Raw genomic sequence first — 72089 nt, forward strand, 5'->3', positions numbered from 1 at the left:
CTTTACTATTCATAAGTAATGATCAATAAAATATTAATAAATAAGATCCTTTGATTTACTGTCCAGTATGTAAAGACGGTATTATAAAATCATCCCATTTCACTTTTTTTCTAGTTTGTCTTGGTGCTGTTTAGCTCATTAGTACTTTAATTTGGGCAGATGAGGTTTTTCTCCATTGGAAAACAACAGTTCCTGAATCAGAAGCCCTATGTTATCTTTAATTCACTTCTTGAACAATGCTAGATGCTGTGGTTTGGGAGACAGGGCATGTGAATCAGTACTGTAAGGTGGGAGATGAAAAGTGATGTGGGTTTATAGGAAAATACATCTAAAAATAACTATGAAGGCTTTTATGCAGGACCCTATTAGGTGCAACCCTGATATGCTGTGTGCACAAAATGAAGATGCACATGTTTTTTTTTGTTTTAGTGCTAAGGAACACTTTATTATATCTATACCATATCAATAACAGAACATTTCCAGTGGTTTCCTTTATAATTGGGCTGATGTACTTTACAGTTCAGACTTGTAATCAGCTGGCAATATTGTCCAATAATATTTTACTTTGTCCACTCCAGCACTAAATCCTAAAACAAACAGCTCTAGCAACATTATGCTATAGGGACACATAGATATTTCTCTTAAAAATACTGCATGATTCATGTACCATGTACTGCTGTTTCCCTGCTGCAATATCTCAAAGGAAAGGTTTTCATCTTATAAATAAAGCTGCAAAAATTAATTTGCACACTGGTTGGTCCCTGTGTCACTGGCATTTATCTTTTGTTGATAAGGCAGAACTGGAGATGCAGGCTGACAATAGTAAAATTATACATTTTCAAGGCATTTTTTGACTTTTTTTTTAACAACATACAATAGTTAGCCACTGTTTTATATATTCACTGTGCAATAGCTAGAGGTAGGTATAACTTTTGACCGTCTCACTTGGAATAATTACTTTGGCACATATTCTCATATTTATTCTATTCTTGATGCCAGCTTGGAGATGTTTGCAGGTAATAGACAATAGTCATATTTAGTTGGGGGTCTTACAAAACTGAGTTGGCTGAGGAAGAAGGAATGCTGGTGGAAATTTGGTCTCTATAGCTTTATCTTAAATATTAGATCCATATTTCTTATATTTGTGCTTAGATTACTTGCTCCTGTACATTAGGATTAATACTACTTGCAGAAGAAGAAAATATTTCATATGGGAATGTAGTTGTTAATAAAGACCTGAAAGTTTTTTGTCCCAGGCTGGGGCACAGTCTGCCCCCAAGCCCACGAATATGTCTGTGACTTCATTGCAACTGAAATACTACAGACAAACTAGTCCCAGTGAACAGGGTTTTGCTGCAGAGAATGGAAATGGGATTTGGCTCATAATCCAGTTGCTGTGCCTTTCTTCATAATGAACGGATGAACAAACTGGTATTTAATGCATTCCTTTATCTGGTATGGATGTAATTAGTTTTAGGACAGGTACTTTGGAGCCATGTGCAACTTCTGTATATGATTTGTAGTAAAAGAGATAAATGCATTAAAATTTATTGGTAAACATTATTCATTTTTGTTGAATTTTACTTGTTTTCACCAGTGACCGAACACTTCATATAATGTGATGAATAATCTAGTGACTTCAATTAAATTGTACCTCATATTTTACTTTCTCTTTGAAATTCTCTTTTATGAGCAAAATAATTCTTTTTTGTTTGCATTCTTTCTTTAACTCCAGTTTTACCAGTTTCCACTTTGTCACTGTGAAAGTCAGACTCAATGATGGCAGAATCCTGGTCAAGTTCAAGGACCCATTTGCCTGATCTTGCAGTATTGACCAACCTACTCCTCCTTACTGTGAGGAGTAAATGTATTTCTGGAGTTGCTAATGAGAAATTTGAAAGATTGCTTTAGGGTTTTCAAGTAGCTGTATTTAAGAAAATAAATATGTTAAGAAACAAAGAATTGAAAACTGAATAGGTGAACAGCTGGGTTCTGCCATAATCATATGACTAACTGCAAGCTGAAACCTGACTAGAAACCCAGTGGCTGGTTAAGTTAAAGGAGACTGTCATCCTCTGTGTGTGTTAAGTTCTTGCAAGAGCACCAAGTATGAAAATTTTATAATGCAGCTCAGTAATCCAGAAATGTGCTTTAAGAGAATGAAAGGGAAATGAGCAAAATGCTGAATTCCTGAAGAAATGAAAAAAAAAGGAGAAAAAACCAAAAGGAACAACCTAAACGCCCTATTTTCTTCAATATTCAGGTTTAAAACTGAACAATGCTTATGGATAGTTGGTGACTGTGCTCGATTGTTTTCAGAATACCTCATTGGAATTACCATCTGGTTTACAACATTGAAAAGTTTTCTGAAAGTAGATTTTTTTTTTATATCTGAAGCCTTTTTCTTGTTATTGTTGGCATCTGTATTAATAGAAATTGCTTTGACTTTAAGCCTTCTTATGATTTCTGAGCATTGACTTTTCTTACCTAGGTGACCTGGTTTCAGCTGGGATAGAGTTAGTTTTCTTCCTAGTAGCTGATGCAGTGCTGTGTTTTGGATTTGGTATGAGAATGTTGATAAGACACTGATTTGTTGGTTGTTGAGCAGTAGCACTTACTCCAGGTCAAAGAATTTTCAGTCTCTCATGCTCTGCCAGTGAGGAGGGGCACAGGAAGCCAGGAAGGAGTTGAGACAGGACACCTGACCCAAACTAGACAAAGCGGTATTCCATACCACAGCACATCATGCCCAGTACGTAAAATGGAGTCAGTTGGCTGGAAGCAACCAATTGCTGCTTGGGGATAAGCTGAGCATCAGTCAGCGGGTGCTGAGGAACTCTATGGAACACCAAATCTTATAGCCTAGGATAAATATATGCCCTTGATTTTTTAAAAATGAAGGATTGAATGTTAAGTTGCTCCTAATATATGTCTCTGCAGAGATTATTCTGATAGAAAAACTGGTTTAGGATGATATTTTATAGCACTGTCCTTACTGAACATAGCTTATGTGTCAAATGCTTCATTACTAGCACATATTCAAATAAATATAACTGTGATTGTGACATGCCTGGGAGGTACAGAAGATGGGCCAACAACATAACATAATGGCATTATCAGTATTCAGTAAAGTAAGTACGTGTCTAATATCAAATATAGCCCTATGAAAGTCAATTTACCAGTAAGCATATATTCAAGTGATTTGTTGAATTGAACGCGACTTGTGTAATACAGTAGTTCTGAAAAATAGAAAATGAAGGTTGTTTTATTTCAATAGAAGAGCAATATGTATTAATTTTAGCAGATAGCAACTTTGTCATGTAGCTGAAGTGCAGAAAGAATTGTCATTTATGCAGCTATCTTACAAACTTTATGTATTCCAAAAGTATGAAAATTCACCTTAGTAGCATTAGTATTTTTGTTCTCTGTTGTCTCAAAGGAAAGAATAGAGCTGCCAAAACTTCCACTGACAGGTAGGGAGAGGCACCTGTCCTGCCTGACTTCACGCAAGAGCAAGCCAAGAGGAAAATCATTTAGAAAGATTGACTGGTTTAATGACAATGTTCTCAGTTTTGGTAGAAATGTTCTGTACTTCAACACTTGCTTGAAGGAGAAAGTTTTGTTTGGTTAGTGTTATGGCCTCATATTTTGACAGGCCTCCAAATTGGCGCTGTCTTACTGCACATTCTCAGGACAACAATGTCTTTAGAAGAGAATGATAATACTGCAGGTTACTTTTTCTGCTTTGAGAGCTTGGCTGGAGAATCGTGTAATTTTATTAATTAAAATAACACAAAAAAGCCAATTTCTTCTGCACTTTCTGTGCAAAACATAGAATCATAGAATCATAGAATTATAGAATAGTTAGGATAGGAAAGGACCTCAAGATCATCTAGTTCCAACCCCCCTGCCATGAGACATCAGAGAGCTTCAGTGGTGGGTGTCACATGATAATTAAAGAACTTTCTCACCCCCTTATGAATTATTTCAATACTTTTGCACTAAACTTGTCCTCTAGTTCAAATACTAGAAATTTCAAAGTACGAGATAGCAATAAATGCCTACAGTATCTCCTAATTCAGGCTTCCTAATTCAGATTTGTAAGAATGGTGAATGGCCTCAGCCACAACTTGGCATTAAATGCAATCTCTGTATGGGCCAGAGTTATCAGTGCTGGCCATGATTTTTAAAAGAAAAATGTCAAACAGTCTATAGTGACAATAAATAAACTCACTGGTGTCATCTGCTTCCTTCTGCTGAAGCACTAACACATGCAGATAATGATCTTCTAATAGGTTTTCATTATCTTTGCTTATTGTGAAAATACATTTGGAGGCATCCAACCTCCTATAACCTCCTCTTCCCTTCAGCTGTGGTAACCACAGTTCAGAAATGGAAACAGAAGTGTTCCTGTATGTTACCCTGTTGTACACCCTGGTTGTATTACCGGGGTGGTGGATATAACTTTAAAATTTAGCAAATCTGACATCCATTCTGAGTTTAAGTTTCATTTTCTACTTTGAGTTTTGCCCATGTAGTAAGTTTCATTTCATTTGGTTGTCATTTTAAATACAGGAAAACAAATCTCTTGTTTTCTAGGAAAGTCAGTAATTGATTTAATCGGATGGCACTTCTGAGAGGTCTGTCTACTGATGCCACTGTAGCAGAATTGGTCTCTCATAGCGGCTATGTAAAAAGGGTTTAATAAAAGGAAAGGGTAGAGATCAGAGGAAAGTGCCCAGATTCCAGACCCCTGCTTATGTCCATTAATTTTTCCAGAGTTAAATTTATCCTGACATGTTTTACCATCCCTTTTTGTCACAGTACTCCAGAATGCTCTACTCAGCAGTTCAGCTTTTTTCTCTCTTAATCACTTTCTTCTTTATCAGACAAGCAACACTTGGAAAAAAGCCCAAAAAGGCTGCTGGAATGCTTCAGAGCTGGTTTATGGGTGGATTAAAGAACAAGTAAATGCATATATTGCATTTGAGAACTGAAGAACCATGCACATGTTCTCAGTCGCCAGTTTTCCTTATTCTGTAAGGACTCTTCAGAAGAGAAGGTGTTTAAGTGAGGGGGGGGAAGAAAATAATCAGGATTTTCAGCATTTGTGTTGCCTGGTCATGGTCATTTCCCATGAAATATTAGTGAAAATGGATATCCACAGACAGCATTGTTGGGGTTTTGTTTGATGGTTTTTTCTTCCTAAAAGTGGTCTTAAAAAAAACCCACAAACATTTAATACATTGTTGTTAGTTTGTCTGTTCTTTTGTAATTTTTAATATCATCACTGATTACTGACAATAGCCTCTTTGAAAATCATTTGAGTTTTATAAAGTTGTAAACACTACATAAGCCAAGCTCAATGGGAGGGTGAAACCCCCTGCTGCCAACCCCAGTCTCTCAAGACAAGTGAGGATTTATTTTACTGAAGACTTTTACTGCTTCCACCAGTATATAAGAATAGTATATTTTCAAGAAATTTTTGGTAATTCTTAGTTGTTGGTCTTAACCAAAACTACTAACTTTATCCAAATCCTGTTTCCCTATTCTGTTATCACTTATATTCTTTATCTTTCCATGCAATCATTGTGTGGATTTTTAAGGTTAAATAGCCCTATCATGGTCAGTTTGTTGGTTTTGCAGTGTAACACAAACCTAGAATTTTCTGCAGTAATTTTCATCATGTGGCCCCTGGTTGATTTAGAGCTTCATATTTTTAAGAGATATCAGGTGCTAATTTGGAGACTTCAAGTGATGGAGAATTCAGCACACCTGTAGGTAAATTGTTTTAAGGTTTGATTATCCACATAGTAAATTGTGTTTTATTTGTAATCTAAATCAGTTCATCTTCAGCTTCCAGCTACTGGGAATTAGATACTGTAAATTCAGCACTGATTTAACAAAGGTATGCAGGAAAAATCATCTTTAATTCACAGAGCAATGAAAAAGATTTCTGTGAGAAAAGATGCACCTTTCAGGGAAAAAAATTAAAAGATTGAAAAGAATCCATGGTGAGCCATTATAAATATGAAATGCGTTGCAGCTGCGTAACAGCAAACATTGCAGGGGAACATAGGGAGGCAAAATCATCTTTTCCTCTCTTTGCTAGTCTAAGCCTATGATGTAAGGCTAAAATGTAATTTGCTAGTTGATGCTGACTAATGGGAAGACAGAACTTTCCTTAGTATGAAATACATAACATCCCAATGCCATCATTGAAAGGGGCAACCTTAGCATGTCAGTGGAAAGCCTGTTTCCTGAACAGGGAAGGAATGCAGATGCCGTGTCATCCAAGTTTTATGTCCCCAGTAGATTTGCTAAGCTCCGCAGTTGAACTAAATCTAACCCTTGCTGAATTGCTCTCTGTTGTGCAGTCTACACTCAGAAATGTATTTCAAATGTCCCCAAGACTTCACTGTAGGAAAAAGAAACCTTATTGAGTCTAGAAAGGCTTGAACAACTCTAATTTTAAAGATTAATGTAAGCAAGTTTGATTTATCAGCAAAATGTGCCTCACATCGGCTGTTGAACCAATGGACAATCCATTGGGCAAGGGAGAAAATGAAGACCATTCAATCATTTTATGTCCCTTTTAACTGTCATCTTACCCTTTCCCTACCATGTGAGTGGTGTTGTGACAATATTTGCTGCATTCAGTCATTCACAGACTGTTGCGTATTTCATTTGTTCTGAACCCTGCCGCTGCTGGGGAAGAAAACAAAGCAAAACAAAATCATTGCCACAAGTCAAACTTTGAGGAATCCAATTTTACCAGCAGAAGTCTGGAATTCACAAGCTCTAATCTGATGTTTCAAAGTCCCCAAGGTAAGGTAAATAAAATTTATCTTACTTTTCTCCCCAAGTAGGATTTGTAATTTAAATCTGAAGATGATAAAATTATTTCATTCATGTCACACTCACAGAGTGGCTTCCCCGTCCACACCCTCTTCTGCCCTCTCACCCTCGAATCTTTATGGCATTCTAACACAGAACTCATAGTTCTATAGGGAATACAGTATTAACCATTGCTCCTCTTTTGTTTTCTCCTACAACAGGTAGAAAGAGTTGAATGTCTTTGCAGTAAAAGTACAATAAGCTGTTATTCAAAAAGTACATGTAGCAAAATCATATATAAGTAAAATATGGCTTGTTTCTGACACAAAGTATATTCTTCTCTCTGCAAAATATCAGTTGTATAGATTCCTGTAGTAAGAAATAATGTTGGGGCAGTAGGCAGCCTAGAGCGTAAATCAGTGCCCTCTGTTCTTACCAGATTTAGAAAACATGCTTTTGTGGATAATGTTCACTAAAACTTAGTAAATTAGTGCAGAGAATTGTCAGTGTATTTTTAATAACTTTGTGTTATCTAGCCCTTCTCCCCTAAAAGATCTTTCATACTTATATAAAGTATTGAAATGAGATTAAAATGTATATGCTCACTCCCTAAGTATGATTTCCGAAGCAATAACCTCGTCACTGATGACTAAACCCAAGCAACAAAAACTTTTCTGTCATTATGAGTTGATACAATTGTTGCATAAAGGGCTATGCTTCATTAGAATGTCTTTCTCAGTCATTGTAATTGCATTATGGTTCCTAAACTAATCAAGATGTTAACTATAAAATAATTCTCACTCTACCTACAGTCCTGGAAACATCAAATGCACAAACAGAACACTGCCTTTTTTGTTATTGAGGCTTTCCAAAATCAAAGTGTAGGAGCTGCAAGTAGGGGGAAAAGAGACAAAATATATTCCTTTTCCCAAAGAATTTAACAATTTCTGACCACAAGTTAAGGACTCACCAATAAAGCATTTCAGTCTAATTTGATGGTCTCTTTCTGACATTTTAAACTGTTTAGGGTCAGTTTAGGTGCTTATTTAGTTTTGTTCCCCTATTTTCCCCAGTTAGGTTTTTGCTAGGGCATATGGATACTGTATTCCACCCCAACTGGTGCTTAAGAGGACACATGTGACTCCTTATCTTGGTAGTAGTCTGCATCATTTCCTGCTTAAAAAGATTAAAACAGCTCTAGAGTTTCTATGCTACTGACCTGTTTTTAGTCTTTCTGCTGTGCAGTCTGATTCACAGGTAAAGCAGGAGGAAATGTTGTCTCAATCAGAATAATTTTAGGCTTAAAGTGATGCTTTGTCATGATTTGTAAGTGATTTCTAAGCTGCCCTTTGCATGCTCACATTTGAAGCTATCCCTCCTGACTTTGGCTCTCAAGACGTTTATTTCATTCAGATGTAAAAGATAACATCCCAGCATCAATATTGAAACTCTGTGCCTGGATGCTGGTGTAATTGACTTAAAGTTGTTAAGATTCACAGAATCATCAATATGTACTTCACTTAATCAATTTTTTAGCAACACAGAATCAACAGTTAAATGAGAAAAGCTTTCCCAGGATCACAGCCCCCCTTTCCACATTATGAGAGTCAGTCTTACATTAAAGAAATGGTAAATCCTATTTGATTTCTGTTTCATGAAAGACTGAGCTGTCCCAGGTGTAACCTTTCATTTTGCTGGATAAGGAGGACAAGTGCTAAAGTAATGAGATAATCCATAATCATTGTTTTTATATTGTTTATCTTATATATGTTTGGGGACATTATGTGTTTTCCTTAAATTATGCTCTTTTGCTAGTCCAACCCACTGCTGATAGAGCCAAGCAGCTATTCAAGGTCAGGCAGTTCCTTAGTTTCAAACTTTTCTTTGGCTCTTTTCCCATTGTCATTTGAATTAGCCTTAGCTCATCAACATAGCTTTTAAAAAGTGCCACTGAGATCATGGTTTAACGAACTGAGAAATGAATGTGTTGACCTTACGGTTTTAAAGGGGACCACAGCATGGGTTTTGCTCATGGCCTCATTGGTCTCGCTGTGGAATAGCACCTTCATGTAAATGTATTTTTCCACAGCTCCACTCCTATAGTTTAAAGATATGTCTCAATTAGCTGAAGTATTCTCCTTTTAGAGCTCAAACATCTTGGACTAGGTTAGCTGAGTAGTGTAATTTGCTGGGGCCTTTTTTATCAGCTCATTGAACTTTTAAGCCAGTGTGTTAGAATCCCACAGTGAAAGATTATTTAAATATTTGTATTTGAATATTACCTACATCTGAGGATTTTGCAACTCCTCACCTCTCATTTCCTGACAAAGCACTCGAGCACTGTTATACAAAGAGCTTCCCTGGCTGCAGTGGGAAGAGCTGTAAAGAAAGGATGAGTAAAAAAAATCAACCTCAAACCAAAACACACTTCAGCTCCCCAAGGGAGAGACAACAGAGTAACTTCAAACAAGACCTCACATTCTTGTGTCTCAGCCCTGAGCTCAGCTGGTGGGCATGCATTCTTCTTTAACAATTTGATTAGTAAGTAACCCCCTGTCACGGGTTCATTTGGACATATGTGCCCCTACTCTTGTCTTTGACCTTTATCAGTTGGACATTGCTAATCATGTTCATTTCCTAGGAGCCTTTCCATTTAAATTAATTTCAGTGCAGCCTGTATGGTGTCCATGCATAGAGGCTTACATGGTAACTTCCCTATACTGGGAGGAATTGAGCATGCTATATTTCACGTTTAGAGAAGTATGAAAATACATGATTTAATTCCATTCATTTAGATTAAAGTTCAGCAGGGTGTGTGCATTCTGGTATAATAGCTTGATTGTGGTGTGCAAACCTTTCTTTTGCTTGCTTTCCCTATTCATGACGTGATTTGCAAAATAATTCTCTAAATTCTGGGCTGCATTATCTCATTAACATAATTATCTGATTTCTTGTGTTGTGAGTTACAATAGATAAGTAATAATAGTATCAGTTTATTTGCACATCTTCTGTGTTTTGTGATCACAGTAAACAGATTAGAAATGTGATTTTTGTTTTCTGTTTCTTTTTTTTAAAGGAGGGATTATTAAAATAGAATGACAATGTGGCTCATTTATGCATTTGTAAAACACCCTGGAGATTCCAGCTAGGGACTGCAGCATCCTTTCAGGCACCTACCTGCAGTCTTGATCTCTAATAAGGCTTCATCTTCACAGGAGCTACTTCTACTCTATCTGGACACCATAAGAGACATTTAATACCAATTTATCCTTTAATTTCAGGAAACTAAAACCAGATTAGTAAAGGATTTTAGTTCCTACAGAGACAGGTCTCAGGTACCTATGCTGATGAGTGGAGAAAATGTGCTTATGTGAAAAAAATACAAGTGAATCAGAGTTTAATTGTAGTTACAAGCTCACTTCTTGTAAATATTTAAGGTCTAAATTGTTTGTATTGTCATAGATAATCTCCAAGCATCCAGTCAAACCATTTTTGCATATAGCATGTTCTGTGTCTTTGAAGGATTCTCCTGTAAAGAGAACTCCTTTTCAGACAGATCTTTAGATCTGATTTGCTATTTTTAACATGTTATTGTTTGCCACATAAATATGAGTGCTGGAAAATCCAATAATATTTAACTCAGGAACCAATCAGGATTATTACAGTTTTCAATTTTATCAGAATTTATTTTGTATTAATAAAAATTTATTTGAAAGTGCTGTAGAGATCTTCATATTAAAGTTGCTATTATGTAGGTCCATGCAAGGAGATCCTAAGGTGGTTTTGAGAGCTCTAAACCACCACCTTTTCTGAGAAAGTATTAGCTCTGATTAGACACATTTTCTGAACCTAAGTGTGGTTTAAAACATGAAAGGATACTTTCAGAACGAATGAGAAGGCATAAAATATATTGTCTATGTTGTTCTCTTTCATTCTTCATCCTGATTAGAAAATACGACAGTGATCAAAATCCATTTAATATAGCTCTAAACCCAGGAAGTTTCTAAGAGCCTTACTCATCAGATATTAGAAGAATATTATCATTGTGCTTCTACCTTGTTAGCACGTGGTGGGTGTGGGATATGTTGTCTGCATAAAGGAACGCAGATAGGTGAGAGCAATAAGTGGTGGGTTATTGCTCCTTTCCCCCTCCCTCCATGAGTTTTTAATTTCAGTTTACCTAGCCATGGCATTTTCTTATCTGGATCAGATATGTTTTAGTTTTAAGTACATGGTTTATGCCTCTCCTGAGAATTCTTCAGCTCTAAAAGAAATTATTTTAGAAAAGGAAAAAATCTCAGATTTTGTTCAGCTGTGCTAAAAGGCATCATAATTTAGCAAAGCTATAAAAGACCTTCTAAAATTTCCAGTGTCAGTTAAAAGTGAATATGGAAGAGAACTCTTAAGAAGGCAGAGACCTATGAGACTTTTTTTCTGGGCTAAATTGTTTGCTCTGTAGCTATTTGATATGTATATGAAACAAAAGAGTTTTTCAAGGATATTTGGCTTTTTCTGCTGGTACCGAATCTGATTATCTGAGCTGATGAAAGGTGTCTCAGGCTTCACCACACCTTATGGTGTGCTAAAAAATAACAAACAATAGAAGGAGAAAGCATGTCATCGGTAATAGCTGGAGGGGAGCTGTGGCGTGTGTAGGCACAAGTCATGTTTTGATCTGATTTCAAGCCGATTTTCACTGAAAGCCTAATCTTCCTAAGATGTGGGAGAGCTCAATAAGTATTTCTTTGAAAACTCTTTAAAAGTAGGATTGTAAAGGCAAAACTGACAGATTTCTGTTGGCAGTACTGTAATTTGTTTAACTTCTGCTAAAGCTTGTTTACATAATGTATACAGTCTATAATGTACATGCGGTTAATCTGCTCTTGAAAAGAATTGTATTAACTCCAGAAGTGTGTTAACATCATAGTCATGATGGTGAGCAGAAGGGTGTGTAGCTTTTCCTCATAAATTCTATACTCCATGAAGATGCAATTAGATTAATATGCTTGGAGCAAAGGAAGGTCCAGTGGTGGCCTTTGGGAAATGAGGAGATTGTGTAGAGCTGTAGCAGTGACTGGTGGAAGTCTGAGTGTCAGAAATTGCTCCTTTCTGGTTTTCTGCACATACTGCAATGTGGCTAACAGCAGTGAAGTGTTAAGCAGTGCCTTTGGATTTCTGTAATACCAATCCAGCATTCAGCAGTGTTAATCTTGAGCTAAATGTTTTCTCTTGTGTGAAGCAAAAAATAAACAAGAATGACCAAAGCAGGGGTTTGATGTATTAAATAGAGCTTTGCAGGGAAATTAGTGACGGGGAACAAAGGCATGTCTTAAACTGCACAAAATATGGGGCATCTTAGATGATATTTGTACCTACAGACCAAGTAGGTTTCTGCTGCCACAGTCCAGGTAGAAAGCAATAGATGATTTTCTGCACTGGATGAACTGTCAGTCTCTTTAAATGTGTTCCCTGGAAATATATTAATAGGTTCCATCTTTCCTGACACAGATTGAGACTACCTTCATATTTCATTTACATGGTTGTATTTAAGTCATAAATGTAGCATATATGGTTAACTAAGAAGATTTCTTTCGCTTTTCATGTAAGATAGACTTACCAAGGGATATGAAAGAGCCATAGTGATAGAAGCTGGGACTTGAACACACAGATTTTGAGATTGTTGCAAAACTTGAGGTAAACATTTAAATTTAGGCATAAGATTTATGTACCTTCATCAAGGCAAAACAATGTAAAATGCTTTCCTCTTATAGGAGTAAAAAGAGACGTTCTTACTTAAGATCATTACTTGATGGTTCTTTGTTGATGTGGAAGATGTCCAAAGTTATACTGGAAATTCTGATCATATCCTGTGGCATTTCACAGCCCAGAGGATTGTGTCTCTTTGAATTTTTAAAACAAAACCAAACTTAATATTTTGTTGTGTTTTGAATCCTGCTAAACATAAAATGCACCTATTCCATATCAATTTGTTTGCATTATGTCTTTTTAAAGTGGGCATCAGCAAAGGGATGAAATAAGCCTCTTCTAACTTGCATGGAAAGCTTTTTAATCTTCTGGATCAATGAAAATATCCTCATGAAAGAAATGAAAATATTTGAGAGACATTTCATTTAAAATGTGTCTGACAGGACTAAACATCACATCTGTAGAGTCTTACCTCACTGGAATAAATATGAAAGAATCTGACAGTACTTCTGTAAGTGAATTGCCTGAGATTTGTATACATCATTGTAGTCAAATAGAGTGCATGCTTTGGAATACTGTTTGATGTCCAGTTATATTGAAAGTGGAACTTCTTTTATCCAAATTAATGAGCAAAAGGACTTGACCAATGTCACTGTTAGATAAAAATCTTTAGGGACACTCCTGTCTGAAAACTGCATTGCTGTTGATACTTTAAGAGGAATTTGTTGTAACAGCTTGACATAGGGTAGTAATTTCTTGAGTAGTATTGTTGAAAGAGCATAAATATAGAGGAGTACTGTCTTCCTTAACACAAATAAAGGTTTCAATATAAGTGCTTTTAAGATGCAATACAAGTGTATCATGGGTGTAATTGACTTCTCAGTGCTTGGATTATAAGCGCCTTCTAATGGGAAGAATCAAAATTAGTGTGGAAATCTGGCTCAAAATGAGTAATATAGTCAGTGTCAAAAATAATATCCTGAGATAACATAACCAATTTCTTTAGCTTTCCTGCATATATAGTACACAAGAAATTGATTTGGGGTTTCACTGGTTATGGATAGATGATACTACCTAAATTGTATTCTTTGAGAAATAAGGATGTGAACGTCTCTTAGACCGTGGGCTCATTCTCTGAAGACAAATGAATTTGCTTTTTGTCATTTTTTGGGTTTTTTTTTAAACAGTATATAATTGGAAATTGATTTAACTTCTTCCACAGGGGGATACAAAATCAAGGCTTTGATTTGTGGGATAGAGAGAAGAAAGTCTGATGCAAACCTTAGCTAACCTTGCATACATTTTCTACAAAACACATAATTAAGCAAATCTTATTTACTTTAGCAGTCTACTCCAAGCTTTTTTCCCAGTGAACAGATGTGAAGGATTGTATGATGACATGGACACTTTGATCGTACATGAAGTTGCATTCAGGTCTTTGTTATCCTCTTTTTCTTGCAGGAATCTCTAGTGATAATATTTTTCTATAGGTTCTTTAATTAGACATTTGCCTACAAGACTCACAATCTCACAAACCCATTAACCACACTAAGAATTTAAGAATTTGGGATCAACAGTATGAAATCCTGCCAGTTCTTTGAGTCCCAGTTAAATGTTTGTCAATAAATGTGTAGTATGTATCTAAAATTTAAGTCAAGTCCTTGAAGTCTGTGATTGCTATCAATAGACCTTATCTACTGTGTCACTTCAGAGGCCATTGTTTTCATTAATTATATAGATACTTGAATAAACCCCCCCAAACCATCAATTCTTTTTTACAAGCAAGGGCTACATTAGAAACATAACTGAAGAAGAATGTTATATTAGCCTGTCTTACAAATGTATGCTAACTAATTTAAAGAGTGAAGGGACAGTCTTTTAAAAATCTGTTTAAGGTCGATAGAGGCCTCATATTTGTGCAAACAGCAGCTTCTTTCCATGGTGGTTGGTTGGTCTGTTTTGTTTCTAAGATATTTTTGCTTTATATAAACTTCACTAGTTGCTACAGCTCTAAGGCAGGGCTGATTCTAGCTAACTTTCTTACAGCTGTTAGCTCATTTGGAATAGTGGAAACAAAGTGTTAAAAGCATGTTGTCACTCATAGCGATACATTTACTAACGCTTAACAATGTTTTATTTTTTACATTTATGGGGATGTTGTTTTAAAGAAATTCATAATAAATAAGGTGCTTAATTTGTCCAGTTGTTCAGTGGAAGCTCTTTATTCTATGAATTGTTTAGCAAGATGTGGATGTTTATAATTGAGGAATAGATAATAAAATAGCTGAGGTGCATGCAGCCTATCCCAAAGGTCTGTGGCTTTGGTAATGAATTTCAGTGACCAATTAACTCTGCCACTGGGTTAAGTGGAAGAGATTACAGTGGTTTTTCAAGCATTTTTTTTCTTTCCTGACAGTGTAGTTTAGATACATGGTGATTTAGAAGTAGTTGATAAACTGCTAAAAACTAAGAAATGCAATCAATAAATGACACAAAAGCTGCTAATACTGGAATTACCGATTCTTGTGTGTAATCAGAATGCATTTGCCTGACTCTGTCCATTAGAAGTTGGAATAATCCTTTGTAGCTCTTGTATGCTTGTTGAGATGCAGTAAGGCAGAGTTGAATTATTTTAGTATTGTTACTTCATGACTATATGTTGCTGAATGCTTGACCTTTCGAGCCTGCGGGATGATTTCTTGAAAACTAATGTGTCTTAGTTGTTGGCCTCACTGTCACTCTGACACTGAACCGTGGCAAAAAGGAGCAGCCCTGTCAGATGAGCTACATGGCTGGAGGGCAGGATTCGTTCCTCATGGGTGAGAAGGAAGAACCAAGCTGGGATGTAACGGGGGTGCTGAAACATGTAATGTCAGGGTGGAATGGGAAGATGAGTTACGCTACCTTTTTGTCAGCTCCGGGCTAATGGTTTTGTGGAGCATAAGTAACAAGCACAAGCAGTTGTTTGGCATGTAAGCAGACACCTGTAAGAATTACCGAATCGACCTAAACCATTTCTAATTGATAGCAAAGCAGCTAGGATAATCTTCACTTTTGTTTTTGAACAATTGTAAAAGAATTTTATCAATAATAAAATAACAATAATATTTACCAGTGTCACTAAAACAGATGTGACATGGAGCCCCATAATTCTGCTGCATTTCTTACCTCTTCATAAAGTAATAATATTTTGTCCAGATAAATTTAGCTCTAAACTCTTAAAAACTGATATACATTTTTAACATAGAATAGTATGCTTTATAAATTTGCTTTTCAGTCCTCCTTTTTGTTAAGGTCAAATAAAGTCAAAACATGTGTCAGCACAAATATGTTTGCAGATTGGTGGGTTTTGATGATCTGCATTTAGAGATATGTATTTTGTCTGATTTTCTAACTCTCAGATGTCTCTATTTCAAACAGTGCTACAAAAATACATTTTTCTTACATTTAATACTTTGAGCTAGGGGTTGACCTTCATTGAACTCCTAGATTTTAACATTTTTGGGATGTTAAATGTTCCTCTTCTTGCGTATTCAAGTGTCGATACTGTTTTCAAACATCTCTGAAGGAGTTTTTGGGTTTATACATTCATTTGTATATTTTGGAAGGAACATGAAACTAGACATGTTAGTTATCTTAAAATAACCAAGTTTTATGTTTTGGTTCCTTGTTTGCAAGGAGCATAGACCAGATGGTAAAAATTAAACCACTGTGTGCAGTGCTCAGGAGTGGTTCACAGGAGGTTGAATGCATAAGCTTAGATGAAATAACTTCAGTAACATTAAATATTGTTAAATAAATTATTCCCCATGTAGCCCCTGTTTTCACTCAGTAATTGGGTAAAGCCAAGTTTCTGCTTACAGTTTTATAGTAGGTGATGGGAAAGTTCAGTTATGCTTCATGGAAAAAGCAGTTCAAGGAAGGCTTGTCCGTAAACACCTTGTAGGGAAGTATTTGTGACTGAGGAAGGTGAGATGAAATCTCTTCACCTCCTGCAGCTGGAGGGCAAGGGAAGGTTACTATTTTGTGTTTAAAAGTTTCAGTTTGTTAATGGATGTTTTCTGTGGCCAGGAGAGAGACAGACAGAGAAAAGGGTAATTGTCCTATTTGTTTTGAACACCGTGTTGTTAACACAGTGCTTAGAGCAATGAAGAAGAGGCACAAAAGTGATCTTGTTATTAATTTTTGTGGATGTGATGAACAAATAAGTATGTTTAGTGTTGGATAAGTAGGCATTAAGAAAGGACATTAAAGAGGTTGATTTTGGAGGGTTTTTTAATAAATCAACAAAGCAGTGTGATATAAGTATGTTGGACGTTGAAAATAGTTTTTATTCAGTAACAAACTGTGTCCTTGCTTGGATTGAAATAAGTGTTTTGATAACAGAAAAGCTTTTTAACATAACAGGATGGTTAACTTAGGCAAATCTTGTCAGTTCAGGCATTGGGAACATAATCTCAATAAGAATTTTACATCAAGAGATTGAAGTCTCTTCTGGCAAGTTATTGGAAAAGGAATTAAATTTCAGTTTCATTGGTACAATAACAGGACTTGAGCTTGTGTAATTTTCCTCCTTTAGTTTTGCTATGAAAGTGAATTCCAATTGATTTGTATGTCTTCTGAGAAGTGGTATGTAACAATGAATTCACCCTGCCAATTTTGTACTTACTTGAAATGGATGCGTCAGAGCTCAAACAACTTGCAGTGCCTATGAATGACACTGCCTTAAAATATGGATATTTTCTATCTGAAAAGTCATTATAACCTATAAATAATGAGTGAAAAGATCTATAGCCCTTCTCTTATTTACACACCAGCAGAGGACATTCCGATACTCTTAAATCAGAAAGGAATCAAATATTTGTATGTAGGTGTCTAGTAAACCAGCTTCACAAAAAGTCTAAATTGAATTACAGCATCTAAGTTTTACTGCAAATAGAATCATAGAATAGTTAAGGTTGGAAAGGACCTTAAGATCATCCAGTTCCAACCCCCCTGCCATGGGCAGGGACACCTCTCACTAAACCGTATCATCCTAGGCTTCATCCAACCTGGCCTTGAACACTGCCAGGGATGGAGCATTCACAACTTCCCTGGGCAACCCATTCCAGTACCTCACCACCCTAACAGTAAAGAATTTCTTCCTTATATCCAATCTAAACCTCTGCTGTTTAAGTTTCAACCCATTACCCCTTGTCCTATCCCTATAGTCCCTAATGAATAGTCCCTAGAAGCCCCAAGAACTTCTGTTATGCCAGTATCTCCTTGAGTATACTTTTTTTTTTCAGACCTTTCAAGCGTAGCAGCACAGAGCTGGTCATATTGGCACTTTATCTTCCAGAGACCCTGTGCTCTGGGAGTATTCTCAAATTAGGAAATCACTGTCTTTATAGCCTCTTAAAGGGAACTTGGTGCAATGCAGAAATGGCCTCATATAAAAACAGATTTTCTCTTGAACTTTTAATACATGAATGCTTGCAGTATTTTAGCTGTATGCCAAAGTGAATGCTCCACTGCACAGAAGAGGTTACGTTGCCACTGATGCCTTGCTCATTGTGTCCTGAGGGAGGTGGTTAGATGCTAAAGCACGTTGACCTGTTAGTTTCTTACTTGCCAGTAAAAAGATATGTGACTATGTAACTGATTTTTGGTATGTATGCTTCCCCTTTTTTGCTGAGTCTGCAAGTCTCTGTTTCTTCCTAGTTATTATCTCACCCCTGGGAGCAGCTCTACCAGCAGCAACTTACAATCGTGAGCATTTTCCATAGGTATTTGTCCGTGAAGTGGGTACTGCGTTTTAATATCTTTGGCTTGTAATTGTAACAATGGATTTTGTCCCTGCAATTGAAGCTTGGAAGAATTTGTAGATTATATTTGCTTAGTGACAGACACCAGAAAAGCATTCTTGGAAGATTTAGCCTTTTATGGGGCTTAGTATTTACTAATTAATCTATTAATTGTGTGTCGGATAAAGCAATCATATGTTCAGTCTCTCAGTTGCAAAAAGAAACCTTTTTTTCCTACCAACAATGGTCTTTTTACATTTTTGCTTGGCAACTTTATTATGTGTACTGTCCTCAGTATTCTTGGCCTTTCTATGCAACAGTGGCATAAAGAATTCTCTTTCTAGTATTACAACCATCTGTCCCATCTGTCAGGGATAATGAGCACCAGCAAAGAAGTCTCAAACCAACTACTCGGAAAGCCATCTTGAACATACCATCAACTGATTGAAGCAATTATTGGTATGATGCAGTAGAACAGCAGAAAGTTGTGACTCTGTATAAATACTAATTGTATTGGAAATGCATACACTATATTGAAAAATATCCTCTACTTCTGTTTAAACTTTAGAGATTTTGTGGCTTTATTTGCTTTGAGTTCTGTAAAGCCTGCAAGTGGAGTAAGTCAGCAGCACTTACCATCTGTAACTTCTCTTGCTAGAAGCTGAGACAACAAAGGATACATCTTCACTTTTTCTGTGTGAAGCTGGACATTCCAAACGTACTTTGAGAATAAGCAGGCTACTGGTACCACTCCAAAACTCTTCCGTCTTTTCTTTGTCTAAAATTTAATCCTACAAGTAAAGCATATGAAGACTTTTTGAAATACAATTCAAAATATATAAACTGCATAGGCTGACCATTACTCTTGACAAAATGGTAAAGGAAAAACAATATAAAATAACTTCATTAACTTTCAGTTTTCCTTGCTTACATCTTTAATCATGCTACAACTCGATATGCTTTTCTTTCTTTACTGTGTGTGAGGTAGGTAAGGGCATCAGAACAGCACTTAAGTGTTTCTAGAGGACTTTCAGCCTTGCATCTCTTTTAGAAACTTCAGGATTAGTATGGGGTTTTTGTTTGTTTTGTTGTTTTGTTTTGGTTTTTGTGGGGTTTTTTGTGTGTGTGTGTGGGGGGTGTTTATTTTTAATCTGGCAAAAGTAGATTTTTCTAATCTGTATTTTATCACATGGTCAAAGATGATGCCTTCATAATAGTAAATCAATGAGGCCATTGTTATTTATTTAGCTGAAGAATAAAGGTGCATATCACAGGCTTGCAACTGCCTGGGGAGGTGCATCCCTCTGAGCTTTCATCATATATGATTCACATGACTGCACTTTATTTTGGTTTTCATCTGTCTCACCATAGTCACAAGTTGCTCTCAGAAGCATTTCACAAGCTGCTTTTTAAGGATTCTAACAATTTTGCTGAACACCCTTATTTCAGTCATAACTTCAGTGTGTCTTTGCACTGGCAAATGTTTTATCACAGCAAGTGCAGTGAAAATTCCCTCAAATCCATGGCATGTGAACAGACCCTCAGCACTCCCTAATGAGATGTTCACTTTGCAGAGTAGAAGGGAAGCTGAAATGTCAGTTCTGGCAGCTGAAAGGGTACAGTTAGTCCAGGATTTCCTCTAAGACAACTATCTGAGGGGGCAGATGTTTCAATAAAAATGTTAAAAGTAAAGCATCCCTTTTGTGCCCCAAAGTCCCTAATTAATTAGACCAGAGTTATTTGAGCTTGGTGGTGTTTCTGAATCCTACCACTGAACCATCTTGGGGCCAGCTCAAAACCAGACACTGAATAAATGGTAGGCGACTGCTCTGGAGTGATTCCAGCTAAAGAAATCATCACACCAAAGAGCTCTCTGGGGAGGGAGAAAACGTACAAATCAGAGAGACAGAAAGTAACTACAAGTTTTGCGTTATTAAATAGAGCTGATAAGGACTTGTCTTGATAACAAGGACTGCTATTTACAGCTGCATCATATGTCATCAGAAGCAGAGCCAAGCTTGGAAAGCCAAGAATGTGAATCATGAGGGGGAAGCTCTTTTTTCTTGGTTTTTTCCTTCTTTTTTCCCCTTCTCCCTTGTTTCAGATAAACAGCCATTAGCTCACTCCTGCTGTGTTATTTATTTAATTGTAACTGGAGAAAGGTTGCAATGAAGGAGTAAGAGGTTTGTTTATTTGTTTTCCTCCAGAACTGTCTGGGAATGCTTTTGGTGTGAGATCGGCTTTCTTGACAGCTAGCAGTATATAAACACATATACCTGCATACAAAGGTCATTTGTAGCTGCTGTTCAGTACTCTACTTTTGCACTGGGAAACACCCTTAAAATCCCCTGGAAATATTGATGTTAATAATACAGATTGTCTCAAATGCATAGTGAGTTATTTTGTGAATGTGTGAAAAGAAGATGCATCCTTATCTGTACATACTGTGCAATGAGTGATGCTGTGCAACTAGAGTCACGATCAGGTGTCTGAAAACCCAGGGCTTTTGTATTGCTGATTTGGTCAATATTTATCTTGACAACAAAAGAAATAGTTTCTCAGTTTTCTAATACAGCCCTTTTAGTGCAGCAGAAAGAAGAGAGATACTAAAACATTAGAGAGGAAAAGAGAACTAGTCATACAACATATATCACTAAAGCTTGTCCAGTATGAGTGACTGCGAGGCCTCTAGTCTACCTGCATACCAAGAAGCAGTGCTAATGGTACTGCAAGTTTCCAGACTAATATTCCACTTAGTGTAGCTCTTTCAAAAGAAATTCTTATGTTGTATAGTTCTATCTCTGAAATAACAACTCTGTATTTGCAGAACTTTCTCTTGAAAGTCTTTGACACTTTTCACACAAGCAGGAGTTCAAAAACTCTGTCTGAAAAGGTCTGAAATCCAATATTCATTTATCGAGGCCTGCTCTAGTGGTTGCCACACAGTGCTATTTGCAAACAAAATTTACTGCAAGAACTAAAAGTGGAAAATAAAAGTGATATTCCAAATATTAATGTGGATAAATTTAACTTCTTTGTTGGTGAAAATTGAAGTCCAACTCTGACTTATTTGCAGACCATAGGAAAAATCTTCGTTTTCAGACCAGGTAGTGCTTCCTTTCCCATTAACTACTTTAACAGCTATTCCTGACTCTGAATTTGAATACCATGAAGTGAATGCTCCATCCCTGGCAGTGTTCAAGACCAGGTTGGATGAAGCCTTGGGTGATATGGTTTAGTGTGAGTTGTCCCTGCCCATGGCAGGGGGGTTGGAACTAGATGATCTTGAGGTCCTTTCCAATCCTAACTATTCTATGATTCTATGAAGAATAATGGCTATTTTGAACTCTGAAATAGAAATAAACTTTAGTCTTCCTTCTGCATGTAGATTTCTTAATATTTTTTAAATTATTTGTTAGATAGATGAGGGAATCCTTTCCCCCATTGAAGGTCAAATGATCTGATTTTAACTGGCAGTGCTTGCACTGTGATCGTATCTAAAGAACGTGGCTGCCTTAATAAAATTTAACTAGGTTGGCAGTTTTTATCTCTGAAGCTATATGTCACCTTGTGAGCAAGTCTGTAATGCAGCTACAAGAGCATGCTTGTTCAAGTAGATTTTAATTTCCTGATCTTTAAGATTGAAGCAGTATCCTTAAAGAGCATCTTAATAAAGAATTGCTAATTGCTTTATAAAATCTCTTGCTTTGTGTTTTAAATTCCAAACTTTATTTTTCCCACTCACAAATTTCTAATTTCTAGTTTGCCTGTGTGAGCCATTTTCACTCCCATGACGTGTAGTTTAAGAATGAAATTAGTTCCCCATCTCACCTTCTTCCTTTGGCTATATTGTAGCCTTTTAATGTTTCTTTGGCATCTACTAACCGCATTGGAATCAAGTAAAAGTGTTAGGATGATAGCCACTACTATAAGAAGATAGAAGAGATTTATAGAGAAAATATTAGCAAAACATTTCAAGTGAATGCAGATATCTTCTTACTGCACCATTCCACCAGTCTAGGCCTGAAGAACTGCTTGAGCTCATTCCACATCTCAGGCTAGCTTATGAAGTGTGGACCATCTGTCGCCTTTGCTTTACATCATTAGTCATTTATTTCTGTTCAGATAATGCCTAGCAGATGTCTCTCTTTCTTCAGACCATTTCTTCAAGATCTTTAGCATAGAATAATAGTTATTTTTTAAGATCTTATGTGCATCTGCCAAGATTAAGCATCTCTTTAAGCTTGAACAGTTTTAACAAGTTTAACATGCATTTTCACTGCATCCCTTCCTTGTTTCCATTGTCATAAAGAAAATAAATATTCGTAGATTTTAAAATGTGAATTTTATTTCTGAGGCTTTCGCCCACTCTTGTCAATGAGGTAGATGATGACAACATCATTCACAACTTGCCTAATGGAAATATCACTAAAAATAATATTCCCTCTATGATGATTCTTCTCTTTGCTTGGTAAGCTTAAAGACAGGAAGCAAGAATTGGAAAAGCAAAAACGTCTTGCTGCAATTCTTTGTCTGCCTTGTTTTCTTCACTTAAACTCTTCTCTTGCAGAACTGCTGACGTATTTGGCTGAACTTGTTTTGGACATGGTGCAGGGGTCTTTTATCAGAGCTGTAGCTATAATGCCTTGTGCCCACACTGATGCTTAGTATTCTAATACAAAAGATGTTGATAAAGGAAATATAGTTTAGTGCTGCCTTTTTTTCTACCCTTCAATGAAATTGTCTTTCAAGGAAGGCTGCTCAATCCAAACTTCTTTTTAACCACATTTTTCTGTTTTCTCTTGGTAAAAGAAGAAACCACCTATTTCAATAAGTGATCATGACCATCACTTGCATAACAGAATCAACCTCTATTGTCACTATGTGGTGTTTCAGGCAAATATTGTCAGCCTTTTACACTCTTCCACTTGGTTGTGATTCAAAGCCATATGAAACTTCCCATTTCACATGATCTGGTGTGAAATCATAAATGTGTTATGAAAACATAAATATGTTTAATCATATGCCTGAGGAAATCTTCTGAGGAAGATAAATTACTATGAAAAATAGCTTGTACTTTCCTTGTACTGTTTTTTGGTTTGTTTTTTTTAGGAATAATTCACCTCAATCCTATAAAAAAAATGTTACCTATTAAAAAAAAATTCATAGTGTAAAGTTGAGCTGATTGAATAGTTGATTTGTTTACTGTGAAGTTGCATTTTATTCATAAATATCATTGCTTACATTCACTAAAATTTGTCATTAAACATACTTAACAAAAGAAAAAAAAGCTTTTCATTGAAAGTATGAATTGAAGGCTTTGAATGAAATGTTTCATAGTGTCCTGCTCTTCCATTGGGAGGTACAAATATGTTTGTCTCAATGCCAGCACATGAAAATAAGATTGTGGTGAATTGAATCCATGAGGTTCTGAATCATGTTTTACATTTTCTAGCAGTTTAAGGGTAAAGAATTACAGTTGCAATTTCTCATCTTTAAAAAAGCAGTAATGTATGCAAATGCTATGATGTTCTTTATATAGTTTTATTTGCTTTACATTTATTGAAGGAAAAGTGTGCTGATCTGGGGCAGGAGAGGAGGACAACAGGGACGTTGAAGAGATTGCAATCCCTGTGCTTGTCCTATCTCCTGCTTGGTTGACTCCCCTTAGGTCCCCCAGGCCTGACCCCCCCTCCCAAGGCTGGAGTGGACAAGGGCAAGGACACAGCCTAAAGCAACATCCATCCCTTAATGTGTCAGGGATGGGCTCCATCTGGCACCAGGTGCTTTTTAGCACCCAGTGGGTATTTAAGCAGCTCTGGGTCTGGCTCATGGCAGTGCAACTTTCTCCAGTCACATGTCTCATAGAGGGAGGACGTGTAATTCAGATGCTACTTAGACAGCGAAATATTTTTGAGTTCTGACCTAGATAAATATTATTCTAATTGGATAAACTTAATTGGTGTTTGGAGGCATTTTTAGAGAGAGTTTTCTACTTCCACTGGGAATATTTTTATATTTCTGTTTATAATTTACTCCCCAAATTTGTCTATTAACAATTCTTGGCATTTCTTTCATCTTCCCATGAATTTGTGTTTGAGAGCAAGGAATGTGTATCTTTGTTCTCAGGAAAGAAAAGTTACTTTGAGTTTTACTTTGAAGCACCCAATGATATAACTGAAATGTCATGAATAATTTAAGCAAACATTGATGCAAATGTTACTAGAAATAATCAGGAAACTTTAGAGGTTGTAAATAAAACCAATTTAAAGATTAAAATTGATGCAACTTGCAATTCTAATTTTGTATACACACAAAAGTAGGACAAAATAGTATTCTGGAACATATGGGGATGGAACAAACAGCACCAGCATTTGTGTGGATGATTCATTTGTGAGTAAAAGAATTCATCTTAATCCGGCTTGCATAAGTATAGGGGGAACACTGAATTTAAAAGCCTTTTAGATTTTGTTGTGGTATTCTGGTATAGATATATGGTTTAGAAGCACATACCTAAATACTTACACTGTTTACTTCTGGTGTGCTTCAACATCCTAAACTGCTTGACCTACATTACCTTGTTATTCTTGATTTAAAATATTATGGATCATTTTATTCCTTGTAATTTAACCAAGGATACTTCAGGGGAATTATGTTGGTGCACAAGCCTTTTGCTTTTCTTATTTTGGCATCCAAATCTCAGCCTGTTTCTTTTTCCTGTTGGTTAACCGGATATTTCAGTCTATCTTTGCTAAGGAGGTTTTGTGCTTTTGGACACAGTCTGTATGTGTAGATCATCACAAAACTCGTATTTCACCTCAGTGTTTTCATGTGCTTCACGTGATTTATTTCAGTCCACAAGTGATGATTTGGAGCGTAGGAAGGAAGGCAGCCTTGTCAGGTCCATGCTATGCAGCAAATGACTATGGTGCAGGTTCCCCAGGCAGCAGCTGGTAAAGTGCTATTGCTGAGATAGCAGTACTGTTATCTCATTACTGCCCCATCCACAAGGATAAGCTTGGGACCTATGCACACAGAGCAATGTGTTAATGATGGCATGATTTGCCTAAAGAGCATTTGAACAGTGATTCTGGAATCCATAGGTTATCTACAGTCTTCTGGGTTATGTGTAGTTTTAAGTAGATAAAGAAGTGATCTGTGGATAGTTTTTTTTGACAGACTAAAAGGCATTTGTCACAAATGCTGTAAAAATGTATGAATAAACTACAGTGAGAATAATAATTTCAATCAATTCAGTTGACTACCAGTCATTCTGTATCAGTACCAATAAACCAGATACATGGAGAGACAAGAAAGTTAATCTTTATGGGTAGGGATTTTAATCAGCAGTAAAGAATAAGTTCATGCACTAGTTTTGACTTTTTTTTTAAACATTATGGTGATGGTAGTGCAAAGTTATCTGATTCAGATATAATTGTGTTACTATAGTTTATTTCTCAACAGAAGAGACTATAAAAAAAAGACTTGAGAGATTTAATTGAAATATGTTCTCTCACATTTAATACGGCCTAATGCTTTTAATTAATCTGAATATCCTTAATTACTTCTGTAATTTTTACCATGTGTAAATAGCTAATTAAAGTATTAACCACCATCAAATATAGTCTAGAATTAAATATATAAATGCTCTGTCGCTGATTAAGAGGATTACATGAAAAAATAGTTGAGTTTCAGGTATGAATGGTTTCTGAATGCAAATACGTACAGTTTAACTGGGGTAAAAGTGGAAACAGCTGAAGAAGACTTCTGTAGCTCTGATGGTGCTTAGAGAAGTTTGGAGGTTGTTCTAAACTTCCCCAGTTTGTTACCATCCTTGAGAGACTGCCTGTCAGTGGAGATTGCTGGAATGCAATATATTCAGCCTCCTTTCCTGAGTTTCAAGGGCCAGATGGTAGGGGACATAGTTATGACCTACATCCTCTGAGAAAACTTCCTTTCTCATTTTCAGAGTCATGCAAAAGGAGCAGAGAGTTTTTCTTGCTCCTGGAGGTTGTACTAAAGAATAGACTAAGGTTTTGTATGTGAGCCAAAACTGGATGGTAATAAATGCAGTGTAAATGTTTAAGGAGAATAATTTGACCTCTTCCTCATGATCAGCTTGGGAAAACTATCAACACATTCTCCATAAAGATATCCTTTGGCATCTCTGACCGTAATGAAATACAAGACAATAAGCTTAGACCAACCTGGACCAGTAAATTCCCTTGGGTGTCTCTGTAGTGTGCTTTTTATCCATTATGACTTGTGGAACGAGCTCATGCTGAACTAATCCATTGCTGAACTAATCCATCCCTGCTCTGTGGCACAGAGTTGCCATGATCAGGAACATAAGGGAATCTCTTAGCTAAATAATAAGGTGGTGTTTTCTTTTTTCAACATGGTGAAAGTAAAAGCTGCTTTTCAAGACTCTGCACAAAGAGTGTGCTTAAGGAGAAACCAATATCTTGCTGTCAGTTTCCAGTGTGTTTTGATTATTATGGGAATTCAAACTTTAGAGGTTTTTGGAGTTTTGGGTCACTGCTGCATGGCCTTGTGTTGCTTGTGACAGCATTCCAGCCTTAAAAACCTGTGTGCTAGAGATAATCAAATGAGATGTTTTAATATGTAGTACTGTTATTATTTTTTGGTCTCTGGAAAGGCATCTAAGGATAAATTAGACAATTGGCTCTTTCAGCAGACCCTTGCTCCCAGTGGTCGTTCCAGGTCCTATTTCAAAAATGAGATGGTGCAGACTCATGAGTTGGCAAAGCTTCAAACCTGTAATGAAAAGCTGAAAAGCTCGTCTTTAAAATAGTCTGCAATACGGATAAAAGACATCTCTTACAATATGTAGAAAATCTCATCAGGTTTTGTCTTTGTTACTTTAATAGCATCTCAGATACAGTACTTTGTGCCTTCTGCATGTATCTTCCAAAGGCTTTTTATATGCTTTTTGCTGTTAATTAAAGTGGCAGGGACTGGTTATAGGTGTCTTCTAAATCTTTTATTATAGAGACCTAAAATGAGAATAAAAAAAATTTGCTTCTTGTTCTGGTACTACTTTGATGTTATCTGACTGCTCACAAGTAGGAAAGATTCAAGTGCAGTGCTCTTGGAAAACCTTTCCCAGTACACAGTTATTCTCCATAGGTAGATTTACCACTGCTAGTGAGGCATGGCTTTTTGGGAATCAAGCAGTTTGTATTTCTGTATTGTGGTCTAGAGTTACTAGACCCAGCTTCACATCTTAGTTCTACAGATATGAGATTCAAAGAACAATTTTCTAATGTTTGCCCCAGCTGATTTTTACTATAGCTCATACTCACTACCTCTAGTTCCCATCCATAATAACAAGGGAGCAGAATACCCTGTAGACTCTATAAGTCAACTCTACAGCTTCTTTCTCAACTGAGAATTGTGTACAAGATGTGGGTTTTTTGTTGTTTTGGGTTGTTTGGTTTTCTCCCACCCAATGCAAATCAGGAACAGTGGCATTAGAAAATATCATTTGGCCCATTAAATATTTTAGTGATGCTTAACCATTAGACATATTTTATGGCTTTGTAGTTTAATTGATGTGGGCTCAAGTTAAGTTGCAAACAGGAAATGAATATTTTGGTTAGCCTTTTAAATAAACCAGCTTTTTATGGAAACTGATCTGTCTACTACTAAATATACTGTCCTTAATACTTAATATTCTGCTCTTAACCATACTGAATGTTCCAGTGGATGTTGCATTTGAGTTTTTGAAATTATCCCTTGAGATTCTGGAAATCATGCATAAAAAAGTCCAATTTCCTTTGTCTTCATCGGCATTTTGACTTAATTAGCTAAAATGGTAATATCTCCCTAAAGGATACATAATTATATTGGTGTCATTTCTTGCTTAGACTGGTGGCATCTATTGCAGATCTGTAAGTTTTATTCTGAAGTGTGCTTGAGATTTGTGGTTGTTCTTTCAGAATCATAAGATTCAATTCATGCACATTTATGAACTTGTTATTTCTGGCATCCTTTAGAGAACTGAACTGCCTTCCACATCAAAACAATGACAATAATCTAGCATGAGATCTCTCATCCTTTTTCTGTCGGAGGCAGGGTGTAGATATTCTGATGGGAATCGGAGGTAGGATGGCTTACACCCATCACTGCATAGCTGCCTGAATAGATGTGATAAAGTTACTTTGGAACAGATTGTATCGCACAGGGGTATCTCCTCTGTATTACCCCCAAATTATTGATTACAGAAGATGGAGAATGTTAAGGGAATGATACAGAGGACTGTGAGGGTAAGAAGGTCTTGTGTGAATCAACTGAATGCTCTGCTAGAGAACTGGTTGTGTTAGGGCCTGTGCCACAAACCTCTTAAATCATACAAGTTAAAAAGAGTTTCACAGATAGTCACCAACTGTCTGGGTTTCATTTTGTTTGCTGTCTAACTTAATAAGAAATACTGAGTGCTGACACCTTGTAGTGCACTGGAAGCTGTCCTTTGAAAATGTGAAGTGCTGTAACAGAAAATACTATTATGAAAACAACAAGATCCTGCATTCTCAAAATCTGCATCTACAATGAACGTGTTTTGTTTGCCTGATGCTTATTGTGCTTCACACATAAAATGTGAATAATATAGCTGTTTCTTCTATCTGGGTGTGTAATGAAAATTAATACTTCCCTTAATTAGCAATTTATACTATCATTTTAAAGAACTGTAAGAAGAATTGGAATGGATTCCTTCCAGTTGTCTTCAAAGCGAGGGCTGAGCAGTGTATGAAGTGAGCCTTTTATTTTTTTCTTGCAGAGCACACTGAAAAGGAGAAATTTTAACCTGGGTCCCTGTACGTGAATTCAGTCTGTGATGATAAATGGAACTGTTTTCTCCTAAGACTTTGTATTTTAAAGATTACTCTTAAAATTTGTTTCTTCTGAAACATCACTTTTCTGGCCTGGAAGTTCTAAAGTTTATCATTGAAATCATTTAGCACACTTGATCAAAATTCCTCCTAACTTTGAGTTGGATTTTTTTGTTCTATAGTGTAGAAAACCAGCAGACAATACTGGTCACATTTCATTCTTTACACAGGGATGCACTTTAGAACTTGAATCTGTGTAATTAGATTTAATGAGCAATTATGTGCCTTCTAACTTTGGAAAATAGACTGTCTCCTAAATCTAGTGATAAATGCATACAAAATACATGCAAAAGGGAGGGGAAAAGGAAGGGGAGAAAGAAATGGCACTAGCACTTAACCTCACCTCCCATCTGATGCAGCGCATGGTAGAGTTGTTTCTTTTCTTCCACTCAGGAAGATTTTGCTAATAGAAGACCATTTGGCAAATCAGGCAGCAGTATTTTGCTCATACATCTTTGTAAATAGATACAATGCAAGCTAATTTAAAGTCCCCATGAGAATCAACAGTAGGGCTTTCTTAGTAATGCTAACACACAAACATTGACAGAAACCCAGTGATAAAACGGTGGATAAATGTGTCGGAGGAATGATGTGTTCCTAAATGAAGATGGTGTCCAACTTGTCTCATCTTCTTGTCCCATTTTTCTTCTTTCTGTCTACAGAATGCAGCAAGAGTTTTGCATAAATGCTTTCACATAGCCCAGGAAATTTAAGTCAAATAGGCTGACTAGTAATCTACAAAACCTGAAGTGTTTTGCAGATCCAGATGTTCAGCTGATGGCGATGGTGTTTTGAACATCCCCTTAAACCTCGCAAAGCCATACTCCAGGGCTGCAGAACTGGGTTTCAGGGTGTTTTGTTTGTTTGCCTTTTAAACATCTGAGGAGTTCTACACCTTTGTAGATATATAATAACCATTGTTAGATTTGAGAGATTTTACGGAGTCTGCCTCTAAGTGCACTGCTTATTATTCAGCTCTTCTCTTTGGTTAAGGTAAACATACTTGTTGATGACTCTTTTTTTGCTTATTTATCTGTAGGTAAAATTATAGTTAAATCTTTACATACCTTAAAATCAAATACTTGGTCAAACACTAAAATATAAGAAGTGCCTCCTATTGATCAAGAACAAGCACAATTACTGTTAACAGGAAAAAGGAAAGAATGTTTTAATTAGCTGTATATAAAAGAGGATTAAAATGAAAATAATTTAAAATACACACTTTATTTAACAGAACTCTAGAGTAAGAGAAGCCCTAAAGCTGCTTTTAAGATCAGAGAAATTCTCACTTTCATGGTGTCAGTCAAGGGTATAGGGTAAAGTGTATAGGTTATTGTTTAATAACACATGTACTTTGGGTATAAATAAGTCTTTAATGAGGCCAAACAAAAGCTACTTTCAAGTTGTATAAAGCAATTAATACTTATTACATTCTACAGGTGATACTGCAGTTGTTTCAGGAAGAAACAGCTCAGCTATTTCTGAACTTGGGGTGACATTGAGTACATTTATACCATGCTCCACTAGAGTGCCAGGAAGTGGCATAGGGACATGAGGAATATCTTGTCTGGAGGCACTGTTTGGAAAGCATCAGCTTCTGATAGCACTGCGAGAGCAGCTGAAGCAATGAAGATGTTCAGCTTATTTTAGTTATCAGCCTCTGGAAACAGGGAAGTTATAAAGAGGGATGCGTGAAATGAACAGGAGGAAATAAAAGGAAGATGAATGTCTATTGTTGCAGCCCAACTACACTTGCACCTGCAACCTCCTAGTCATTTCAACACTAAGAAATGAGTGCAGACATTCCTCTTTTGTATATTTATCTAGGCTAATTTTGCAAATAACCTTTCTGTATTCTCTAATGCATCCTTGGAACTGGTGTCCTAGACTCTGTTTCAGAAGTTCCTTGTGTAATCTGGCATTTCACTTGCATGAGATGAGGGTGATGGAGAATTTGCTAGGCTGGAATTGGAGAATAAGTTAATTAAATATGAGAAGTTTTGTCTTTTTGTAATGAACTAAAAGCAGCTGTAAAGGATTAAACTACAATATCATTGAAAGTGTTATGGTTATATCCAAGTGCGTGCTGTGGCAGTGAAGGAATATTGTATTTAGAACTACAGTGCTGTCACAAATTCCGGGGGTTTAAATCATGTGTATATTAAAAAGAATAGAATCATAGAACTGTTTAGGTTCGAAAAGACCTTTAAGATCATCAAATTCAACCATTAACTCAGCACTGCTTGTTGATAAGGATATTGAAAAAAACTGGCCCTAATAGTGAGCTCTGGAGAACACTACTTGTGATCGGCTGCCAGTTGGCTTTAACTTCATTCATTTCTTCCCTCTGCTCTGAACTACAAGCAAATTAAGTCCTTACCTTACCATGATATCCATATGGAAGGACCTCTGAGCCCCTGTGGAATAACTAACCTGTGCTCTTTATAGGGACAGTAGTATACAGGGTTTTTACATAATTCTGTTACTGATGCCCATGCAAAGGTAAGAAATCTCACCTGTGTTTGTGTTTCATTTTAGATTTCAGATACGTAGACTCTGTAACATCAACTTATTTTAGGCTAGTTTTTAATCCCCTTTTCATATCTACAGCTCCATCCTTGATGAAACAATAGGATTATGTGTGATAATCATATATACAATATTTGAATTTGTACATACTACTGTGATACAATAGAAAAAATCCAATAGGAGAAAAGTGAACTTGAACAAGAGGAGGTTTAAAAAAAATAAGAATAAATAAAATGGAAAAGACCTTTCAATCATTAGTTTCAGTAATTTTGTAGCTTTTTGGTCCCAATTACCGTACTATTTTAAAAGTAATTGTCTAAATTAAGATGGAAGATTTGCCTTATTCTTCTGCGAACTAACAAAGTGACAGGTGACCTAGAGGATGAGTCTTTGTTTTCTTTCAGAGGAGATTTAGCTATAGAGATGCTGCTTGGCACTGGCACCACGTAGCCTGGCAGGCTGCAAACCACACCATGGGAGGTGGCACCTTGGTGAACCATCCTGCATAACAGGGCAGGGTGGATGCAGCATCAACAGCTAGTTCCTTAGAGTTCCTTATACTAAATTGGTACTCTCTCTCTTAGAAACTCTAGGTGTTGTGTATGAAAAGGCAATATAAAATTAACCACAGCTACAGGACTATCGCAGCAGCAGCTGCAGTCCTAACTTACCCAACATCTATGTACAGTGCTACTTATAGGTACTTATTTTTTATAGTTATGCCACATATGTAATCTCTATGCATTATAACTAAAAAATCCAGATTGATTCCCCCTTCCAAAGGACTTTTAACCTGGTGTATGGCTTATAATGAAAAATTTGGAGTCTCTGTAATCAGCCCATTTGAAGTTTCATATCTGAAAATCCAGCAAAGTGAACCAAGCTTTAAACACTGATACATTTTGAATTTTAATAGACTTTATTAGAAGCCTTCAAATTAAAAGCTGTCAAGAGAGATAAAAGGTTGGGGATTTGGATTCAAAGGGTGTTTGATTAGACATAAAGGTCAGCAATGGTGGCAAAAAGTCGATGCATCTAAATTAAGCATAAACCTCTGGAAAGAGAATATGCTAATCTTTCATGTAAAGTACTTGTCAGGCTGATCTTGGCTCATATCCACAACAGTTAAACTATTTTCTGTGATGAAATTTTAACAAATGGTAATCCATGTGTAATTTGCCTGTCAAGTGCGTGCCATTTGTTTTTACAAATGTTAGGTTTTAACTGCTAAGGAATCATATTATACTACATAATGTGCTCCTGATGAACAATTTTGGTTTAAAATCTTTGGTTCAATTTTTAACTGTGACTTCTTTTCCTTGGGAATGTAAAATGTAAATGGGAGGGAAGGAAAAGGAAAGAAAATAGAAACTCCAAATGTCATTGCTTTTTGTAAAACTAAGTATAAATGTATATATTACACCATAATTGAGCAGCTACTCCAGAAGCTTAAAGTTATAGTAACTGTTAATATTTCTGAATGTAAAATTAAGATTCTGCACTGTTAGTGAGCAAACTCATTAAAGACATAAAAGATGACAGGATGAAAAAGGATTTACATTTGTAGAATCTTCTGTAAAATTAGGAGAACTGACAGGCTCCATTTTTTGATGCTGAAGTCAAGGTTGCATATCTCAACCACAGTGACACCGTGGCTGGATTTTGCATAGCTGAGGACTAATAGGAAATTAATAGAATGTAATACAGGCCTATTGAATGCAGTCTAACTTTGTAGCTTTGATGTGTAAGAACAGAAGGCATAATTTCGGTCTTTGTTTAGTGTCCTGAAAAGATAGCTCCACTAACATCTAAGTATGGTCAGGATTAAAAATGTGATGGATAGCACCACAACACATTCTTGACAGTTTCTTCTGTTCAAATACAAATTTCTGTCATAGCCCCAGTATGTTTGAAGGAGCATTCAGAGATGAAATATTGTAGCTGCAACAAGTCCAGTGTGAAGCTATTATGTTTTGAAAGGAAAAATAATTACAAACTGTACATCTCCTAGGCACGTATCTGTATTAATAATGCATAGTAATAAATACACTGGAGTATACTAATGAAATGTTATTGAACATTAAAGTTCTGGGAACCATAGTTATGAATCTGTCAAGAAAAATTGTAAGTGCAGCTCTCTAGTTTTAGATTTTTCTACCTGTTTTAAGTAAGTATGTACTTGGGAAACATGGTAGATAATGATTTATTCTAGCTTTCATTATGTCTTTTTCAGTTTTTTTCCAAAGTTGAGATTTTTTATAATATCTATGCATTTCCATGCAAAAAATTATTTCCATTCACTTAAGACTGTGATTATTGCCTCCGAAAATTTGTGGTAAAAGGAATGTTTTTACTGCAGTGCTCTGTAAATGGAGTATTGTCCTCATTATAGCAGCGAAGTAGGTCAGAACCTCACTGTTTGACAGATGTGACACACAAAGTTCCTACCTCCATATTACTGATGAATAAAATGGAAAAGAAGCTGATTAGTGCAAAAGACTGTCCGTATTTAAAGAGCTAATGCCTGCAGTGATTTTCTTCTTTGTGCTTAACTGTTAATTGAAGGAGAGACTTAAACTTTATCCCATCGCAAGCCATTCCCATACAAGGCAGTCCATCTGACACTGTAAAATGGCATAAAGCATTGTAATACAAGCCATTGATTTAGCACAATAAGAAAAGAAAATTGGACTTCATGAAGTGAGAATAAATTGTCTGACTTCTGAATCTCCATCCTGAGAGTCGTCTCTTGCTCATGCGTTGTCCATGGGATGTGGTCATTTGTCAGCTACCAAAGAACCTGCAGTTCTTTACTGATGCCGTTGTGATATGGGCTACCTTAGCTATCACAGCAGGGGTAAATACAGATGAGGCTGCCATCGATGTTGAATAGTCTGTAGTCACACTTTTGTCAAATTTAAGCTTCAAAGAACTGAAAAGTAGGACAGAAGTGTCTTGAATGTCTTTAGCCTTAGTATGATAGGTACTTTTTCAAGATAACATTGATTAAAATATCGTTCTGTTTTCACTGAAGTACTTTTTCAAGTCATTCTAAAGATAAAAGCATAGACCCTAAATAACCCAATAAACAAGCAATTAACCTGTCTCTTCAGAGCAGCTTGGTCTTGTTGGGATTTATGTATGTATTTCTAAATACTGATGTTAAGCAGGCCTTGACTGTGCTCAGAACAATGACTGCATGTTTCTCAGTCTCCTAATCCAATTCAGAATAGAGACCACCTCATTTCACACAACGTTGACTGCATTCTTGCTGCAATAACATACTAGTTTTATTTTTATTTGACTTAATCTCTCAACCTTATAACATTTATATCAACATTTTGAATCCTCTCTATAAAAGTCAGTGATTGATAAAGCTGCTGAAGAAGGCTAAAAAACTAGAGTACTTAAAGAGTTTATTGTAGTTGAAAATACTGGTAGTCGTATACAAAATGAGGTGATGGAGGGGTAGCAGAGTGACAGATGGATATGACAAACCTCTTTTTTTCTCTTTTATTATTTTAATAAAATGTAGATAAAATAACCAAAATTAGTGTTTCTTACAGCTCTCCCTGGCTGAATAGGCTCTGAAAGTAGAAGGAGCATTTAAATGTTAACTGGTGTTAGGAGTTAGTTAAGTTGTGAAAAAAGGCCAAGCAAAGAAAACTTGTTTGTGTCGCCTTTATTCTCCAATTCTGTTAGTTCTGTGCAGGCTCCTGCCTGTCCCTCATGATAATACATTTGTTTGGATTTCTATTTTTTATTAAAAGTTAAAAAAAAATTAATCCAGTCACACCTTCCTAAAGAGTTGAATTTACAAATCTTGTTAAAAGATTAAAAAACATAAAACGGAACCTAAGCAACCAAAGCAGAATGGTCTGCTGGCTAGAGATAGATAGTAGATGCTATTTGTTTAATTCCAAATATTTTGGTTTGACTGTGCTGATTTCCAGAGAAGTCTGGCCACTCTGTGGAGCAGTCCTGCCTGATAGGTCTTCCCCAGAGCCAGCTGCATGTCACAGCTGCAGAAGGACTCGACCCTGTGTAAATCTGAGCTCTGTGAAAGCTCCCAGGGCAACTTGGCCAGAGAACTTCCTGGAAGTCGCCTTAACTGAGAAACTATTTGGTCATTTATTTAAGTTTACCTTTGGTTTAAAATATCAAATAAGACCATTTCCTGCAGTTCAGTTCTATTCCTTCAATGGGCTCTTCTAGCTCTTGCCCATCCTTTTAGCTGATTATAGCTGGTCATTCTTCCCCATTTTCTAAGGAAATCAATGTTGTCTACACCACCAGAAATTTGTATTTTTTTTTTTACTGAAGTAGAGAGAAGGAACACATTAGGATCTGTAGTTGTATGATGGATAATATCTTGACATTAGTCTCTTAAACTGAAAAGCTTTTCAGGGTTGAATACTTTTGTTAATACTATATTTTATGGAGAATGTGATTCGTCAAGTAGGCAGGAACCTGGACATTAAGGTTTTATAAGTAAAATGAAAGATCTTAAGCTTCATTTAGCAGTGAGAAGGATTCAAAGGGGCTATTACCTGGTTTGTGGTGGTGCACATGTTGTCCTTGTCTGAGCTGTCCACTGTGGGCCAAGGTGAAAGCCTGCCTGAAGCAGGGAGTGGAAAAGTATGCTATTTAAAAACATCTTTTCCTTACGCTTATTCAGAAAAAAAACAACAAACAAACTGGCAAAGGCTCTGACCGCAGCACCTGAGTCTTGGAAGGTTGATGCAGGGACTGTGAAAACCTAGACCTTGGGCCCACTGTATGAGAGGATCTGGTTCGAGACCATCTTAAGAACCTGAACATACACAAGTCCATGGGACCTGATGAAATCCATCCGCAGGTCCTGAAGGAGCTGGCAAATGAAGTTGCAAAGCCATTGTCGATCATATTTGAAAAATCATAGCAGTCAGGTGAAGTTCCTGATAACTGGAAAAAGGGAAATATAACCCCCATTTTCAAGAAGTGGAAAATGGATGACCCGGGGAATTACAGACCAGTCAGTCTCACCTCTGTGCCTGGCAAAATCTGGGAGCAGCTTCTCCTGGAAGGCATGCTAGGGCACATGAAAAACAACAAGGTGCTTGGTGACAGCCAGCATGGCTTCACTAGGGGGAAATCCTGCCTGACCAATTTGGTGGCCTTCTGTGATGGGGCTACAGAACTGATGGACAGGGGTGGAGCAGTTGATGTCAGCTACCTGGACTTGTGCAAAGTGTTCGACACTGTCCCACACGACATCCTTGTCTCTAAATTGGAGAGACATCAATTTGATAGGTGGACCACTCGGTGGATAACAAACTGGCTGGATGGTTGCACTCAAAGATTTGTGGTCAACGGTTCAATGTTCAGCTGGAGACCAGTAACGAGTGGTGTCCCTCAGGGATCAGTGTTGGGACCAGTCTTGTTTAACATCTTTGTCGGTTGAGTGTGCCCTCAGCAAGTTTGCCGATGACACCAAGCTGTGTGGTTCGGTTGATACGCTGGAGGGAAGGAATGCCATCCAGAGGGACCTTGACACACTTGTGAGGTGGGCTGATGCCAACCTCATGAAGTTTAACCATGACAAGCGTAAGGTCCTGCACCTGGGTCAGAGCAATCCCAGGCACAGCTACAGGTTGGGCAAAAAGGAAATTCATGGTAGTCCTGCGGAGAAGGACTTGGGGGTGTTGGTCGAGGAGAAAATGAACATGAGCCGGCTTCAGTGTGTGCTTACAGCCCAGAAAGCCAACTGTATTCTGGGCTGCATCAAGAGGAGCGTGACCAGCAGGTCAAAGGAGGTGATCCTGCCCCTCTACTCTGCTCTTGTGAGACCTCACTTGGAGTATTGTGTTCAGTTCTGGTGTCCTCAACATAAAAAGGACATGGAACCGTTGGAACAAGTCCAGAGGAGGCCACGAGGATGATCAGGGAACTGGAGCACCTCCTGTATGGAGACAGGCTGAGAAAGTTGGGGCTGTTCAGCCTGGAGAAGAGAAGGCTGCATGGAGACCTCATAGCAGCCTTCCAGTATGTGAAGGGGGCCTATAGGGATGCTGGGAAGGGACTATTCATTAGGGACTGTAGGGATAGGACAAGGGGTAACGGGTTGAAACTTAAACAGCAGAGGTTTAGACTGGATCTAAGGAAGAAATTCTTTACTGTTAGGGTGCTGAGGCACTGGAATGTGTTGCCCAGGGAGGCTGTGAATGCTGCATCCCTGGCCGTGTTCAAGGCCGGGTTGGATGAAGCCTTAGGTGATATGGTTTAGTGTGAGGTGTCCCTGCCCATGGCAGGGGGGTTGGAACTAGATGATCTTAAGGTCCTTTCCAACCCTAACTATTCTGTGATTCTAAAACAGCAAAAAAAATGAAGAAAGAATCCCCCAAAACCCCAAACCAAGTTTATAGTATCTTTTTAGCTTGCTGTACGTCATCAAAACTTGAGTGACTGCCACATGGAGTTCCTTCTATTGATGTTACACAACAGCCTGTGAAACATTTCAGTCTGCAAGTTGCTGAAGTTTGGGAAGGAATGCATTCCTTTGCTCCTCAAGACACCTGTACTAAGTGGATGACCTTTAGCTTGAGGAGAGATTGCTAGACTCCCAGAGCATCTCACTAATATCAGATTTAGACCACCAGCAGAAAATCATGTTGGGCTGTCACAGCATCTTCATCTAAGGCATGCCAAACAGCGCATTTGAACTCTGGGAACAGTGAAAGCATGCATCCATATTAGTTGCTCTGTCTCTCTCATTGTGTCCCAAGTAATCTCGAAGTAAAGGAGCTATTCATGTTTGATGCCAAGGCATTTTCTACTCTGCCCTCACAAACAGGAGTTTCTTCATGTTTCATTTCGCCTCATCCCGTTCTCTCTGAAGTTAGGAACAAGCTCCTTTATAAAAAGTACTTGGCTAGTATCAAATATGGTTTGAATATAGCATTCCTGAAAAAAAAAATTTGTAAGCCTATTGCTTTGTATATCTTGATGGTATAAGAGCACATAACCTTTGGTACCCTCTCTTCAACTATAGGAATTGGATAGGATTGCGTGTTTGGGCTTCCATTGTCTTATCAAGATCACTTTGTGACTAAATGTAATCTGTGGGATAAGAGTAAACTTCTGTAAGCAAAAGAAATAATCCAAATAAAATCAGCTTCAAACACCCAGAAGTTCTGTTCTCAGCATAGTAGATGAATGTGTGCACTGACCCATGCAGCTGGTGGCTGAGAGTACAGCCAGCTGTGGTGAGAGCCTGCTCATGTTTTAAAGCAACACAATTTGTGATCATAGCAGTGTTGCTAAGGGATCTCTTGTATTTCTTCTCTTTCTTATTCTCTGACAGATTTCAAAGACAAACAAGAAAAAATGTTGCATTGTGTGTATGTATTGCCTGTTCATTGTGGAGAGTGGGGAATGAATAACAAAAGCAAGCAAAACTTTAAGTAGGACCTACAATATGTGGCTCATTTCCTCAGTTGAGATACTCTTTATGTGTGCTTCCTAGTAGACAGCGGTGTTTTCTGGATTTTAGCTATTTTCTTGAAACTGTCAGATTTGGTGACTTCCTTGTTAAAGGAAACTAAAACAATGGCATATTTCAGCCTAAAATCACTACTTGCTTCCTACCTTGCATCTTGGTGCTCTCTTCCCGTTCTTTTTCTATACTGCTTGTGTGCCTGATCCAATGGAAAAATGACTCTGAAATAGCAAAATATTTCATTTCACAAGCCAACCAACTCAACTCTGAGACATGGCTTGGCAAAGAGGAGCAGAATTGCTCCTTTCATTGTTAGCTCAGTGATAAACTGGCTTAGATGCAGCCTGAAAACATGTCTGTAGGATAAAGAAGGCATCCCAAACACTGCAATGGATTTAAATAATCACAAAAAAATATTCTCATCTTTTTTACTGTATTAATCATTTAAATAACTTGAGAAAATAAGCAAAATTATCAGCTCCATTTGGATAAACACACAAGAAGGGGAGAGCAGTGGTGATTTCCCACACTGAAGGATGCAAACCAGGTTACTGTCTGGTTCTCCCTACTGTGTTATATAAGCTGGGATATTACTAATGGGAAAACATGATGAAAAAGTAGCATTAAAACCATGTGCTGTGTAAAAGGAGTTTAATTCTCCATCTCACATTTTTAAGATACCATATTAATAATTTAGCTGAGTTTTAGTAGCCTTTTCAGTTGTAGCCCACTAATGACAAGCTTGCTTTCTAATGTTTAATGCCTGCTGTGCAAGTGGTACTTTTAACAAAATACATTTGCTGCAGGCTTTTTGACATGGCTTCACACTGAGATAAACACAATTAACATGAGCTATTTCAAATCCCTTTCTCTTGCGCTTGTTTATTAATGGTCTTTTAAGATCTATTTTTGTTATTAATTTTAAAGAACATGTAACAGATTTGGTGGCACAGGGAGGGTATGAATTTAAGTGTTTTACTCTTGAGAAATCCCTGGGTTTTCTCATGTCTGTAATAGCATATTCATATGCTTAGGCTCAAGAATGACCATATTGGTCCGTCTTTTAACATGCTGTACAGTAGGATGCATTGTAGCAGCAAATGGAGGATGAGCCAAAGGAGTTCAGGCAGGCTAGCTTACATAGTATAAAAATTTCATTAGAAAGTATTTCCAGTGAATCCTATTTTGTGTGAAAAGTCTTATCTTTTTTATGTCACATCAAAATGGCTTTTAGTAAAAATAGTCTCACAAGGAATGGCTACTGGGGGGTTAGGGAGGGGCGGTACTGAATATTCATGACATTCTCCATCTGAATGTGCCGAGACCTTTTAGAATAACTATATTCTTTTTAGGTTAAGCTAGTTCAGGATATTGTTGTTAATCTTCTTTACATCCTTGCAGACAATCTGCATAAGGCAATTTTTGAATTAAAAGAGGAGATAAAAATTCTGGCCTCATTGAGGGCGCACACTGCAATCTCCAGCTCTCATTAAAATCAGCGCAAAGACTTCTCTTGACTTTGGTAGCGATTGGATCTTCTCAGCATGCTTTTGAAGAGGTAAAGGGAAGAATGCATGCTTCATAAAGACAAATGTCTGTTAGAGTTCTCAAGGGCAAAACTGTTTTATGTTTTGTGCTCTCCTTTCCAGGCTGCTACCTCTGCTGACTGACTGAAACATCTCTACATACTTTCCTCACTTTTTATAGCTGTTAGTCTGAAAGTACAGCCTTTGCGGCAGAATCAGAGGAAGACTGCTACTTGCATCTTCCTTCTCCTGTGCATCTGGATAAGTGACAACTGCAATTGCTTTTTAATGGATGGATTTGAAAGGGGTAATGGACTGATATGATAATAGACAGATTTTCACCTTAATAAATTAACATAAACTGAAGCTGTCCAGTTTAGTAATTGAAGTACAGTAAATATTATATGTTTGCTTATTATGGCCTTTCTGCCCCGTGCATCTTGCAGCTGCTTCTGAGCAGTTCTGATAAAGACCTATAGACAGATACAAGTAAAATCCTGAGTCTGACAAATGACACAATTGTTCAGTTGACTCTGTAGGGACTGTGCATGGCACTTAGGAGGGTATGTCTGAGCAGCAGGTCTCTCTTCCTCGACTTTGCTGCTGAATGAGACTGAGTCCCTGGAGAGAGCAAAACTTGTTCCAATCTTGAGAACAAAAATACTTAGCCATTTTGCAGATTGTATGACATGGTGGCAGGGCTGAGAGGCCTGGAAGCTAGAAGGCTTTACAAGAAAGCCCTGCATGCTGTTGGGATGGTTGGAAATATAAAGGATACGTCCATGCCACTTCATTGCAGAGACAATATCCACAGCTATTAAAGCTTTCTGGTTGCTTCAGTGACAGTGGCAACATCCCAAATCATGCTTTCAAAAAGAGGCCTTTGGGACACCACAGATTTCTCATGTATCAGACCAAGCTGTACTTAATGCCTGCAAAGCAGTGCAAGTGATGGATAGTTGTCTTACCTTTGTTTTGGGTATTATCTCTTATGACCACTGTTGTAACTGAACTTGTTGGCATTTGTTTTGAGCTACCCTGGTATGATCCACTGCTCAGGGAACAGGTGATGAGAGAACAACATGCTCTGGGGAAGATTTCAGTGGTAGAAGCCACTGACAATTGCTGCAGTGAAAAAAAGGGCCCAAAGGAAAGGACATCCCACCTTCCATGGATGGGCATGATAAGAGAGAAATCGATTTGTTTTCAGACACTTTATTTTACTTGTCACACAGTGTTTTTTCACAACCAGGACTCTGTGTGCTGTCTTAATCTTGATCCTCATGGCTATGAAAATACCTGCAGCTAAAGTTAATCCCATGGGTTAAATCCTAAATATTTTTTGAGGCATCCTTACTTCTATCTGTGCTTTCACTTAGCTTTTTGAAAGTGAAAAAGACATAGCTGAGACATCTTAGCTACTGAATACTGACATTACTTAGTTAATTTTAGTGACTTTTGTAGGTTCTCTGAATAGCACTGGGGGGGATTGATTCCAGCAACTTCAAATATGTACTATTGTTTTCCTGTCCATAATGCATTGTTCTGATGATGCCAGTAAACTGTAGCCTTGTATTGCTTGGAGAACATTCAGATTTTGTTGGAAAGGCCCCTTTAAAATGCATTTTCTGATACTAAAAAAAAAAACAAAAACAAAACAAAAAAACCCAAAAAACCCCACGTTTTGGAGTGTTATATAGCAATTGGAACTGATTTCTGTAAGAGAACTGGGTTTGCTGTAGTCAGGCTATTGAAATCCTATTTTGAGTTGAACTCACATGCTTGGGATGCCTGTTACGTTTAAATATTTATAGCTTTGAAGGCTCACCAAGTGTGTTATAAGCACAGGGGAAAATAAATACATTATGCAAAGGGTGATTAGTTTTATCACATAGTCTTCTACAGGGCAGCTGTTTATTTTCAGTGTTCATTTTCTTGGATCAGCCAGGTAGACAGCTGTTCTTTTAGGGCATTTTTGTTAATTTAAGTAACATCTTTGAATTGCAAATCTACCACCAAAATCACTTCTAAAAATTCAGCCTCCAGCTCATAATTATATCATAAAAAAACCCTTTAGATCACTAATTCAAAAATACCTACTTGTCAGTGATATTTCAAACAAATGCAAAGTATACACACTGTAAATCACCCAATACATCAATGTCTATATGAAACTGAATATAAAATGTCCAGGTCTGCTAGGTTTCTCAAATAAAAAATGTAATGTAAATTATGTACGTTCCCACAAGGCCACAGCCAGCATGAAATACTGTTGTCTTATATATGTGACTTCATAAACACCTGTTAATATCAATAGGCCATTGCAAAGATAGAAAGGCGTTAAGAGGAAAGCATGTAATTCATCTTTTCATTTCTTAAATTGCTTTGGATTTTGCCCAAGTCCAGAGGACTTGAGGAGAGCTGTAGGACAGGGGAAGGAAAACAATGGTGCAGACTGGGCCTATGTGTACCACACTTTATGAGACTAGAGCTTTTCATGTGTTAGAAATTGTCAGGAACAGCTGCAGTGTAGAAGTGTTCTCTCTCCAGTGTGGGTCTTGTAATAGCTTTATTGAAGTCAGTAGTATGCTTAGATACATATTTTGTATTCAGGTTCTCAGACTTGTGTTATAAATATTTGTGTTCCTTTCAGTTCATGTGAAAACATAGATCTAGGCTACCATAGTTTTATGAGGGCCTTACTAGGATGTTGCACTGAAATGAATTCTTTGTATAGTAAAATGCTCAGTTCCAGGAAGTGTAACATTACCACCCCAGGAGATGAATCTTCCTTACTGAACATAGGCACTTATACTGAAATTGTTATTAGATATTTATTGGCTGATGTGTTTTGACCATTGTGGACCAAACTGTAGTGAACTAACCCTGCAAGTGCAAAGTATTTTTACTTCACTGTGAACCAGATTTTGTTCTATTATGAATTTATTACTGAGATAGTTTGTTCTGAAATACTCCCAGCTGGAGTGTCCATTCCCAGCTGAGCCCATTTTGGAAGATCCAGTTTGGGATGAGGTTATCGCTGTTCTCTCCTGTTTTGTACAGCTCCTGAAAAGGCAAACCAGACACACAGTCACTGTGCTTCATATCATACAGAGGCTGTCCTTTCTTTGGATCAGCGAGATTATCATGATGCAGCAACTGTGCAGACACTTTACAAAACTCGTTGGAGGTCAAGGGCAGCCTGGTGTGATTAGCAGACCAGAAATGTGGTGTATTTGCATTGGCTGTTTCTTACCAGTCAGGCTTTGGAGCTGCTATCGGGCAACTTGATGGAGGTTATTCCTTGGCAGGGTAATGCCTGGAGTTGGGTTGAGGTTTTGTGTATTTTGTCCTCTCTTATTCTGTACCCACATCTGTACATTGATTTTTCAGTAGTGTGAAGCACAGAAAATCGACAAACCTCAGTGGTTGGAAGCCTGAACACATTTCCTTTGCTTTTACCTTTGAGTCAGGAGATTTGCATGATTCTTGTTCTTATGAAAAAGTGTTACTTTGCTTTCGTGTTCCAGTGATGTGCTTTAGGAAGGGTAAGAACTTCAGTTGTGTAGGTTTCTTGGTGTAATTACAGCCGTACTATGCATAACACTAGGGACATGAGCAGGAGAGAAGAGAGATGCTGGCAATGGTGGTGGGTGCTCTCAACGAGCTTCTGGTAATTCCATGATGTCCCATAGCAACAGATTGAGTCAGAACAGGGAATTTCTTTGTTCATTTAACTTACAGTTTCTTGGGGGTTAGTTTTGGTAGGCTTCTCCCTCTCCCCCCCCTTCAAAATTTTTAGTGGTGTATAAGTATTTTAGTTTGACTGGAAGTTTGGAGGTTAGCAAGAACAGCAAAATAAAAGACTCAATAGTAAGCAATAGGAAAGGAACAAGCTTTTAGTATGTGGGGGCAATGGGGTTTAATTTCTTGGGTAATTAATAAGACCTGTGTATTTCTTTGCCATGACTGGAATGTTTTGACAAAGTGCAAAACGTTCACTTGGATACTTGCCATTAAGATGTGTTACAATACTCGTTTTAATTTTGAAATGCTTGATGTATCAGTGCAAAGTTAACTGAAGATATTATTGTGATGTAAGTACAAATGGTGTTACACTAAATCAGTAGAATGTGGTATCCACAGCTAATTGTAGGATCGTGACTGGTATATCTAGTTAATTAATATGCTAATTATCTAGTTTAAAGATAAAAGGGGTATTAAAAGAATGCAATCAGGAGCTTGCATTTTTCCCTTCTGCTGTGCAAACACAGCTCCCTGCAATAACTTAATGAGGAAATTTCAGAGGAACAAAACTAACAACAAACGAATTAAAAGCTTGACTAAGTACTCACATGGTATTGCTGAGACCTTGTGAGTAGAAAGTAGCATAGCTATGTGTTTGGGTTGTCAGGACAGCAAGTAACAGAGAGAGTGGAATAGCTAACTAATAACATCCATTTATTTGCTGGAAATTCATTTTTCAGAAGCAGCCTAAGCAAAATTTCAATTAAATGGTTGTTATTGAAAGCAATTTATTTATTGATAGTAATAAGACTGAAGATAGTTCTGAGGTAGAAGGGTGTAAGCACTTTGAAGGGAAGAGAGCACAAGCAGGAAGAGTAGCACTTTTTTTCAGTAACAAAAGCACCATTTAGCAGGCTTTCAGTCAGCCTTTAATGTCTTAGCAGAAAAGGGATTAGTGTTCAAAAACCCAAACTGATGTTTGTTCTGGAATAAGCATCCTGAATTTGGAGACTGTTCCGAGGTCTATGGAGGCTGGTTTTGATCTAGGCTAGAAAATTGATAGAAATCTTAACAGTATGTCACTGTGAGAGGAAAGTTCCCTAAGCACAATGACAATGTGCTTTAAACTGTGTCTGAAGACCTATTATGGGCTGAAATAGGGTGTAGATTTCAGAACAAATTAAGGAATGTCTTTCAAGAGAGAGGATGTGAGAGACAAGACTGTGGCAAATCAAGACTTTGTGGGTTAGAAAAATATCTTCAGAGCCTTAACTGCTTTATTAGTGTTAAATTTCTTGTCTGTAAACACCTTCCCTCAGCTGGAGGATACCCATGTTTGGAGTTGTTTTCATTTCTGTCAGAAAGCCATGCATATTTAGGCTTGTCAAAGTCATGACACTCTCTGCACTAGAATGCAATTTGAACAACAGCGTACAGTCAGAGCTGACATCCATGCTTGATAAAGACAAAAAGACTATCTCCTAATCACTTTAGTCTTATTACTAATGGGCTTGTTATTAACACAAAAGCACTGTTACAGCTAATTTCAACAAATGCAAAGGTACAAAAGAAAGAATGTGACAAATCTCCTGTTTTCTTTTGTATTTATTAAACAATTCAACAAAAAATCCCAAAACCCAACCATCTAGCAGGTGCTAAATGGAAGCTAGAAGCTGGCTTATAGAAACAGTAAATATCACTTTGAGAATAAGTAATGTCAAGTAGTCTATTGTAGAATTTATTATACCAGCAGCAGCAGGAGTGATCCTGACTGTGATTCACAGTATCTCAATATTTATAACCTAGGCTGTATTTGTGTTAACAGTGAGCTCTCAATCTGAACATTGCACCTCTTCTCCTGAAGAAAACAGTCTCCTTCCTGCTCTCAGAAATTCCATTGAGAACAGGGATGATGACTCTCTAAAAGGTAGATTTTTTTCAAGAGTCTGAATGATTTAGAATGTTGGCGTCCTACTGATGTTCTGTGCCTAAAAGCTGGTGCAGTTCTGTCCTCTCTGTATTTGGGCAGATAGAACCAGGGCAAAACCCTACCTGCGCTAAAGTCAACATCTAAGCTTCTTTTAACTTCAAGTGGTTTAGGACTTCACTGTCACAACTAAGCACACTGTCATAGTACAGAATTTTAATGTAGTTTTCTGACTGGTCTTTTAGTTCATTCATTCCAGTCAGAAACTAAGACACAATATGTTTTTGTTCTTTTTTATTTCCTGTTTTTGCTAAGGAAACAAGCGTTGTGCTTTATATCTGTCTGGTTGTGCCCTGGTGACTTTTGAAACTATTTTGAAACGCATTTCACAGAGAGACAGAGGTCTCAAAGACAGTGAGCTCCTACAAACTGACAGTCCTCCAAGTAGTTGTCAACACTCGAGGGTTCAGTGGATGCACCCCTGTCAGCAGTCTTTATGTATGTTCCCATTGAGGCTGCAGCGTGATTATGCTCTTTATTAGATATCATCTACTGCACACAAGAGAGAATCATGATCAGTGTTTGCACTTGGCAAAGTTTTAACTTCAATCCTGAACAACCTGGATGCCAAAGCATCCATGCAAAAGACAAAGATTAGACTCTGAACTAGACTTTTATCCATTCTGCTGTTCACATAACATGATGTTTCACATTCCAGATGCTATGGTCTCATGCTTGGGTCAGCGTCATTATTTTTTTGTAAAGAAATTGCTGAAGGTAACTTTAGGTGAGATGAGAGCTCATGTGAATTGTGTTTATATATTTATACATATGTATTCTAATGTGAGTTACAGCTGGCTTTTCATCTCTATAGATGGTAAATTTTAGCACTGTCAGAAAGCAAATAAAGGGAATTCACAAAGTGGAACAGACTCTGAAGACTGGGAAAGAATGTCATTTATGAAATACATGCACTTTAAAGGCATTATATAAAACATAAAATAGTCTACGTTATGAACTTATTAGCTTTGAATGAACTCAGACCTTTGCTACAGAGCTACATGCCCAGATGTAGCATTAGATAGGTGCAGCCTGGGGGAGAAGATTTCTTCTTTGCTACATAATCATATTATACATAGGATTTTATATCTCTCCTCCTGGACTTTTTCCCCCTAAATTGTAGTTTTCTTTATCATTTGATATTGTCAATATTAGGTGGATATATTTCTAAGCTTTGGCTTATTCTTATAATAAAAAATGAAATCGTAGTTAAACTTTTGTGGCATTTTTATGTGACCCGCAGGATCTGTCTTGTTAGGAGTTTGTATCTAAATCACCAGGCTTTAAAATATTTATTCTGTATGATTTCAGCTATACCTGTGAATGACTGACATGTCTTAAGTGAAAGATATCTTGTCCCCAGTGGTGGTTAAAGCCAGAGCTGTCTTTTCTGAATTATTTTATTTCACGAGCTTTTAATCAAACCCCAAGGACATGTCAAGCTCTCACATACTCTTTCTTTCAAGTATATTCTTAAACAAACCATGCCATGGAGGAGATGCTGTCATTTCTTCTGTTGTTCCATTCCAAGCACATATTCATCATGGTAGGGTAGAGTTGAAATGAAGTTAATGTCATAGTAAAGTGTGGTTTGGTGAGGTGTGGCCCTCGTGATTATAAAACAGCAGTTTGAGCAGCACAGAATGTGCTGGCAGTAAATCAAGCAATGCCATTACTCTCTATATAAATATTTAGTTTGTTAGTCTGGTGGAGTTTGTTCCCCTCTCTTGAAGTTATCTTTATGACATTTCTGTGAATGTGAATTAATTTGAAGACCATTGTGAGATTTGTTTTACTGTAGACTTTGCCACTTTATTGAATTTTCTAGGCCTGAAGCATCAATTAGTATATTTATAGCCAAGCTTTTCAACAGTTTTGATCTTTTTTTCAATTATTGTTCTCCTGGATCCCAACCAGAATGTTCATGTGCTTCTTATACAGCACAAAATCTGAATGCCCCAAGGGTTCACATATTTCTAGAGGGGGCCTAACAGCTACTCTGTCCTGCTTTTACTGCTCAGGATAAGATAAGCCTGGCAGGCTATGCTACTAATGATGGCTATTGTGGTGGTTGTTATTTTTGTATTTCTATAGCTCCATAGGCAAATTAATACATTTTTAAAATTAGGCCTGGACTTAGTATCTGGGTCTCATTTAGAACACCAGGCTCTAAAACTGCCTTCTGTGACACTTCGTAATGTCATTGAATGACTCTGTACTGAATGACTGACTTAAATGTTTCTTTGTGCTGAAAGGTGCAGTGCTGCTTGGAGAGCTTGCAGTTTGCAAGATATTTTTGAAATGGTCACAGAGAAGCCCAGTATTAGTGTTTAAAATTATTTATTGATGGAGGAGTAAGTGAAAGAGTGATATTTGGACCAAGAGTTGTTTTTAGGAAGAAGTAGCCTGTTTTCCCCTCAAGCTTAGTTCTGAATTTCAGGAGAAAAAAACCCACTCTTATAAACCTCAAAACATTTCTAAGGGTCAAGTGCCAGTGTCAAGCATTGGTTGCTTCCCCTCTGTGGTACACTGGGAATCCACAAGTATGTCATTACCTGTATGTCAGGACTTTTGCTTTGAAGCTGACAGTGTAGACTGACTCTGCTTTGGTTTCAGCTCCATGTAAGTTGAAATTAATTGGCAGTACTCATGACAGCCTTCATCTATACCTATTTCATCTGCCTTTGTACCTAACAAAGCAATAGCATCTGTCTTTTTCTCCAGTAGGCTGAGAGAAGCTGGACCTGCCTTGGCAGTGGAAAGGATCCTGATAACATAAACAAGATAGAAAGACTGGGGAGCCTGATGCAGACACACTAATGACTATGCCCAGATTTGCCAGAAGGCAAAGGTTATTAACCATGCCTCATCAGCCATGCTTGTTCTGCACTGGCTCTAGCACAGCCTCTTCTGTGCTTCAGTGCTGCAGTCTCCTGGCTTCTGATTTCTGGGAGGTCACAGTGGGCACATGGGTATCTTGTTCTTGCAGATTTTGTTGGCACAGTCTTTATGCCATGCAAAGAAACTGCCTCTGCTTTCCATCTTGAGCAGCTCCACAAGTAGACTGTCACATGCACGTTGTGCCTTGAGTTAATCAATTCTTGAAAGGAAACTATAGACTAGATAATCTGACCATGGACTACAGCTTTGTTATTGCTTACAGCTACATGGATTAGGTCATGAGCGGAATTCAGAAACCAAAATGTTAATTAAGGGAAAGATTTTCCCCAACACTGGCCAGGCTGGAGACTTGAACTTAGATTTTCCATTTTTATCTTATCCTCATTTTGACCAGAAATTCCCTCTTCATCCTAAGAAATGCTTCTGATGGAATGTTCAGAGAAAAAATTCAGCAAATTAATGTTATAGAAAAGAAAGTTCAATAAAAATATTGGCTCCCATTCTAGTCATAAACATCAGTCTGGTCTTTAAAACTCCCACAGCATCCTGCATCCCGCAATTAACAAACAATAAAGAATAAATTCACTACCCATCCAAACCACCTTTATGAAAGGAGCTTTAGTAAATATACGGTCTTACAGCACTTCCAAACGTCACCTTCTACATGGGCTTTACATATATTTGCTGCATTAAATAACAGCAACGTATGTAATTGAACACACTTATTGATAACTTGTTGCCTACTACAGAATTGCTATTGAATTCCAGTGGAGTATTGTGGCTGAGGTCACAGTACATAAATTTGATTGTAACCCCAAATTAAATTTACATATGCTTGCTGTACAGTAATAGCGAAGTAAGAAAATGAAACACAACCTCTCCAGTATAGCTATGAGAACTTAAGACAATTTCAGCTCTGTTGGTCAGTTTAGTTACTTGTGGAAGTTACTGCTTATCCACTGAAATAATTGTATTAATGCCATATACTGTCTATAAGAATCTGGGCCTATAATATTTTAAAATGCAAAGTGAATGTACCATAAAAAGAAATTAGAGCTGTTCTGTGATGTGTCTGGGACTTTTTTGTACTATATGTCTGAGTAAAAATTACTAACACAAGAATGTCTTGTTTTCAGAAATAGGCAAGTTACTCATATGCTGAGTTGTTTTATTTTGCTGGTTATTTTGTTGCTACAATGTATAACCTCTGACTCTCTAAAAAAAATTGCTTTTATAGTTTTCTTTTATGGAAGTATTTATGTTTAGAGCTTTTGCAATCTTGGGAGAAATGAAATTTCTTCCACTACCTTTTGTCTTGAAGCTTGAATTGTTTAGCGTTATGTCTTAGTTGCATTTGAGTCGTATTGCTATGTAATGGCTGCACTCTGTCACGCATTCATGGGGCAAAGAGCATATTGCAGCAGCATAAAGAAACAATGCTATGAATGTAAAACTGCAATGGGAAGATTGTTAGGTTTTGTAGAAGAAAGCATTTTTTGGACCTCAGGCTTAATCGGGTAAATTCTGATGTATTACTAGTAATCAGTGAACTAGGTCTCTAGATGACAACTACACACATCAGCATTTCTTAGCATCTATGCATACCTCACTGAAATCTTGTGCTAATTATTTTGTTTAACATGATTTGACTAACGGATTGCATACCTGTTGAAATCAAACATGAGGAATATTGTAAAAGCTGCCTAAAAGAGAATATGCAAACTCACTCCATCTGCTAGTAAAATTAAATTATTAATGGTTTTATTTCTTATTTTTTCCACAGGATTTGAGGTTCCAATTAAAACTGTGTTTGGGCCATTGCTTTGCCTGCCAGTACTTAATCTTTCCTGAAAGCCTCATCACTTATCTAAAACAAAAGAAGAACGAGGTAAGGAGAGAAAGTAATGAAATGCAGCATAACGCATCTGTCAAAGGAACAGAAAGTAGCTTTAAAATATCTAGGATCAACGACATTAAAAAATTATTTGTTGTGCACTAAATGTGTTCACGTTAGGCATCCTAATTCTAAGCAATCTGTAACTATCAATATGTTCTTGCATACACTGGGGTTGGTTGTTTGTGTTTAAGAGATTTACTGTTGATGTAGCCACAGGATACAAATGACTGATAGGAATAGGAGCTCTGAGATCGCTAAATGTACCTCTTGCTACTCTAGGGTCCTTTGGAAGATTGTTTGACGTCTTGGTGCTGAACTTATGAATATAATTAACATTTCTGGAGTCATTTAAAATTCAGTTTTGGGTCAGTCTAGATTGATGTTCTCCAAATATGCGTAATGAAATATGGGGTACTGTATTAAAAGACTGAACCTGTTTCTGCACTCAGAGCTATGCTATCCTTTGTTGTTGATAATACATCTTTCTAAAACACTTGGAGCTGGCTTTTGCTATGTCACTTAGGATTGCAATAATATACAACAAGGCAGGCATAACTAGAGGTGACAGAGAAGAGTAATACAGTGATTTAGCCTTTATGGGATAAGGATGTAAGGTAGACATGGCCTGAAAAATATGAGACTTTTTTGAATAGGAAAAGTATAGCCTGCAGTGGCCACCTCTGTAGTCACTGCTGACATTCACTGAAAGAGAATATTGGGAACTCAGTTCTTAGTTTTCCCATTCACTCATTTTTTTCTGCATTTTCAGATCTCTGCCAAGGGTTGGGTTAAAACTCATATCAGCTGGTGCAGACCAGGGTCAGTGGGTCTTTTTACTCAACCCCCTATATGCAAACCAGCAGGCTAGGAAGCTTGCTGGTTTCTTGCCTTCTCAACATAAACCAATATGTATTTGGTTTGGAATTGTTAAGCATGCATGCCTTCTGGAGTCTCTCTCAACAATGCTATTTATAATTTTTGCATTTCTAGCTGTATGCAGGGTATCATTAAGTGAGGAAAAAATGTTGAATGTGACATCAGCAGACCATGGATAGCCATTGGCCATGTAGAAAATAGCTGGTGGTAGTTACCAGCAATAAGTAAAACTAGGTTTAGTAGGTGTGGTTTTAATGTGTTGTTAAGGGAGTCGTGTACATCCAAATCAAGAATTGATAATATATGTAACTGACTGGTATGAGCATCCTGAAAATAATTGCTATCAGAAACTACTCTTACATATGTAAATTGTTGGTTATGCTATGTAACTCCTTGAGGCTTGCCAGATAACTTCATGTTTTCTGTATCATGTCTTACAGCAACTATGGCTTACAGCACAGTTGTCATCTTATGTTGCCCACGTAGGGCATCATTTCTTCTGAAAGTTGGGGACATGCTCAGGAAAACATTTTGACTAACATTTGACCTTACAGAGTTTGACTGGGTAATCCATTTGTTGAACAGCTACAGTACAGATCTGACTGCATTGGTCTCTGAGACTGGAAAAGATGATGAAACAAAATTCATTTGTATAATGTAACAAAAATTACTTCTTAGTGTTGCTGAAGGAAGCAAGATGAGGTGCTTGGAGTTAGGTTTGTCCTAACAGGGTCCATCTTCACGGAAATTTAATTAAACTTAAATTAGCTACTCTTAACAGGATTTGAAAAAAGCGCACTTGATTTGTCTGTAGCTCTTCAACTTTCAGTGCCTGATAATTACATTTCCAGATATTCTTTCAATAGATAGATATCCAAATGTAATGCCTGAAAACTTCTCTGATACCTTCTTGTTTAAAAAATTAACTTTTTCACCTTCAAAACCGTAAGTTATTAATGTGAGGTACTTTAACAACTCAAACCATATAATCCTAGAAATTGTTAGCTTCTTATAAGCATTATTATCTCGTGGTGAGTGTGGATGACATTAAAAAGAAATCTCACACTGATTTGGTGCCTAAAACAAGTACTGTGTTAACTATGTATGCAGTTTAGTCGGTACTGATATTGAAAACAGTCAAAGTTTTGTTGTGGTTTCTAACAATACCAAGGCTTTTATATGATTATAATAATGTATATGGATGAGTCAGATGTCTTTGTGTCTTTATCCCCCAGTATTTTTTAACTTGTTTACTGATATCGGGATTCTTTTAGCCTAACGACTGACATTAACATGAAGATAGAATTTTTAAAAGCAAACTATATTCCCAACATTAGGAAAAAAAAAAGATTTTTATAATGCCTTAAGAGAAGGTGAATTTGCGAGCTTCTCTAAGGGACTGTACAACAGAAAGATACTTAATTAATGTGCCAAGTTTGGAGAGATATTTCAGTCAGGACCTGCACCTTTTAAACATAGGAGGACCCACAAAGAAAATATGTAAGTGCAGGGAACTGTCCTTGGGTCCTGCTTGGGAAATCAGACTGACTTCCTCCTTGTGTGTTCTGAATGTCTCCTTCTTTGTCACAACAGATATATCATGTTTCTTTGTAAGATGATGGTATGTGATCTCAAAACCAGAGGCTCCATCTTGCAGCAGTTTCAGGTTATAGCTTTCGTGTTAAAAATCCACAAAATATTATCATATTTGTGGTTGGCAGGCATTGTGCTTTATAGTTTATTACAATTTGCAGTTTCAACTGTAAACACAGGAAAACATCTGTTTTGTTTATGGGACAGCTTATTGTTGTTATTGAGCAGTAAAGAAACCTTGTGCTTTGGATGAAAGAATTTGATTTACCTGTGTTATTAAGGGTACTAGGTATGTGGTTAGACATCACTCTCATAAGCCACGTCATATGTTGCTATTTTATAAATCCATGTTAGCTTATACAATCAGGGAGAGGTTCTGCAGTAAAGTCCTTAAGCAGATGCAATATGTGTCAACACATGGCTCCTAGCCATTGACAAGTCTTGATAGTATTACAGGCCTTCAAGATGAAATGTGGTTTCCTGGATAATTTGTATAATGCATCTTTGGGGTATTCATATTTTCAAGATGCATTTGGATTTACAAGCTATGAATGATAAAGCATGCTTTGCAGTTTCTATTTTAAATATAGTACCATTTAAAATGCCAGCGGCTTCTCTTCCATACAGTGGATGGTTTGCTCTGTGGATCTTACGCATTCATTTCTATTGGTTCTCATATCACAGAGTCTATATTAATATTGCCGTAGTGAAATAGGAGTCTGACTGCTGGGAATAGCCAGGCAATCAATGAAAAATACTTTGCAACAATACTGTCCTTTTCACTTTAGTTAAAGGTTGTGAAAGCAATTTACAAACATTAATAACACATTATGGTAAGCTGCTAAAGCTCGATCTCTGTGAGCATTCAGAGGAAATGCTAGATACTCTTGAACTGACAGGAAAATGGGTAATAGCTATGCTGTGACAGTGGAAACAACTACTGCTTTGCTAGGCTCTGTTTTTTGTGGAACCCCTGGGACATCCATAAAGTTTCATATCAAGAAATGATTAGAGGTTGCAGCTTCCCAGCTCTGGAGTTTCCTTCTGGAGGCTAGCTGTGATTCTTTACTTGGGGCTCTGGTCTTGATGGGACTCTTGAGCAACCTGGTCTAGTGGAAGGTATCCCTGCCCATGGCAGGGGGTTTGAAATGAGGTGATCGTAAGATCCTTTCCAACCCAAACCATTCTGTGATTCTATGTTTCTAATCAAAATGAAACAAAGACGTTAACTGAGGAGGAAAAAAAAGTTAATCGATCTCCTGAGAATGAAATCAGCTTTCTAATAGCAGCCTTTACTTTGACTAGGTATAGAAACTTTCTTAGGTAAGATTATTGTGATCAACATTCAATCAGTTTTGTACTGTTGAAACTTGAACTGTGAATTACAAATAAGGAAGAATAGCCAGGTGTTGAAAGGTCAAACAGCAAAGCTTGGGCTGCGTTTGACAGGTTCTTTCTTTAACTCCCCCAACCAAAAGTACTTGTTTACATTCAACATTGTGTTCTGTATATAAATATAAACCTTTTATTCTTTAGGAACAACTCCTAGGCAACATGGCTTAATGTAAGGTCCTAGCTACCCATTGTCAGAAAGTGCCTGGCAAATTGTTATGCTTGTGTCTTGTCAGCTTGTCTCACTGGAATCTCATTCCAGCTTTCACTGGATAAAAGTATGTTAGGAATATATTTTGTAGTGATTCCAAGATAGGTTTACAGAGTCAGTGTAAGTTACAGAGATAGCAAGGTAGACAGTACCTTTCAATACCTAGCATTGTACAATGGTATGCTTTATTCATTTGTGCAACAGAAAAACTCATGGTGCAACAGAAGCTTTTGATATCAATAGAAATCCGTAATGTAAAGGTGACATTTTTCACATTGTTTGGTACTATAAATCACATTCATATGTATCATTTGAATTGTGTTCTCACACACTCTGTTTCTACTTATAACATTAAACCACTGCTTTTAAGTATAGAATTAAAGCATTTATTAGAGATAAGTTGAACTATCAAGCAGTGAAATATCATTACTCTTTTAATGATATACATAAAATAAAAAATACAAGTTTCCATAGAATTCCAGCAATGCAATTTCTCAGTAATTCACCATGGAGACAGTTTCTTGCAATATTCCAGAGTTCTGTCCTTTAAGATAAATGTATTTTTATGCAATTCAATTTATTTCACAATCTTTAAAGTCTCATTTTACAAATCGCTGATATATTAGCTTAATCATTGGTCTGACTTTAGTCTAGTGAATGCACATATATGGTAGAGATATTTCTTACTTCTTCCAGCATCTTCTATAAACCAGCAAATCAGTAACCGGAAAGATAAAATGAATCACTCAAAATATGCTGACTAAAGACCAGAGATACTTACAGTATTAATATAGTTTGTGTTTGTGCCTATAGGCCATAATTTTACAGATAAAACATATTTTGGAGAAAATAAAGCTGATCACTATATATTATATCTATAATAATAATAATATGTGCTTTTACTATTATTAGAAGGATTGTGTGAGTATATTCTGTGATGTATTTTGTTAGCATCAAAATGGCAATAAATGATTAAATATATACCTTCTGCCTGACACATCTCACACTTCCACAAAAGTGATCATATCCTGTGCTTTTTATCTTTGTTCATGCTTTCCAGCTCAGGGAGACCTGTGACAACAAACAGTTCCTTGGCTATCTGAACGCTGTTGGGGTTGAATGCTTTGTTGCCTTGCTTAGAAGGAAATAAGCACTGAATTGTCCTTTTTAGGCTGTAAGTGAACAGCAAGGCAAGAAATCTCAAGATGCTAAGGGAACACAGGTCACTTTAGGCACAAGGTCTCAAAGCTGCTTCTTAACCTGGTGAAATCCTACCACAGGCTTGCAGCAAGTTGGTAGCTTCAAGATCTTTTGCTCAAACTGGCAAGAGTGCTTGTGCATGTGTCTGAGTCTCACTGTATTCTAGAGTTGGGGCAATGAGGCAGAGGAGCGCAGCATTCATTCTGTTCCTTGACAGCATGTAATCACTGAAAGACTGCTGGCCATGTTCTGCTTCATTTAAGACTACACATAACAGTGCCTTTTAGTGATGGTTTTGTTAACAGTTAAAGAAAAAAACAGATACACATCAGAGTTAGTATTCTGATAATCTCTCTTTGGTTGCCGTAACATCTACTACAGCATTTTCTTCCCTCTATTCCCAGAAAAGTTATTTGGAGATTTTCTTGTAGGCTAATTTTTATATCACTTTTAGGTGGCTTGTTGTACTAAAGCTCCACCTCCAGATATTTAGGTAAAACTCTGTGAAAGTAGACTGATCTCATCCTAATCCCTGGTAGACATTCTTCCAAATCTTAAAACTATGGTTGCAGTCATGTCGATATACGTATGTATACTTGGGTTGGATTTTTTCAACCTAAGTAACTCAGTACTTGAAAGAAAAGAATAGGTGCTGCAGGTCAGGACTTAATGTAGGTAATGAAGAGTGGTAACATAACACCGTCTTAATGGTACCTGCCTTGTGGTACATGTTAAATTCATCAGAAAAATAAAACATCTGAAAATGTGTCAAGTACAAAAAAAACTTGTATAAAAACAAATTGAACCTGCATGCGTAAGCTTTTAATTTAATTACTGTAAATTTGGTTTGTATCTGAAATACAGCAGGCAAAAGAGAAAGAAATAGCATCTGCTGGAATTAAAATAGATTGTTCCAATGCACAGAAAGCAGGCCCCTGTATTTTCTATTCCTTCATTTGGGGAGATTTTACACTTTGTTTTCAACATAAAAAACATATCACAGTAGAAATACTGGATGTATCAAAACTCTTTTATCAGGGTGGCTTGTTTCTTATAGTGTCAGGAAGTTTAGGGCCAGCAACTTGGGGAGATCTGGATTTGTCCAGTGATTATTCTCCCGACTTCTTAAGAAACTCGTTTGAGAAATTTGATATCTCACATCCTCACTATCAGGAAGACTGTTTCTTTCAGCTGCACAGGTACAGACCTACCAGAGTAATGCAGTTTCCATCAGTGTACATTTGTGGTGTCTGTACATTTGTCCAGTGGATCTCTGCATACGTGGGGCTGGCTGTATGAGTAGGAATTGAGAATTTCAAACGTGTCTCAGTGCCTTCTACCAGAGTTTAAGCAGCAGCACCCAAACATCAGCATTTTGGACACTTAGTCATAGCTTTGCTCACTGCTATGCCCTCCCCAGTGTAAGTCTAGGCAGGTCATGTCTGCAATCATTGCTTACTGAGAACACTGAAAGATTCTCTTCAAGAAATTTGATGGCAGAACTTCTGGGAGCCAGCAGATGTTAGACAGCAGAATTGTGCTTCCTAGAAAAAAGGTTTCCTGCCAGTAAAAGTTGTTAGAATACTTAACATATGCCTTCATATTTTGCCGGCCTTTCCACCTCTCAATCTCTTTAAAACACAATTACATAATCACTATCCAGAAGTGAGGGATGGGTGTAGATGGGCTTGTGTATGACCTGTTAGAAAGTGGGATGCAAAGAACAACTTCATAACAAAGAACAGATAAACAGCTATCCTGTTATGGTATCTGCAGTGCCTCAGGTGTATAGCAAGCTTGGCACTGCATTGAAACAGGGGCATTCAAATTTGTATACAAATAGCTATACCCAGTAATACTGCATGGACATTTTAAAAGTCATTTGGAAATGGAAGTACAGACAGAGATCGGGGAAAAGATTGAATTATAATTCAGTGATCCCATATTTATAAATTATTTAGTATCCATAACACTTTAAAATAGGATTTATTTGCTTTAATAATTCATTGAAAATTCTCAGTAGGTATTTATTAATAATACAGTGTCATTAATATGGATTTTGTCCAATTCCTATTTCTCTTCTGTTAAGCTTACTTATCTGTTTTATTGCAGCAGCTAGAAACACTGTTTTAAACAACAGTGAAAGGAAGCCTATTACCTTGTTTTCAGAATAAAATATAGAGATATCTGTGGAATACAAAACTTCAGGTTTAGGAGTAACTACACAAGTAGAATTATGCATACGTTCCTATTTAGATGGACACTAAAAGTCACTATGCAGAAAAAATATATTCATGCACCTGGATTTGAATCTTGCCACTAAAATCAATGACTTTTGTACTTATTGGTATTATTATCCTATTAAGACACTTACTTTAGTAGTATTCTGATTCAGAGCCAGAATATCCAAGCTCTATGCAGAGGCAAAGCCTATCAGAAATGTACCATTTCCAGGCTGTTTACCAAATTCTTTCATAATACATCATTATCTTAATCTGTTTCTTATATTCTAATATATAAATTAGCATTCTCCCTACAAGAATTGTATAGGTATTGCTTTACAAATGATGCTTTTACAACTAGTAGGGTGGGCCTAATACTTCATCAATCTGCATTCAGATTGTTTTCTTGTTTTCATCAAATAGGTTTCATAAACTGCAGTAATCTGACATTTGAAGGTTTGTCTAGATGAACTTTAAAGGTCCCTTCCAACACAAACCATTCCATGATTCTATGACACTTTATCTGAAACAATATGCTGTAGAGCTTGGTGCTTTCAGGAAAAAAAAACAGTATCTGGTTAGTATTATTGCTAAAAAGGCTAGGTTTGTAGCTCTTAGGAAATTAGTTCTGTTCATTCCCCCGAGAAGATTAGAAACAAATATACAGCAAATAAGTCATTCTGGCTGTGATAATTTCATTTAAGCACTCTAACAAGTAAAAAAAATGATAAAAAATAGAAGCAATAGGATGGGTTGACTAAATCCATATTCAGAACTGCACACTGTAGCAGCATAGGTGATTTGTCCATTAGTCTGCCACTGGTGATGCCAGACTTACTTGTGGCTATTACAGCTTCTGCTATGCATGTGTTTATGTGTGCACTGCCCATCTGCTACATAACATTTTGGAGAAAGTACATGGCACACTCTCCTGAATACATTTTGAAGTGAGGGATTCAGTGCACTGAGTGCACAAAAGTGTTCAAACACAAATGGGAGATGGACTAAGAATACTAATTCTTAGCAGTATTTGCTTTGGTTTGTTTTGGTGCTGCAACAGATAAGTGCAGGATAATTGGCACAAGAATGTATGGATGTGTTCTGATGTTAAGCGCTGTCAGTTTGAAACTGTATTTTAGTTCTGCTAAAGGACCAAACCAATGGAACCACTGTTGGTAGTGGCTGCAATGGCTTTCCTTGGCATTAGGTGAGAGAGGATGCATATTTATTTCTTGCATTCACAAAACAGTGGCTGTACTAAGTTTTGCCAGGTTTTGGGTATTTCCTGGTTTGGGGAGTTCTCAGACTTTACCTTGTACAATGTCTCGAACAGTATCATGAGATTACCAGTACTCCTGAGATATGACAGTGTTTTATGATTGTTCTTTAAACCAATGTGTTTTCTCTTTTAGTAAGATCAAGATGTTTGTCTAAATAAAAGTAGAAATGTTTTTATGCAATCATAGTAAATGATTCATTTGGACACTGATTTGTTTTCTTCACTACTGAATGTTACTTGCATGCAAATGTCTGGCATTAGACTAAAGCATGCGTTATATCCCTATCTTGAAGCTTTGCCTTCTTTATGATTTAAAGGTTTTCCTGCCCTTTGTGTTAACTTGATCAATATTACTCAAAGGTAGTTATATGTGTGTGTACATTTCAGTGTACAGGAGTCTATAAACACACGGTATTTAATTTATAGAAATGGTATGAAAACTTAACACACCAAACCAGTGTTTTCTGGTAAATCATCCTGCCATCCTCCTTACTTTCACATGCATTAAGTACGAACCATGAAAACAGCGGCATAGTTAATAGGGAAGAGTCTTCCAGAAACGCATAACCATGTAATCTCTCTCCTGCTACAGCTGCACACTGTGAACTGAAGGGAGAAATTTATTTTAAGATATTCATAGCAAAACTGGTACTGATTTTGAGGCATTTGTCTCTTTATTCTTTCCCTTACTAATTCTCAGCCAGTGGACAAGGACATACCATGTTGCTACTGTTTTGTGATTCATTCCTCATAAAACAATCTGTTCTTTTAGTGGCACTTGTTATTAATCAGGGTTTTCTCCCTCCATTAGAGTCGTTGTTGGCTCAATCACTTCAGTATATATAATCACTAACTTTTTCCATTACAGTAGTGAGTAGGTGCTCTTATACGTCTGTCAAAGGGATGCTGGTACATTTAGTGTGATGCTTTGCAATTTCAGTGAGAACACTAATGGCTGAAGTGTGATTGCTTTTCTCTTTTTTTCTTTGGAGTGAAAAAAAATTTATATATTCTCCTCAGAGAGAAAAGAGAGAGAAAGGATGGAAAGTTCCAAACTCAATTTATTTTTGTATCATTAAAACATTCAAAAGTACAAAGGAATGCTCTTGCAGAATCAATCATTTCATAATGTATCTGCAGAGACACTAGACTTGCGTATCCTAAAGAGAATGCTGAAAAGGCTGAAGTATCAATTTTGTACAATAGCGCGTGTATCTGCAGAGTACAGCACAAAACCTCTCACTCTTACAAATGAAATGGAGGAGGGGGAGGAAGGGTATGTGTAGATAAAACCTTTACTGACATGGTATTTTTTTTCTGTGCATGAATGCTACAGTTTCTGCCTGGAAGAAAAAGACAGGCAAAGGAGACATAATACATTATCAGTTAGGTGTTGATATATTTTAATGTAAGAAGGTAATTGTTTAGGCAGTACAGATTTTTTGTCCTGAGCAATACTCTAAAAACAAATCAATCTTTTCATGCAAGTGATGTTTGTTCTCTAACACTTGGAAACCACTCTGACAGACTACTTAAAAGTAAAGACATAAGAGGTAAAAATAGAAATGAAAAGTAAATATGTGGCCACACAGCCCCTGTTTTCAAAATTGGACTTCCCATCAGGTTGTCTCTGAATTTTTCAATTACCTTTTTGTTGATTTCCACTGATGGCTGCTCTTTTCCTTTCCAGACTACGCATGTTGCCTACTTCTTTTTTTCTATCCCTTTTTAACTGAGCCTTAAGGCTTTTATTCTATAATACAGTTAAACGCCATCTTTTCCTTATTCTTCTTCTGTTCTTCACCTTCTTAATAATTGTTTTGTAGAGATCTGATGAGAAATCTTCCATTCCCAAACTTGAAACCTTATTAGTTTTTCTCTTGAAGCAATTCTGCACTGTCGCTGAATTTTACTGCATCAAAGCATCTTTCAAAATCCTGATATAATTTGTCTTTATCTCTTAGCTCATTTAATCTACCATGCTTACCCTTTGCATATTTTCCCCAATTAGGTTTTCATCCTTTTCCCACATAGTTCCATACTTCTGCACTGGCTGTTTTTACCATTTTCTACTCCTACCCTTTGGAGGTTTCCTCAGAGCCATATCTAATCCACCTTACACATTCATGCACTCCATTATGGAATTTGTATCCTAACTTGTTGATTAATAAACTATTTGTGAAAGAGATCAACTCTATGCTTTTAATCTCATGTACATTTACTGCAGTACTTAAAAAATATGTGGTGGACCTCTTTGTTCACTGAATTTGGTAACTACAATTTACAAATATTTCAAAATAATAATTACAAGTGAACTAGTATTAATGAAATAAAATATTGTTATTCTGGAATAATTCATATGCTTTTAACTTATCCTGGATATGCACATCACTTTTGAAAACATAGGAAATATGTTCTAATATCTTTTAATATGTATCTCCTAGTACAAAGAGACGCAGGGTCTGATTTGTTCCCTTGCACTTGATATGTGTTAGCAACTCTCTATTGCTCAGCATTTCTGTGCACATCACATTAACAGTGATATTTTTGTTTAGTTTTCTATGGATGTGATGGCTGATTTCTGAATGAACAGCAAGTTCCAAGGCACCAACCTGCTTGCTGAAGATGGCAAGCACTGGATGCCCCATTATTGCTGTACTTCTATATCAGTGCTTGCGTGTGCGGTTGAAGGTGCAAAGGGAGCAGCCAGGGCTGTCTTGTGCAGAAGGACATGTCGCACTGCTGCTGTGGGCTTCTCTTCCTCCCAGACAACATTGAACAGTCATTGCTTCATCCACACACAAATGGTTTTAATCTTTTGCTTCAAAGGTAACAACTAGTGCTGTCATAATCTTTTGAATGTGATGATGCGATGATAATTCTTAATATGGTTATGATATAATTTCTTAACACACTAAGGCTGCTGTGTTAGGACATACTGGCTCATTAGACCCCATATCTACTTTTTGATATTCCTTTTAGAAAAGAAAGACATTCAAATGGAGTATTTGAGTACACATTTCATTTTTGGTGCAGCATGGATCATTATGCTATGTAACTACCATTAAGGAAATGGATATTATATAGAACCTGATTTTGATTTCTTTTTTTTTTCCATGGAAGGCTTAGGAATGCCTTCTTCCTCTCTGAAGGCATGCTTGCCTGCTACAGGGAGTTCCCTTCTGCCCTAGCTTGGAAAACTTTAGTGAAACCTGCACCGTCCATAGGGGAGATGTGGCACCAGCCCCATGGGCACCAGCCCCATGGCCCCATGGCCACCCACCATAGTGGGTGGTTGGTGTTGGTTAGCAGAGTGATGACAGCCCTGGTTAGATTCAGAGGCGATCTCAGGAACAGAGCTTTGCAGATGACTTACCAGGCTGGACTAATTAGAAGGGTGCTACTGTGGGTTAGTATGAAACTGCACTGTCTTGAGTATGAATGGCTACAAATGCTGCAGCAGCTCCTATCTCACCTGGTTTTTAATTAAGATGGTCGTATTGAAGAACAGTATTTTCTTCCTGTAGGGGTTTTCTTGGTTTGGGGAGAAGTGTGATGGCTGTCAGCAGGTGCAGCCAACCCTTTCCTGTTAGCCCTGTTTGTGTCTAAGTTACGTGTTCAGCTGGGTGACACAAAAGGCATAGGCAGTAAATTGCTACTTATTCCAATATAGTTATCTTTTTTCTTTTTTAATATGTGTTTAAAGCTTTTAATAATATTGTGATAGAAAATAGAACCTATTTTAAGGTATGTGATATCCCACGTTGTATAATTTATCTGTTTAATTTCTAAATAAGCTAATGAAGTTATTGAGTAATCACACCACATCCCTCACAGCTTTGTTCTCTTCTTGCATATCTGAAACAAGCAATGATATATGCTGTCTCTTACAGAAGAGGTGTGGGATATCTTAATAGCCATTTTATGCAATTATATTTTGAGTTACACAGCTAATGGGATTTATTGGTATTCCTGTATTTGTTTTGTTTTCATTTATGTCTATTTTGGCTTATATAAATCTGAACAATGCAGCAGTTTAACTGCCAACAGAATCTAGGCTGAAAGCCAGCTTTTAAGGGGTACTAGTCTAATGCTAAAGTAATGTAGTGTATGAATGTAGTGGGAGGAGAGGAGGATGCAGGAAGGACTGTATGGGCTCTGGCAATAAATTACCACATTTTATCTCTCCCTCTTGTAATGTCATGCTTTAACTGTAAAGAGCTGAGAAAAGCTGTCTTTTCTAGATCATTGAGCTTCTATTGTTACTTTTTTCTACTCAATATTACTCTAATGTTTTGGAGAGAGAATCTATCAATAGCATGCTTTAAATAAAAGTAAGAATAGGTGAGTTAAAAGCAACTGTAGCCCACAGCTGTAGGTACTACAGTCACTTAGATGATTTAAAGTGCAGGCCCTCCTGGGTTTTGCTGCACTGTGGTGGTTGGTTGCTGAAGCAAGAAGTTCTTTCTGACAAGTTTGGTTCTTTGTCTGTGATGAAGTCCTTCAGGCATTGCAGAGAAGTTTTGGTGTGCAGCGTCCTGTTTTAGTAGTCAGACAAATAGACTGTAACTGAAAAAACTACTGTATCATACCTGAAGATCACTCCTGTGCCATTTCAGAAGTATTCTATTTATAGTAACTGTCTGATACATCATTGATTCCTGTGGTATCAGGAACGCCTGTTTGCTTATTTTAGAAAATCAACTGTAGATGAGATTTCTGATATTGTGTGAAATCAGTGTGATCACAGTTGGAGGAAAACCACAGGAAATATCACTTACACATGGTATCGTCATTAAATGATACACAATTATACATGGACAGTTTTATACACACAGCAGTTGCTCTAAAATACTTACAGATAATGTCAGTTACAAATACTATGAATATCCTATTGAAGATGGCCTGTGTTGTACCTCACTGTGCATGTGCAGCCATTCCACCTGAACTCACTTGTCCATTGCTTTAAGAAACCACTGTATTTGGTCACAGGAGTTTTCAGTTATTGCTTTGCCCTTGCATTGTACATCAGCCTTAGACTTTTCTTGTATGTGCTGTTCAAAATAATCTTCTGTCCCACTGGAGATGTATTCTTGGTCCCATTTTTATTTTTAAACCACAACAGCTACCAATTTTGTGGTTACAAATCAACTGAGATTATTTCATATTGTCATATATGTAACACTTTGCACACATTCCTGTTACTAAATGAGTTTCTTTCTCTTGTTATAAAATGTGTGTGCCCTTTTTGTCTGTCTGATAAGCCAGAGAAGTTCAGCAGAATGGGCTATGGCAAACCGATGCTCAAGTTTGATGCTCTCAAGAGATCTAAGACATTAGAACTGATGCTGCAGGGGTGCATTCTCGCTCCATCTGTGTGCAAACAGACACTTTGCTTTTGCCTGGGATTGTTCTAGGCTTCTACTGAGGAAGAAATATAAGCACGCTGACTGTGTGATTTGTACCCTTCCCAAATTCATTGCCTTTCTTAAAATACTTAGCTGAATTTAGTGCTCAGTTTAAAAATGCTATTTCAGTAATTGTTTAAAGGCCAACTGGTGAGGCACTAAACAAAAGCTATCATGTTTGTAAAGCAAAAAGCATTTTCTGTAACAGCTTCTTAGCTATTTTGTGGTGAACTGGGGGATGGGAAGGCTTTGAAACCTACTCTGTGAATCATTCCCAGCATTTCGTGTTACTGAAATGTGAATATTACTTTTAAATGTGTAACTATGCTATTAGAGCCTTCTGTGATTTAGAAAGAGCTTTCGGAATACTAAAAAGTCATTATTTACTTCCTTCCAGTCTATTAGTGCAGAACAGTCCTCGCACAGGCTCTGCAGTGGCAGGGTTGATTGGTCCTCAGTGGACTTGTCTTGTTAATAGGAAAAAAGAGGCTCTTGCTGGTGTTTCTGCTCCCATGCCTTCTCCAGACAGCTAATTGTGTCACATTTGAACCACCTCCCTAGTGTGACAAAGTATGTATCCTCAGACCTTTATGTTAAATGAGTACCTATTCCTCACATGTGCCAGAGCTTCGAGAGTTTACCAAACATCAAGACTGAACAACACTTACTAAGAGATGTCATCTCCCTTTGGTTCAGTGGAATCCCAATGTTATGAAGCTGGGAATCCCTCTAACCTTGGCAAGGTCAGGTAGCTTTGCTGAATCTCATAATTTTTCTCTTCTCTTTCCCTTCTCCTTGCACATGCTCCCAAAGCAAGCAAATATTTACAGGATGGGGCTTGAATCACTTTGTCTTCTAAAAATGGAGTTCCTAATGTTCTCTTTGTCTCATCATTTATTAAACTTCAGGGATGCTCTTACATAGGGCTAGTGTAGGGTAATTATACTCTCCAACATAGTTGCAATAAATGTGAACTGTTTGAAAGCTTTGCTGCAGTAGAGCTGAAGCTAGGAATGAGTGAAAAGGAAGTGCTCAGAGGCAATGTTTACATAGAGTTCCTTGCAATATTACTGCCAGTGACTATTTATTGAACTTTAAATACATATATAGCTGCTCTCTGTCAGTAGTAGCATCTGAAATGGCAATACAGAACAAGTCAAGCACCAAAAGAAAATATGGGCCCTCATTAAGGTTTAAAAAAGTGTCTGAAAATCATTAAAACTATATTTTCACCTGTATGTGTTAAACTGAGATCCATTTAAAAAAGTGTTTCTGCTAATGTAACTGTGTTTGACAACAGTGACAACAAAAGCCACATTCAGTGTCTGTTTAAATCGCTACAGTTATGTGTTGGGTTTGGCTGAGATAATTTCGTACTTAGGAAGTTAAGTACAGTGGTATGGTGTTGGTGCAGTGCTGTGTTTTGGATTTGGTATGAGAAATACGTTGATAAAGCCCTGCTGTTTTAGTTGTTGCTCAGTAGTGTTTACTCCAAGCCAAGGACTATGCTCTGCAGTGAGGAGGAATCCAGGAGCGAGAGGAGACTGGACAGCTGATTTTCTATTTTGATTTATTTCAGTTATTAAACTGTTCCTATCTCAGCTTTTATCTTTTTTCCCAATACTCTCCATCCCACAGGAGAGGGTGGAGCGGACAGCAAGTATCTGTGTGCTACTTCAGTTGCCAGTTGGGGTTAAACCAACTGGTTATGAGGTGGCGGTAACTATTAGCTTCTTTTTGGGATGGCTTATAAATATTAACTAATATGCAGATCATCTCCAAAATTATGCAGTGAGAAGGGTTTAAGGGGAACTGTTCTTTTTATTTCAAGTATTTCAAAAACTTAGAGAATATTTCAAGGGTACAGATTCATTTTACATCAGCTCATGTGTGCCTTTGCGTCACACAGGATAGTTCTGCTCCCTCCCCTTAGATGTAGCCAGCGTATCATTCTGCTAGTGTCAGGTTTGCTGACAAATGCAGTTTAGGCAAGTCTAAGGGTCCCTTTATGTCTTCCCTCACATTTACTTCGTGGGTCATTCAAAAGAATGTATTACCCATTTCTGTGCCACATACCTGAGAAAGCTCCAAAACCCTGCTTGAATATAGTGATGCATACATCTTGCCCCATTAAGGAGAGGTCCCCAGTAGGTATGAGATTCCATGAGGAACCCCACTCACCCTTTAGTGTCCCAGTGTCCCACCTAGATAAAATTTACCTGCAGGGAAAAGAAAGTTTTTTGAAGGTGAGTAGAATTTGAAAGCTGTGGGATAGTGTTGACACTTGGGTCTGACTGCACAACGGTTGTTGTAATCCTGTAGTGAATCTTACCTAATAGTACGCATTTATGTGCGTTTCTTAAATTTGATAGCCAAGCAAACGGCCAGCTTTTGTAACAACATATTATCTCACTGTGTTCGTAAGTTTTAATGAATGAAATAAAACATGACAATATAATTTTGGGTTTAGCTGTGGAAGAAAGACGTGTGAATTTAAGTTTTGATCTGGATGACAAATGGGGCATTTTTCAATCCAGTTTTTCATGGCTTGAGTGAGAGTTATGTGGTTAAAAATGATTTCAACAAACATATAAAATTGGTGATGGCCATTTATAATACGAACCACTAACAATTGAATAATATCTAGTTTATTTTCTCCAGGGTATAGTATCTAGTTTATGAATGTACTTGGACTTCATAAATCATTCTCAAGAGCAAAAGGGAGAAAAATGAAAAATCCATTTTCCTTCAACCCTTTGGGTCTTTATTTAATTTTTAATGAAATAGAGAGGATACTTCATCAGTGGCAACAATACAGTAGTGGCTTTACACTGGGAGAGGGTATATTTAGGTTAGATAAAAGGAAGAAGGTGGTGAGACACAGGAACAGGTTGCCCAAAGAAGCTGTGGCTGCTCCAGCCCTGGCAGTGTTCAAGGCCAGGTTGGACAGGGCTTTTATCAACCTGGTCTAGTGGGGAAGTGTCCCAGCTTTGGCAGGGTGTTGGAACTGGGTCGTTGTTAAGGTCCCTGCCCACCCAAACTATTCTGTGATACTATGATTTTGGACACACATCTTTGCAAGAACAGAACAAAATCTTAAAGCATCACCCCTAAAAATCCCAAACCCACAGTCCAGAGCAAATAAAGCAAAGGAGCTGCTTTGAGACGCAAAACATTTAAAATTAAATGTATGTTTAAAGCATATAAAGATTTGTCAGTTACTTAATTTAGCTGTGAAATGTTCTCTTGGAACATACAGCAGAATACAGTCAATATGAAGCATTTACATGATTTTTAGGTGGCCTAATACTTATTTCAGAACACATCACAGAATCACAGTCTGATTTGGGTTGGAAAGGAAATGCTATCTATTTTCTTTCTAGTTCTGGTTCACATGACAATGGGAGCTCTGGGATCAGAACACCTCTGCCTGGAATGTGATATTTGTTCTTTTGTTGTGTCAGACATCATCTATAAAGCTGTGTATATAGGATGGCATCACTCAAAATTCAAAGAACTAAATTCTGCTAAGTGAAATATATTAATATTGTGTGACTTCAGAAAAGGGCTTTTCTCCTTTTGATTTAAGAGTGATCTTTCACAGTTCAAGGCACAATTGCATCGTTGTACTTTACACATGTACCCTTATTTTTTAATTTGTTAACACTGATATTACTGATATCATCCTGCAGCTGATTCTGATTGGAAGATGCCAGTAGGAATAAAAAAGGTAGTGCTATTTGGAGGGTGGTGGTGGTATCCTTTGGTTTTTTATTCCAAAGATTCATTATCCTTAAAATATGTGCCTTATTTCCAGGTCACATTTGTGCATCCTGAGTTTCTTGCTAGATTATGGTTTGCTGTCAGATTTATACTTCTTTCGGTTTTAGGGGCGTTTGGGTTTTTTCTTAGATAGACATTTAAGTGCTCTTATCAACTGTCAGTCCTTTCCTTCATAAATGTTTGTTGTTTGGCATTTTTCTAATATTATCAAAGTGTTTTGTTAAATGTGAATGTCGGGAACAGATGCAGTTGTTTACTATGTGTCTTCCCCTATTTCATGTAGCAGAATAGGGAAATTTGCTGTGGCTTTTCACTAGAAAATCTCCTAGTCCATACAGTAAGTCTTCTATACAGGGGAAGAAGGAAGAGCTCTCATTCTCAGACTAATGCTCTATATTTCTAAGAAATATTTCTCTTAGAGCCATTATTAACTTGGGTTGCATCATTCAGGTTGCAAGCATCTAGTAGGTTTCTAGTAACTCTTTCAGAAAGACAAATCTAGGTCATCTTAGTGCATTACATTCACTCACCTTTATATATTATAGCATTTTAAAGGTCCATTTGAAGAATAAAAGTTGGAGCTTGAATTGCATTAATGATCAAGTAATTCACTCCAAACTAATGCTTATCTGTAGCCCTATGCCATCATCCTTAAATATTTCAGCAGCAACTCTTCATATTGCCTGCACTGCCATACTTAAACCAATTATGAAATTGCAGCTATTTCATTGTCCAAGGAACAAATGTAATATTTACTGCTACTTTACTTTTGATGGCAGTAGTACTACTACTATTTGCTTTTTCCTTTCTGTTGTTGCTAGAACATGCTGATGATTGTTTACTTCTCTCTCCTAACTTGCTTTCAATAACTCTTTGCAATGCATGGTATTATCATGCTGCTCATGCCAGTTGTATGTAGAAGTTGCATATTCAATTTTTTTATACATTTGTTACACACAGGACAGTCTGAGTAAACAAAAATATAAAGCATCAACTCTCAAACAGCATTTGAAAACTTCATACAGTATTCAGAATTCTATCTTCATTGTGCTTCACCAGCAAAAAGACTCTCTGCGTAGGAAGCCTAAACATTCTTTACACCTATTAGTAGCTGAATCTCTCACTGTGGAAAACCAACTCTCAGTGGTTTTTTTTCCTCATGCACTGTGATTAGTTGTTTTCCTGCCTTAGATGGCAGTTCTGCTAAATTTTTATTGCTTCGTGTGCTCATGGCTCATTTACTGTTTTATTTTTCTTCTGTTTGCTTACTGAGTAGATTTATTACCTTTGCATGAAATAATTCTTTTGAGATAACTGCTTCCTTCCACAGAGGATTCTTCACTTTTAAATTATTCTGTGGTTTTGGGTTTCCATTACTCATATACCAAATGTTGCTAGAATCTTTGTGGCTTCTGAAAAAAAAGGTGAAACAATAAGAATTAGAAGAAACTCAGCAAGGAAAAAAAACAACTTACTTTATAAGTAAGTTTTTAGACCTTTGTCTTTAAAGGAATGTTCCCTGAATGGCAGTTTTCTTCATAGACTAGAAACTCTAATGTTGTATGTGGTTCTTGGTATGTGTTTTCAGAGGAATGCAATCAGAATGCGCAGGGTTCTGAGGAGCTCAGCTCACATGTATTCCTCTAGATAAATATATGGTCAGATTTTCAGATGCAATTAAGCACTGCAGAACTGCAGGTAATCCTTAGTCTGGTAAGATTTGGTCAGGAAGATATGTCAAATCTCTGCTCTGAAGCTGCTGAGACAGGCTAACGGTACAAAGGAAACGGCCATTTTGCATATTGAAACAAAAAATCACTCCAAATTCTCAGTCAAAATCTTATAGCAGTAGGTTAAACAGTTACTGAATGCTTTCGCTGTACAATCTGACCACTTATTAGGCGATGCTTACATTAGAAGAGTAGCTATTTTAAAAGAGAGTTATTTCTACAGAACGCTCTAAAATTCAGGCCAGCCGACTTGTACACCTTATTGTAGTTGTAAGTTTAGCTGTTGGAGACTTCTGTCTGGTTTACCTACAAATAGTTAAACTCCAAATAAACCTGTTTTCACTTACACAGTAACCTTAATATTAGGAATAGTCTTAGCATGGTGAAAAACAGATGGGACATGAACATGTCCCTTAGCAACAGTGCAGATACAGAGTTACATGAGCAACTGGATGCAAGTCTTGTCACAGATATTACATTGCTGTGTACCACTGAACACCAGCTAATTAAAAAGTGCATTTAGCCAAAGGAATTATTTTTATGAATTCACAAATATGCTTTAAGCAAATACAAAGAAAAGTAATAAAGCTTAATTTACTTATGAACACTCTACCCCATCTGCTGTATACCTATATATTAGCATTAAGATTATCCAGCATTATTGTAGTATGCCTTTTTTCAAAGTATGTTCAGCTCATTAAAAATAGAGAAGTAAATTCTCATATTCCCTAGAACGTGGCTGTTAGCAGCAAATTCAAATGGTGATGAAATAATTGTTTTGTTTAATTTCCAAAGTGCAGTGTGTAATGTGAGAGCACTCCAACACACTTCATTAATTCATGGATGGAATTAAAGGGGCTTCTTATCTTCATATTGCTGCATAAAGTAACCGCCATGTCCATTCCTGTGGACAAATGATTCCCCTAGATAATGATGATGGATTTCTTATCTTCTCTAAAAGGAAGAGTGGGAACAGAAAATTGACTTTTTCTCTCCTACATCTACCATCGTGTCTACAGTGGTGTGAAATTCTGCTTAGGAGTGTACTTGAATTGTGTATATGTGAACCTTAAAAGGTGGATGCAGAAT

The sequence above is a fragment of the Melopsittacus undulatus genome, chromosome 6, assembly GCF_012275295.1.
Source record: "Melopsittacus undulatus isolate bMelUnd1 chromosome 6, bMelUnd1.mat.Z, whole genome shotgun sequence".
Taxonomy (NCBI): Eukaryota; Metazoa; Chordata; class Aves; order Psittaciformes; family Psittaculidae; genus Melopsittacus; species Melopsittacus undulatus.